This window comes from Hordeum vulgare, chromosome 5H (genome assembly GCF_904849725.1).
Source record: "Hordeum vulgare subsp. vulgare chromosome 5H, MorexV3_pseudomolecules_assembly, whole genome shotgun sequence".
Lineage (NCBI taxonomy): Eukaryota > Viridiplantae > Streptophyta > Magnoliopsida > Poales > Poaceae > Hordeum > Hordeum vulgare.
This window is the reverse complement of record NC_058522.1, coordinates 567,287,149-567,359,237: the sequence shown is the minus strand read 5'-3', so window position 1 is coordinate 567,359,237 and position 72,089 is coordinate 567,287,149. Positions and strand designations below refer to the sequence as shown.

The 72,089-nt window shown below is 44.2% G+C and overlaps 2 protein-coding genes across 2 annotated transcripts; both read right to left on the bottom strand.

Annotated features, from left to right (window-relative positions):
• Nucleotides 1-33,250: 33,250 nt before the first annotated feature.
• On the bottom strand, nucleotides 33,251-38,992 carry LOC123453137. Its single transcript, XM_045129903.1, has 10 exons — nucleotides 38,811-38,992; nucleotides 38,145-38,242; nucleotides 37,463-37,557; nucleotides 36,774-37,346; nucleotides 36,503-36,667; nucleotides 36,136-36,262; nucleotides 34,637-34,861; nucleotides 34,401-34,519; nucleotides 34,107-34,233; nucleotides 33,251-33,644 (listed from the first exon to the last, which is right to left on the bottom strand). Exons 1-9 carry the CDS (start codon nucleotides 38,880-38,882, stop codon nucleotides 34,145-34,147), a joined length of 1,563 nt encoding a protein of 520 aa, XP_044985838.1. The 5' UTR covers nucleotides 38,883-38,992; the 3' UTR covers nucleotides 33,251-33,644; nucleotides 34,107-34,144.
• Nucleotides 38,993-51,543: 12,551 nt separating this feature from the next.
• On the bottom strand, nucleotides 51,544-54,196 carry LOC123399298 (cation/H(+) antiporter 19-like). Its single transcript, XM_045093713.1, has one exon. It carries the CDS (start codon nucleotides 54,061-54,063, stop codon nucleotides 51,778-51,780), a length of 2,286 nt encoding a protein of 761 aa, XP_044949648.1. The 5' UTR covers nucleotides 54,064-54,196; the 3' UTR covers nucleotides 51,544-51,777.
• Nucleotides 54,197-72,089: the final 17,893 nt, after the last annotated feature.

Genomic DNA, 72,089 nt, shown 5'->3' with positions numbered 1-72,089 from the left:
ACCGCTATCCAGCATGCATCTAGTGTATTAAGTCCATAAGAACAGAGTAACGCCTTAAGCAAGATGACATGATATAGAGGGATAATCTCAAACCAATGATAAAAACCCCATCTTTTTACCCTTGATGGCAACTACTTGATGTGTGCCTTGCTGCCCCTACTGTCACTGGGAAAGGTCACCACATGGGAGAACCCAAAACCAAGCACTTCTCTCATTGCAAAAATCATAGATCTAGTTGGCCAAACAAAATCCAAGACTCGGAGAGACTTACAAGGATATCAAATCATGCATATAAGAAATCAGCAAAGACTCAAATATATATCATAGATAATCTGGTCACAAGTCCACAATTCATTGGATCTCGACAAACACACCGCCAAAGAAGATTACACCGGATAGATCTCCATGAAGATCATGGAGAACTTTGTATTGAAGATCCAAGAGAGAGAAGAAGCCACCTAGCTACTAACTACGGACCCGTAGGTCTGAAGTGAACTACTCATGAGTCATTGGAGGGGCGATGATGATGATGAAGAAGCCCTCCACCTCCAAAGTCCCCTCCGGCAGGGTGCCGGGAAGGGTCTCCAGATGAGATCTCGTGGAAACGGAAGCTTGCGGCGGCGGAAAAGTATTTTCGAGGCTCCCCTGATTTTTTTGTGGAATATTTGGGAATATATAGGCGCAAGACCTAGGTCAGGGGGGCAGCCAGGGAGGCCACAAGCCTGCCCACCGCCGCCTCCCCCCTAGTGGCGGAGTGGGGGCTTGTGGGCTCCCTGGAGCCCACCTGGCTTGGCCCAAAAGCCCCCTGGACTTCTTCCGTTCGGGAAAAAATCATTTCGGGGTTTTTCTTCCGTTTGGACTCCGTTCCAAAATCAGATCTGAAAAGAGTCAAAAACACGGAAAAAAACAGGAACTGGCACTTGGCACTGAATCAATAAGTTAGTCCCAAAAATATATAAAAGGGTACATCAAACATACAAAGAAGACAAGATAACAACGTGAAACCATCAAAAATTATAGATACGTTTGAGATGTATCAATGACCTTCTCGAAGATCTTGTCCTTTGGAGCTTTTGGGGAAGTCATGGAAATCTAGATCTGCAAAGAAACAGGCTCGAAACGAAAAATAGAGGAAATCTGCGTGATGCAGGGGTCAGACCAAACGGAAGTATATATAATGATTTTTTTCCAGACCAGAAGGAGTACCGTGCACGAAAACGGAGTCCGGGAGGCGCACGAGGTGGCCACAAGCCCTCACGGCGCGAAAAAAGGGGTGGGCCCGCGCTGTGCAGGCTTGTCGCCTCCTCGCGCACTTTCCGGACTACTTCCAATTTTTGTATTTTTTCAAATATTCCAAAACGGAGAAAATTTCCTATGGGGAACGTTTTGGACTCTGTTTTCTTACCGAATCACACACCTCTTCGTTTTCGGGGTCTGAAACAGGCTCATAAATGTCCCTTAGGTATTCTTCCAGAGTTATGGTATTGATGATATTTCTTTCAACATTTATGGGAGTACCTCAGATATAATGCTTGATTCTGTGCCCATTTATCACTCTCGGACAATTACCTTCCGTGTTGTTGATCTTGATAGCACCGGAACGATATACTTCCTCAACAACATAGGGACCTTCCCATTTATAGAGAAGCTTGCCTGCAAAGAATCTTAAACGAGAGTTATATAGCAAGACATAATCACCTACATTGAACTCACGCTTTTGTATCCTCTTATCATGCCACCTCTTAACCTTCTCTTTGAAGAGCTTGGCATTCTCATATGCCCGAGTTCTCCACTCATCAAGCGAGATAATATCAAATAACCTCTTCTCACCGCCAAGTTTAAAATCAAAGTTGAGCTCTTTGATTGCCCAATAAGCTTTATGCTCTAGATCAAGAGGTAAGTGACATGCTTTCCCATACACCATTTTGTATGGAGACATGCCCATGGGATTCTTATAGGCACCCCTATAAGCACACAGTGCATCATCGAGCTTCTTAGACCAATTCTTTCTAGACCTCTTGACAGTCTTTTGCAGAATTAGTTTAATCTCTCTGTTGCTTAGCTCTACTTGACCACTCGACTGAGGGTGATAGGGAGACACAATTCTATGGTTGACATCGTACTTAGCAAGTGTTTTACGAAAAGCACCATGAATGAAGTGTGAACCACCGTCGGTCATTAGATATCTAGGGACTCCAACTCTAGGGAAGATAACTTCTTTCAGCATCTTGATAGAGGTGTTGTGATCAGCACTACTAGTGGGGATAGCTTCTACCCACTTAGTGACGTAATCAACAACAACTAAGATGTGAGTATACCCGTTGGATTTTGGAAAAGGTCCCATATAATCAAAGCCCCAGACATCAAATGGTTCAATGAGAAGTGAATAGTTCATAGGCATTTCTTGACGTTTGCTAATATTACCTATTCTTTGACATTCGTCACAGGACAAGAAGAACTTACGGGCATCCTTGAAGAGAGTGGGCCAATAGAAACCTGATTGCAATACCTTGTGTGCAGTTCTATCTCCCACATGGTGTCCTCCGTAGGCCTCGGAGTGGCACTTCTGTAGGATCTGTCCCTGTTCATGTTCAGGTACACAACGTCTAATAACACCATCTACTCCTTCCTGATAAAGGTGAGGATCATCCCAAAAGTAATGTCTCAAGTCAAAGAAGAATTTCTTCTTTTGCTGGTACGTGAAACTAGGTTGTATGTATTTGGCAACGATATAGTTTGCATAATCAGCATACCACGGTGCACTACATGAAGCATTGATGGCATTCAATTGCTCATCGGGAAAGCTATCATCAATAGGCTGTGGGTCATCAAGAACGTTCTCCAACCTAGACAAGTTATCTGCTATAGGGTTATCAGCACCCTTCCTGTCGACAACATGCAAATCAAATTCTTGTAGCAAGAGAAGCCATCTGATAAGTCTAGGTTTAGCGTCCTTCTTCTCCATGAGGTACTTAATAGCAGCATGATCAGTGTGAATAGTGACTTTGGAATCAACTATGTAAGACCTGAACTTTTCACATGCAAATACGACTGCTAAAAACTCCTTCTCCGTAGTAGCATAGTTCCTCTGGGCACTGTCTAGAGTTTTGCTAGCGTAGTGAATAACATTCAACTTCTTGTCAACTCTTTGCCCTAGAACAACACCAACAACATAATCACTAGCGTCACACATGATCTCAAAAGGCAAGTTCCAATCAGGTGGTTGAACAATAGGTGCAGTTATCAAAGCCCTCTTAAGTATTTCGAAGGCTTCCTCACAATCCTCGTCAAAAACAAAAGGAATATCCTTTTGCAAGAGATTGGTAAGACGCCTAGAAATCTTAGAGAAGTCTTTAATGAACCTTCTATAGAAACAGCATGACCAAGGAAACTTCTTATCCCTTTGATATCTGTGGGGTATGGCATTTTCTCGATTGCATCAACCTTAGCCTTATCGACTTCGATACCTCTTTCAGAAATTTTATGTCCTAAGACGATGCCTTCATTAACTATAAAGTGGCACTTCTCCCAATTCAAGACAAGATTGGTGTCTTTACACCTCTGTAAGACTCGATCAAGGTTGCTAAGGCAATCGTCAAAGGAAGACCCATAAGCGGAGAAGTCATCCATGAAAACCTCGACAACCTTTTCACAAAAGTCAGAGAATATAGCCATCATACATCTTTGAAAGGTGGCAGGTGCATTACATAAGCCAAAAGGCATACGTCTATAGGCAAAGGTACCGAAAGGGCAGGTGAAAGTGGTTTTCTCCTGGTCAGATTGTGCAACTGGTATTTGGGAGAAACAAGAATAACCATCTAGAAAGCAGAAGTGTGTGTGTTTGGATAGTCTTTCTAGCATTTGGTGATAAAAGGCAGAGGGTAATGATCTTTCCTAGTGGCCTTATTCAACGTCCTAAAATCAATCACCATCCTATAGCCAGTGATAATCCTCTGTGGGATCAACTCATCCTTATCATTAGGGACAACGGTGATGCCTCCCTTCTTAGGAACGCAATGCACCGGACTCACCCAATCGCTATGAGCAACAGGATAGATAATACCCACTTCCAGGAGCTTTAGTATTTCTTTTCTTACTACTTCTTTCATCTTAGGATTCAATCTCCTTTGATGATCAGCAACTGGTTTGAATTAAGGCTCAGTTTTGATCTTGTGTTGGCATAGAGTGGGACTAATGCCCTTAAGATCATCAAGAGTATATCCTATAGCAGCACGGTGCTTCCTCAGAGTTTTTAGTAACTTCTTTTCTTCCTGGTCTGAGAGGCTAGCACTAATAATAACATGATATATCTCCTTTTCATCAAGATAGGCATACTTAAGAGTATCAGGCAACTGTTTAAGCTCGAACACAGGATCACCCTTTGGTGGAGGTGGATCCCCAAGCAGTTCAACAGGCAAGTTATTCTTAAGGATAGGATATTGTTCTAAGACAACTCTATCTATCTCATCCCTTTCATCCATATGCATATCATTTTCATGCTCAAACAAATATTGCTCTAAGGGATCAGTAGGAGGCACGACAATAGAGGCTAAGGCAATAGTTTCATCCCTACTAGGCAACTCCTTTTCATGAGGTTGTCTACCAAACTTAGAGAAATTGAACTCATGTGACACACCTTCAAAGCCAACAGTGACAGTTTCCTTCTCACAATCAATATGAGCATTGACAGCATTGAGAAAAGGTCTACCAAATATGATGGGACAAAACCTATCTTGTGCGGTAGCAAGAACGAGGAAATCAGGAGGATACTTCGTTTTACCACACAAGACTTCAACATCCCTAACAATTCTCACAGGGCAGATAGTATCTCTATTGGCAAGCTCAATAGTGACATCTATAGGTTCTATCTCAACAGGTGCAATCTCATCTTTGACTTCACCGTATAAGGATTGAGGTATTGCACTAACACTAGCACCCAAGTCACATAAACCATGATAGCAATGATCTCCTACCTTAACAGAAACCACAGGCATGCCAACAACACGCCTATGTTTGCATCTAGCGTGAGGTTTAGCAATTCTAGCACCATCTTCACAAAAGTGAATATTATGTCCCTCAACTTCTTCAGAGAGAAGATCTTTGATAATAGCAATGCTAGGTTCAACTCTAATTTGCTCAGGGGGTGTACGTGTTCTAATATAGCCTCTACGTATCACACTTGAAGCTTTAGAATGATCCTTTATCCTAACAGGGAAAGGTGGTTTCTCAATGTAAGCACTGGGAACAACAGGATCATTATAGGCAATGACTTTCTCTTCAACTGGAGTGGGTTTAATTACATTGACTTCTAAAGGAGGATGATATTTAAACCACTTCTCTTTGGGGAGATCAATATGAGCAGAAAATGATTCACACAATGAAGCTACTATCTGAGAGTCAAGTCCATACTTAGCGCTAAAGTCACAAAAAGTATTTGTCTCAACAAAGGATTTCACGCAATCAAAAGTGAAATTCATACCTGACTCCTTACCTTATTCAAGCTCCCAATCTTCAGAGTTGCGTTTAATTCTCTCAAATAAATCCCACTTGAAGTCAATATCTCTCTTCCTAAAAGAATCGGTACAAGAAGTGTCGAGCATGGTGCGATCATCATGAGAAAGCCGAGCATAGAAATTCTGAATGATAATTTCTCTCGAGAGCTCATGATTGGGGCATGAATATAGCATTAATTTAAGCCTCCACCAAGATTGAGCGATGCTTTCTCTGTCACGAGGCCAAAAATTGTAAATATAATTTCGATCAAGATGTACTAAATGCATAGGATAAAACTTTTGATGAAATTCCAATTTCAACCGATTGTAGCCCCATGATCCAGTATCATCACATAGCCTATACCATGTCAACGCCTTATCCTTCAAAGATAAAGGAAATACCTTCTTCTTGACCTCATCCTCGGGCACACCTGCAAGCTTAAATAAACCACAAACTTCATCTACATAGATGAGATGCAAGTCTGGATGTGATGTTCCATCTCGTGTAAAGGGATTAGCCAACAGTTTCTCAAGCATACCCGAAGGAAATTCAAAGCAAATATTTTCAGTAGGTGTGGCAGGTTGAGGAGCAACCATTCGTGCTTCCGTTCGAGGTGAAGATACCCCGAACAAGACCCTCAAAGGATTAGTATACATAGTGACAAGTGACAAGAAATTTCAGCACACTATATGAATGTTTCCTTACCAAGTTCCACTTACCAGAGGCGCTTCACTCCCTGGCAACGGCGCCAGAAAAGAGTCTTGATGACCCACAAGTATAGGGGATCAATCGTAGTCCTTTCGATAAGTAAGAATGTCGAACCCAACGAGGAGCAGAAGGATCTGACAAGTGGTTTTCAGCAAGGAAATATCTGCAAGCACTGAAATTACCGGTGACAAGTGATTGTGTGGTGAGATGATTCCTAGCAAGCAACAAGTAACAAAAGTAGCAACGGTGCAGCAAAGTGGACCAATCCCTTTTGTAGCAAGGGACAAGCCTGGACAAAGTCTTCTAGGAGGAAAAACGCTCCTGAGGACACACGGGAATTTCTGTCATGCTAGTTTCATCCTGTTCATATGATTCACGTTCGTTACTTTGACAGTTTGATATGTGGGTGGACCGGCGCTTGGGTACTGCCCTTAGTTCGACAAACATCCCACTTATAATTAACCCCTCTCGCAAGCATCCGCAACTACGAAAGAAGAATTAAGACAAAGTCTAACCATAGCATTAAACTAGTGGATCCAAATCAGCCCCTTACGAAGCAACGCATAAACTAGGGTTTAAGCTTCTGTCACTCTAGCAACCCATCATCTACTTACTACTTCCCAATGCCTTCCTCTAGGCCCAAATAATGGTGAAGTGTTATGTAGTCGACGTTCACATAACACCACTAGAGGAAAAACAACATACAACATATCAAAATACCGAATGAATACCAAATTCACATGACTATTATTAGCATGACTTATCCCATGTCCTCAGGAACAAAAGTAACTACTCACAAAGCATAATCATAATCATGATCAGAGGTGTAATGAGTAGCATCAAGGATCTGAACATAAACTCTTCCACCAAGTAATCCAACTAGCATCAACTACAAAGAGTAATCAACACTACTAGCAACCTTACAAGTATCAATCGGAGTCGCGAGACGGAGATTGGTTACAAGAGATGAACTAGGGTATGGAGATGAGATGGTGCTGATGAAGATGTTGATGGTGATGAGTCCCCTCCGATGAGAGGAGTGTTGGTGATGACGATGGCGACGATTTCCCCCTCCGGGAGGGAAGTTTCCCCGGCAGGATCGTCCTGCCGGAGCTCTAGACTGGTTCTGCTCAAGTTCCGCCTCGTGGCGGCTGCGAAACCACGAAAAAGCTCCCGTCTTATTTTTTTTCTGGATGAAACCCTCCATATAGCAAAAGAGGGGGGCAAGTGGGCCAGCAGGGTGCCCACAAGCCCCCATGGCGTGGCCTGGGGGGTGGCCGCGCCGTGCAGGCTTGTGGCCACCCCCTGGCGACCCTCTGGCGCTTCTTCGGTCTAGTATTTTTTACATATTGGGGAAAAAATCTCCATGGATTTTCACGGCATTTGGAGTTGCGCAGAATAGGTATCTCAACTTTGCTCCACTTTCAGGCCAGAATTCCAGTTGCCGGTATTCTCCCTCTTCATGTAAACCTTGCAAAATAAGAGAGAAAAGGCATAAGAATAGTACCATGAAGTGAAATAACAGCCAAAGAAGCGATAAATATCAACATGAAAACATGATGCAAAATGGACGTATCAACCATTAGCTAGATAGTATCCCTTGTTGTACTGGTGGCTGTTGATCTCAAAGTTGACAGGGGGGGAGTGGCCTTCTGCAAGCCTTGCGAAGACTGGAGAACGCTACAGCACGTTGATATCATTGTGAGAACCTGCCATGCCGCAGAAATAATGCCATATCCAAAGATCATGCGAAGCCACCGCTTCTAATATGATAGTGCACGCTTTGACATGCCCCTTGTACTGGCCCTGCCAAGCAAATAGACAGTTCTTCCACTCCCAGTGCATACAATCTATGCTGCCAAGCATGCGTGGAAACCCTCTAGCTGCGTTGGTCGCCAACAATCTCTTTGTATCAGCGGCAGTTGGCTACCTCAAGTACTCAGGGATAAACACCTCGATCACAGCCTGGCAGGACTTGTACATTAACATCAAACATGTTGTCTCACTCATACACACATACTCATCCACCAGATCGCCTGGAATTCCATATGCAAGCATGCGGATGGCCGCGGTGCATTTCTGGTAAGAAGAGAATCCTAGCTTGCCAAGGGCATCCGTATTGCACTAGAAGTATGGGTCATGAGCAACCACTCCCTCTCGGATACGATTGAACACATGCCTTGCCATACGAAAACGGCGACGAAATTTATCCGGCTTGAAGAGCGGTGTGTTCGAAAATTAATCGGCATAGAGCAGGGCCTGGCCTCTCTCCCTATTGCGCTTCAGGTTCGGAGCACGGCCAGGGAGTGACCCCATGTACCGAGGAAGCTGCCGTTGAATGTGGTCGTGAACCATCACTTCAGCCACCACAATATCTTCATCATCGGACGACGAATCGTCCGATGAATAAATGAAGTGGTGAAAGAAAAACTCATCACCATTCTCCATACCTTTGCGGGCAAAGTGTCGAACACCTTGCGCTCGTGGTGGCAAAGAGGCCGAGATGGTCACTCTTGATAACCCACAAGTGTAGGGGATGGCAACAGTTTTCGAGGATAGAGTATTCAACCCAAATTTATTGATTCGACTCAAGGGGAAGCAAAAGAATATTCTCAAGTATTAGGAGTTGAGTTTGTCAGATTCAACCATGATACGTCTCCGTCGTATCTACTTTTCCGAACTCTTTTGCCCTTGTTTTGGACTCTAATTTGCATGATTTGAATGGAACTAACCCGGACTGACGCTGTTTTTAGCAGAATTGCCATGGTGTTGTTTTTGTGCAGAAATGAAAGTTCTCGGAACGTCGTGAAAATTTACGGAGATTTTTTCTGGAATAAAAGAAAACTACCTGTGCAAAGTTCCACGTGAGGGGGCGTGCGAGTGGGCCACAAGCCCGTGGGCCACGACCACGCCCTATGGCCGCGCCATGAGGGCTTGTGGGGCCCACGTGGCACCACCGCCCCAATCTCAGTCCTATATCTTTTGTTTCGCCTGGAAAAAAATGAGAGAGAAGGTTTCATCGCGTTTTGCGATACGGAGGCGCCGCCACATCCTGTTCTTCATCTGGAGGGCATATCTGGAGTCCGTTTCGGGCTCCGGAGAGGGGAAATCGTCGCCATCGTCATCATCAACCTTTCTCCATCGCCAATTCCATGATGCTCTTCATTGTTCATGAGTAATCTCATCGTAGGCTTGCTGGACGGTGATGAGTGGGATGAGATCTATCATGTAATCGAGTTAGTTTTTGACGGGGATTGATCCCTAGTATCCACTATGTTCTAGATTGATGTTGCTACTACTTGGCTATGCTTAATGCTTATCACTAGGGCCCGAGTGCCATGATTTCAGATCTGAACCTATTATGTTGTCGCTAATATATGTGTGTCTTAGATCCTATCTTGCAAGTTGTAGTCACCTACTATGTGTTATGACCCGGCAACCCCGGAGTGACAATAGCCGGAACCACTCCCGGAGATGACCATAGTATGAGGAGTTTATGTATTCACCAAGTGTTAATGCGTTGGTCCGGTTGTTTATTAAAAGGAGAACCTTAATATCCCGTAGTTTCCATTAGGACCCCGCTGCCAGGGGAGGGATGAACAATAGATGTCATGCAAGTTCTTTTCCCTAAGCACATATGACTACATACGGAATACATGCCTACATTAGATTGATGAACGGGAGCTAGTTACATATCTCTCCGTGTTATAGCTGTTACATGATGAATCACATCCGTCACACTCATCCATCACCGATCCACTGCCTACGAGTCTTTTACTACTGGTTCTCGCTATGTTACTTTGCCTAGGCTTGTCCCTTGCTACAAGAGGGATTGGGCCACTTTGCTGCTGCTCTCACTTTGCTGGTGTCACTACTGCTGTTACTTTTTTACTTTGTTGTTTCTGCTACTACTGTTCCTTGCTACTCCGCTATTACTTGTTGCAAGACTTTGTTGGCGCTAACATCCCTTCAACAGGGCCTTTTCTGGCGCCACTGCTGGGAATTGTCAAAGCTTTTTCTGGTGCCGTTGATATCATACTACCTTGCTACTGATACTTTGCTTGCAGACACTAATCTTTCAGGTGTGGTTGAATTGACAACTCAGCTGCTAATACTTGAGAATATTCTTTAGCTTCCCCTTGTGAGCGAATCAATAAATTTGGGTTGAATATTCTACCCTCGAAAACTGTTGCGATCCCATACGCTTGTGGGATATCAAGGCTTTTTTGTTGGAATTATGCCCTAGAGGCAATAATAAATATAGTTATTATTATAATTCCTGTATCAAGATAATCGTTTATTATCCATGCTATAATTGTATTGAATGAAGACTCATTTACATGTGTGGATATATAGACAAAACACTGTCCCTAGCAAGTCTCTAGTTGGCTAGCCAGTTGATCAAAGATAGTCAGTGTCTTCTGATTATGAACAAGGTGTTGTTGCTTGATAACTGGATCACGTCATTAGGAGAATCACGTGATGGACTAGACCCAAACTAATAGACGTAGCATGTTGATCGTGTCATTTTGTTGCTACTATTTTCTGCGTGTCAAGTATTTGTTCCTATGACCATGAGATCATATAACTCACTAACATCAGAGGAATACTTTGTGTGTATCAAACGTCGCAACGTAACTGGGTGACTATAAAGATGCTCTACAGGTATCTCTGAAGGTGTTCGTTGAGTTAGTATGGATCAAGACTCGGATTTGTCACTCCGTGTGACGGAGAGGTATCTCGGGGCCCACTCGGTAATACAACATCACACACAAGCCTTGCAAGCAATGTAACTTAGTGTAAGTTGCGGGATCTTGTATTACGGAACGAGTAAAGAGACTTTCCGGTAAACGAGATTGAAATAGGTATGCGGATACTGACGATCGAATCTCGGGCAAGTAACATACCGAAGGACAAAGGGAATGACATACAAGATTATATGAATCCTTGGCACTGAGGTTCAAACGATAAGATCTTCGTAGAATATGTAGGATCCAATATGGGCATCCAGGTCCCGCTATTGGATATTGACCGAGGAGTCTCTCGGGTCATGACTACATAGTTCTCGAACTCGGAGGGTCTGCACCACGTAAAACATGCAACAACAAAATTAGAGGACGTCTAACTTGTTTTTGCAGGGTATGCTTGTGATGTGATATGGCCAACGATGTGATCTGATATATTGGATGTATGAGATGATCATGTTGTAATAGACAATATCGACTTGCACGTCGATGGTACGGCAACCGGCAGGAGCCATAGGGTTGTCTTTATACTAATATTTGTGCTTGCAGATGCATTTACTATTTTGCTAGGATGTAGCTTTAGTAGTAATAGCATGAGTAGCACGACAACCCCGATGGCGACACGTTGATGGAGATCATGGTGTGGCGCCGGTGACAAGAAGATCGTGCCGGTGCTTTGGTGATGGAGATCAAGAAGCACGTGATGATGGCCATATCATGTCACTTATGAATTGCATGTGATGTTAATCCTTTTATGCACCTTATTTTGCTTAGAACGACGGTAGAATTATGAGGTGATCTCTCACTAAAATTTCAAGATGAAATTGTGTTCTCCCCGACTGTGCACCGTTGCTACAGTTCGTCGTTTTGAGACACCACGTGATGATCGGGTGTGATAGACTCAACGTTCACATACAACGGGTGCAAAACAGTTGTGCACGCGGAACACTCGGGTTAAGCTTGACGAGCCTAGCATGTGCAGACATGGCCTCGGAACACATGAGACAGAAAGGTCGATCATGAATCATATAGATGATATGATTAGCATAGGGATGCTTACCACTGAAACTATACTCAACTCACGTGATGATCGTACTTGAGCTAGTGTAAGTGGATCATGAACCACTCAAATGACTAGATAGATGTACTTTTTGAGTGGGAGTTTAGCGAATAATTTGATTAAGTTAAACTCTAATTATCATGAACATAGTCTAAGTCCACTTTGAATATATTTGTGTTGTAGATCATGGCTCACGCGACAGTCACCCTGAATTTTAATACTTTCCTAGAGAAAGCTAAGCTGAAAGATGATGGAAGCAACTTTGTAGACTGGGCTCATAATCTTAAGCTAATCTTACAAGCTCGGAAGAAGGATTATGTCCTTGATGCTGCGCTAGGAGATGAACCACCCGCTACGGCTGAACCAAGATGTTAAGAACGCTTGGTTGACACATAAGGAGGACTACTCCGTAGTTCAATGTGCAGTCTTGTATGGCTTAGAACCGGGACTTCAACGTCGCTTTGAGCGTCATGGAGCATTTGAGATGTTCCAGGAGTTGAAGTTTATCTTTCAGAAGAACGCCCGGATCGAGAGGTATGAGACCTCCGATAAATTCTATGCTTGCAAGATGGAGGAGAACTCGTCTGTCAGTGAACATGTGCTCAAAATGTCTGGGTACTCAAACCGTCTAGCTGAGCAGGGGATTGAACTCCCGCAAGAGGCTATCACTGACAGAATCCTTCAATCACTGCCGCCAAGCTATAAAGGCTTTGTGTTGAACTACAACATGCAAGGGATGAACAAGTCACCCGGCGAGTTGTTTGCGATGCTGAAAGTCGCAGAGTCTGAAATCCGTAAAGAACATCAAGTGTTGATAGTGAATAAGACCACTAGTTTCAAGAGAAACGGCAAAGGCAAGAAGGGTAATTCAAAGAAGAGCGGCAAGCCCGTTGCCAATCCGACGAAGAAACCCAAAGCTGGACCTAAGCCTGAAACGGAGTGTTACTATTGCAAGGGTATGGGTCATTGGAAGCGCAATTGCCCCAAGTATCTGGCAGATAAGAAGGCGGCCAAAGAAAAATCAGGTATATTTGATATACATGTTATTGATGTGTACTTAACCGGCTCTCGTAGTAGTGCCTGGGTATTCGATACCGGTTCTGTTGCTCATATTTGCAACTCGAAACAGGAACTGCGGAATAGACGAAGGCTGGCGAAAGATGAAGTGACGATGCGCGTAGGAAATGGTTCCAAGGTTGATGCAATCGCCGTCGGCACAGTTTCACTTCAGTTACCATCGGGATTAGTGATGAACTTAAATCATTGTTATTTAGTGCCTGCGTTGAGCATGAACATTATATCTGGATCTTGTTTATTGCGAGACGGTTACTCTTTTAAGTCAGAGAATAATGGTTGTTCTATTTCTATGAGTAACATCTTTTATGGTCATGCACCTAATGTGAGAGGATCGTTCATATTGAATCTTGATAGCGATACACACATACATAACATTGAGACCAAAAGAGTTAGAGTTAACAATGATAGCGCCATATTTTTGTGGCACTGCCACTTAGGTCATATTGGTGTAAAGCGCATGAAGAAATTCCATGCCGATGGACTTTTGGAGTCACTTGACACGTGCGAACCATGCCTCATGGGCAAGATGACTAAAACTCCGTTCTCCAGAACAATGGAGCGTGCAAGTGACTTGTTGGAAATTATACATACTGATGTGTGTGGTCCGATGAGCGTAGAGGCACACGGCGGATATCGTTATTTTCTCACCTTCACTAACGATTTGAGTAGACATGGTTATGTCTACTTAATGAAGCACAAGTCTGAAACATTTGAAAAGTTCAAGCAATTTCAGAGTGAAGTGGAAAATCATCGTAACAAGAAGATCAAGTTCCTACGGTCTGATCGTGGGGGTGAATATCTGAGTTTCGAGTTTGGTGCTCACTTAAGACAATGTGGAATTGTTTCACAGTTGACACCGCCTGGAACACCACAGCGTAATGGTGTGTCCGAACGTCGTAATCGTACTTTATTAGAGATGGTGCGATCTAGGATGTCTCTTACCGATTTGCCGTTATCGTTTTGGGGTTATGCATTAGAAACAGCTGCATTCACTTTAAATAGGGCACCATCGAAATCTGTTGAGACGACACCATACGAACTATGGTATGGCAAAAGGCCAAAGTTGTGGTTTCTTAAAGTTTGGGGATGTGATGCTTATGTCAAAAAGCTTCAGCCTGAAAAGCTGGAACCCAAACCGGAAAAGTGCGTCTTCATAGGTTACCCAAAAGAGACAGTTGGGTACACCTTCTATCTCAAATCCGAGGGCAAAGTGTTTGTCGCTAAAAACGGAGCTTTTCTCGAGAAGGAGTTTCTCTCGAGAGAATTGAGTGGGAGGAAGATAGAACTTGACGAGGTTGTCGAACCTCTCATCCCTCTGGATGGTGGCGTAGGGCAAGGGGAAACCTCTGTCGTTGCGACGCCGGTTGAGGAGGAAGTTAATGATGATGATCATGAAACTCCAGTTCAAGTTTCTGTCGAACCACGCAGGTCGACGAGACCACGTGCTGCTCCAGAGTGGTACGGTAATCCTGTCTTATCAATCATGTTGTTGGACAATGATGAACCTGCAAATTATGAAGAAGCAATGGTGGGCCCAGATTCCAACAAATGGCTAGAAGCCATGATGTCCGAGATGGGATCCATGTATGAGAACAAAGTATGGACTTTGGAGGTACTGCCTGTGGGCCGCATGGCTATTCAGAACAAATGGATCTTTAAGAGGAAGACGGACGTTGACGGCAATGTGACCGTTTATAAAGCTCGACTTGTGGCAAAGGGTTTTTCACAAGTTCAAGGAGTTGACTACGATGAGACATTCTCACGCGTAGCGATGCTTAAGTCCGTCAGAATCATGTTAGCAATAGCTGCATTTTTCGATTATGAAATCTGGCAGATGGATGTCAAAACGGCGTTCCTTAACGGTTTCCTTAAGGAAGAATTGTATATGATGCAACCCGAAGGTTTTGTCGATCCTAAGAATGCTAACAAGGTGTGCAAGCACCAGCGATCCATTTATGGACTGGTGCAAGCATCTCGGAGTTGGAACAAACGCTTTGATGAGGTGATCAAAGCATTTGGGTTTATACAAGTGGTTGGAGAATCTTGTATTTACAGGAAAGTGAGTGGGAGCTCTGTGGCGTTTCTAATATTATATGTGGATGACATATTGCTGATTGGAAACAACGTAGAGTTTTTGGAGAGCATAAAGGATTACTTGAATAAAAGTTTCTCTATGAAGGACCTAGGAGAAGCTGCTTACATTCTAGGCATTAAGATCTATAGGGATAGATCAAAACGCCTGATAGGACTTTCACAAAGCACATACCTTGATAAAGTTTTGAAGAGGTTCAAAATGGAACAGTCCAAGAAGGGGTTCTTGCCAGTTTTACAAGGTATGAGATTGAGTAAGACTCAGTGCCCAGCAACTGATGAAGACAGAGAGCATATGCGCTCCGTCCCCTATGCTTCAGCCATAGGTTCTATCATGTATGCAATGTTGTGCACTAGACCGGACGTTAGCCTGGCCATAAGTATGGCAGGTAGGTTCCAGAGTAATCCAGGAGTGGATCACTGGACAACGGTCAAGAATATCCTGAAGTACCTGAAAAGGACTAAGGAGACGTTTCTCGTGTATGGAGGTGACGAAGAGCTCGCCGTAAAAGGTTACGTCGATGCAAGCTTTGACACAGATCCGAACGACTCTAAGTCGCAAACCGGATACGTATTTATTCTTAATGGGGGTGCGGTAAGCTGGTGCATTTCCAAGCAAAGCGTCGTAGCAGATTCTACATGTGAAGCGGAGTACATGGCTGCCTCAGAGGCGGCTAAGGAGGGTGTCTGGATGAAGCAGTTCATGACGGATCTTGGAGTGGTGCCAAGCGCACTGAATCCAATAACCTTGTTCTGTGACAACATGGGTGCCATTGCCTTAGCAAAGGAACCACGGTTTCACAAGAAGTCCAGACACATCAAACGACGCTTCAACCTCATCCGCGACTACGTCGAAGGAGAGGACGTAAATATATGCAAAGTGCACACGGATCTGAATGTAGCAGACCCGCTGACTAAACCTCTTCCACGGCCAAAGCATGATCAACACCAGAACTGTATGGGTGTTAGATTTATTACAATGTAATTCGCATGATGATGTGAGGGCTAGATTATTGACTCTAGTGCAAGTGGGAGACTGTTGGAATTATGCCCTAGAGGCAATAATAAATATAGTCATTATTATAATTCCTGTATCAAGATAATCGTTTATTATCCATGCTATAATTGTATTGAATGAAGACTCATTTACATGTGTGGATACATAGACAAAACACTCTCCCTAGCAAGCCTCTAGTTGGCTAGCCAGTTGATCAAAGATAGTCAGTGTCTTCTGATTATGAACAAGGTGTTGTTGCTTGATAACTGGATCATGTCATTAGGAGAATCACGTGATGGACTAGACCCAAACTAATAGACGTAGCATGTTGATCGTGTCATTTTGTTGCTACTCTTTTCTGCGTGTCAAGTATTTATTCCTATGACCATGAGATCATACAACTCACTAACACCAGAGGAATACTTTGTGTGTATCAAACGTCGCAACGTAACTGGGTGACTATAAAGATGCTCTACAGGTATCTCCGAAGGTGTTCGTTGAGTTAGTATGGATCAAGACTGGGATTTGTCACTCCGTGTGACGGAGAGGTATCTCGGGGCCCACTCGGTAATACAACATCACACACAAGCCTTGCAAGCAATGTAACTTAGTGTAAGTTGCGGGATCTTGTATTACGGAACGAGTAAAGAGACTTGTCGGTAAACGAGATTGAAATAGGTATGCGGATACTGACGATCGAATCTCGGGCAAGTAACATACCGAAGGACAAAGGGAATGACATACGGGATTATATGAATCCTTGGCACTGAGGTTCAAATGATAAGATCTTCGTAGAATATGTAGGATCCGATATGGGCATCCAGGTCCCGCTATTGGATATTGACCGAGGAGTCTCTCGGGTCATGTCTACATAGTTCTCGAACCCGCAGGGTCTGCACACTTAAGGTTCGACGTTGTTTTATGCGTATTTGAGTTATATGGTTGGTTACCGAATGTTGTTCGGAGTCTCGGATGAGATCACGGACGTCACGAGGGTTTCCGGAATGGTCCGGAAATGAAGATTGATATATAGGATGACCTCATTTGATTACCGGAAGGTTTTCGGAGTTACCGGGAATGTACCCGGAATGACGAATGGGTTCCGAGAGTTCACCGGGGGGGGCAACCCACCCCGGGGAAGCCCATAGGCCTTGAGGGTGGCGCACCAGCCCTTAGTGGGCTGGTGGGACATCCCAAAAGGGCCCTATGCACATTGGAAGAAAAATCAAAGAGAAAAGAAAAAAAAAGAGGAGGAGGTGGGAAAGGAAAGAAGGACTCCACCCACCAAACCAAGTAGGACTCGGTTTGGGGGGAGTCCTTCCCCCCTTTGGCTCGGCCGACCCCCTTGGGGCTCCTTGAGCCCCAAGGCAAGGTCCCCCCTCTCCCACCTATATATACAGAGGTTTTAGGGCTGATTTGAGACGACTTTTCCACGGCAGCCCGACCACATACCTCCACGGTTTTTCCTCTAGATCGCGTTTCTGCGGAGCTCGGGCGGAGCCCTGCTGAGACGAGATCATCACCAACCTCCGGAGCGTCGTCACGCTGCCGGAGAACTCTTCTACCTCTCCGTCTCTCTTGCTGGATCAAGAAGGCCGAGATCATCGTCGAGTTGTACGTGTGCTGAACGCGGAGGTGCCGTCCGTTCGGCACTAGATCGTGGGACTGATCGCGGGATAGTTCGCGGGGCGGATCGAGGGACGTGAGGACGTTCCACTACATCAACCGCGTTCACTAACGCTTCTGTTGTACGGTCTACAAGGGTACGCAGATCACTCATCCCCTCTCGTAGATGGACATCACCATGATAGGTCTTCGTGCGCGTAGGAAATTTTTTGTTTCTCATGCGACGTTCCCAACATTTTTCTGGCGCCGTTGTCGGGGAAGCACATCTATATTCTCTGAGTCACTTGGAATTTACGTGTGCTGATCACTGTGAGGAATTCGAAAGATACAAGAACTAAAATCCTACCTTCCACTACGAGGAGAGGTAGGGAACTGCCATCTAGCTCTGCACTTGATTCACCTTCAGTTTTGAGTAAGTTTGCGATTTCACCTCGTGCTAGAAATCTTGATATGTTGCCGATGCTTGATGATGCTACTTCTGCTGTCCATGATGCTATGATAGATACTATGCCTGATGATGCTATGCCTGATACTGCTTTGCCACTTGGTGCCCTTGATGCACATGTTGCTAGAGTTGCTGCTAGATGTGATGATACTTCTGAAACTGCTGATACTATTGAAGTAGAACCTGCTACTATGCATGTTATGCCTGATATGCGCTATGTTATGGAGGGAGAGATAGCTGAGGATTTTCTTGTGTGTAAGGATAGCTATGATGTTGAGAAACTTCTGCGCAAGTGGAAAGAAAAATCTCTGAACGCTAGGATGAAATACGACCCGAAGTTTGCCACTTCACCTATCTTTGTGACCGATAAGGATTATGAATTCTCTGTCGACCCTGAGTTAATCACTCTGGTCGAATATGATCCCTTTCACGGTTATGAGTCTGAAACGGTTGTAGCCCAGCTCACCAAACTGCACGACATAGCCACCCTATTCACTAGTGAGGAAAAGATCCGCCACTACTATATGCTCAAGCCGTTTCCTTTCTCGCTAAAGGATGATGCTAAGACCTGGTTCACTTCTCTTGCTCCTGGTTGTGTGCGTAGCCCCCAGGATATGGTCTACTACTTCTCTGAAAAATATTTTCCTGCCCATAAGAAGCAAGCTGCCTTGCAGGAAATATACAACTTTGCTCAAGCTGAAGAAGAGAGTCTCCCACAAGCTTGGGGAGGCTCATCCAGCTACTGAATGCTTTGCCTGATCACCCTCTTGAGAAGAATGAAATACCTTATATCTTCTATAATGGACTTACCGATACTTCCAAAGACCATCTAGATAGTTGTGCCGGTAGTGTTTTTAGGGAACGAACCGTAGAACAAGCTGAGATACTATTGAACAACATCTTGTGCAATGAGAATGCTTGGACTATTCTCGAACCACCTCCTAAGCCAACTCTGAAGAAAAGAGGTATTCTATTCCTCAGTCCTGAAGATATGCAAGAAGCCAAGAAATCTATGCGAGAGAAAGGCATTAAATCTGAAGATGTCAAAAATCTACCACCTATCGAAGAGATCCATGGTCTCGATAACCCGATACAGGTAGTAGAAGTAAATTCTCTGCGTAGATTTGATGAGAGTGATATTCCTTTTGATAAACCTGCTAGCCTATGCATGGATGAATTTGATAACTTTGTTGCCAAACAATAGAGTTTCAATGATTATGTTAGCAGACAATTGGAAAAGAATGCTCGTACGCTTAGTCATTTAAGTGCTTGTGTGGACAGAAATGTCAATGATCTTAAACTTTTGAGTAATAATGCTTCTATGGTTACTACTCAGGTAGAAGAAGTACTTAAATCTCAAAATGACTTGCTCAATGAGTTGAATGACAATTCCGTCAGAGTCGTCACTAGAGGCGGTAGAATGACCCAGGAACCTCAGTATCCTGAGGGTCATCCGAAGAGAGTTGAACAAGATTCTCAAGGAGTTAGCACTGATGCACCTAGTCATCCTAGAAAGAAGAGGAAAGATGATAGGAACCTGCACGCTAGTAACCCTGTTGCTGCTACACATGAGAGTCCAAATGATGCCTCTATCTGTGATGTTGAAACATAGTCTGGTGATGAACATGAGTCCAATGATAATATCAATAGTGATGTTCATGTTGATGCTCAACCTAGCAATGAAAAGGATGTGGAGATTGAACTTGTTGATCTTGATAACCCACAGCCTAAGAATAGAAGATACGATAAGAATGACTTCACTGCTAGGAAGCATGGTAAAGAAAGGGAGCCATGGGTTCAGAAACCTATGCCCTTTCCTCCCAAACCATCCAAGAAAAAGGATGATGAGGATTTTGAGCGATTTGTTGAAATGATCACACCTGTCTTTCTGCAGATGCGTTTGACTGATATGCTCAAGATGTCTCCGTATGCTAAGTACATGAAAGATATTGTGACTAATAAGAGGAGGATACCTGATCTTGAGATCTCCGCCATGCTTGCCAATTACACTTTCAAGGGTGGAACTCCGAAGAAACTAGGTGATCCCGGTGTGCCCACTATACCTTGCTCCATTAAAGGCAACTACGTTAGAACTGCGTTATGCGACCTTGGAGCCGGTGTTAGTGTTATGAATCTCTCTCTTCATCGTAATCTTGAACTGGATAAGTTGACACCCACTGAAATCTCTCTGCAAATGGCCGAAAAATCAACTTCTTTCCATATCGGCATTTGCGAGGATGTGCCTGTTGTGGTTGCTAACACCACTATCTTAACAGACTTTGTTATCTTGGATATTCCCGAGGACGATGCCATGGTTGTCATCCTCGAAAGACCCTTTTTAAACACCGCAGGGGCTGTTATAGATTGCAACAAAGGCAATGTCACTTTCCATGTCAACGGTAATGAGCATACGGTGCACTTTCCGAAGAAACAATATCGAGTACATTGCATCAATGCTATCGGAAAAACTTCATCGATTCCTATTGGGAGCTTTGAATGCCCTATTCCTCGTGTCAAGATGAAGTATGATTTGCTTGTTGGGGAGATACACATCCCCATTGAGGTGACCTAGTGACTATTCGGAAATTCTCCGTCTTCTTTTGCGATTCGAGAAAGTTTTGTCGAGGGGACTTGATCAACCCCATTGACGGATTTCTTTCGATGACCATGAGATGGATGAATCGAGGAGTCACAAACCTCTGTTCCAAGCTTTCACTTTAGGTTGCTTAGAAGAAAAATGATAGATTTAGTTTAGTTTTCCCTGTTCTCTGTTTTAGCGTCCGGTAGAAAAGTACCACGAAAATCAAAGTTCTCCGAACGCTGTGAAAATCTAGTATGATTTTTTCTGGAATATTTGAAAAATATTGGGACAAAGAGTCTGTCTGGGGGCCACACCAGTGGGCGACAAGCCCTAGGGGCGCGGGCACCCCCTGGTAACGCCACCCAGGCTTGTGGGGCCCACAGGCACCCCCTCCACTCATTCTTCATCCCATCCTGTTCTCCTACCTCCACAAAAAATCGTTTCGCAGCTCAAACCCGTGTTCTTGCTCCTCTTGCTGGGATTTTCGATCTCTTTGCTCAAATCACCGTTCTCCGAACTGTTTTGGGGAAATTACTCCTTGGTAAGTGACTCCTCCATTGGTCCAATTAGTTTTTGCTCTAGTGCCTTATACTCCGCGTATTTTTGCTACCTTGGTGACCATGTTCTTGAGCTTTGCATGCTGATTCTAGCTGGTCCCAAGCAGTTTTGATGCGTAATTTGTTCTCTAGGCACTAGTGGGAGTAGTTGCTACAAGTTTAGTTCAACCTTGTTCACCTTTTCTTTGGGTCACTGAAAATTTCAGAAAAAGGAAGATGTTGAAGAGAAACTATCATGGTGGTTCCTCAAGCAAGAGACGCGCAGGTACAACCATGTGAATGGCCATCCGATGAATTTATGATTGAGGCAGGCTTCAAAAATGAGTTTGATGCATTTGTTCGCAACATCGGACTTGAAGAATTCATCTCCGATAAATGTGAACAGTATGTTGCTCTCACTGCCTCTTTTGTTCGTAGATTCAAATTTTCAGCTGGCCGTGAGCCATCGGTACTGTTTGATCTCTATGATAAATCGTATACCATGGATTTAGAGGATTTCAATAGAATTTGCAAAATACCTACTTGGGGTAGCCTCAGTGGTCCTCCTAAATCCTCGGTTAGAGATTTTTGCGCTGGTATTACGGTTGGAGAAACTAGAGACATTACGCAAGCTACCATGGGGAGTATTCATTTTCCTGCCTTGCATTACTTTGCCCTCTTCATAGGCAGATGCATTAATGGCAAGATTGAGCATTGTCACCTCTGCGCACCCGACCTTAGTATCCTTAAGAGCGCAACGACGAGTGACAAAAGCTTCAACATGGGAGCTATTATAGCAAGGAGGCTGAATAAGAATGCTATTGATGGGGATTTCTTTGGCGGCATCTATGCCACTCGCATAGCAAATTTTCTCAGAGTACCCATCCGCGCAGGAGATCCCCCGCTCCATACAGCTTTCCTTGACCGCGTCGCTATGACACGCTACCAGTTCCTTGAGAGGGATGATGAATCCCTCCTATACCGACTGATATTTAACCGGCAGCGTGTTTTCCATATTACCCTTCCTGCTCCTGCTCTCTTTGACTTTCAGGTAAAACAGAGATATTATATAACCAGAGGAGAGGCAGAGGAGTATGAGAGGGAGGCAAAGGCTGCTCGTCTCCGTGAGGCAGCTATTCAGGCAGTGGCTGCAGCGCTCCCGTATAACCCCCATTATGATTTTGGGTTTCGTGAAGACCATCCATGGGAGTAGACCAAGTTAGGCCAAAACCTAAGCTTGGGGGAGTACGTGTTCTCACCGACTTTACATTCTTGCTTATGCTTTCACTTTGTTAGTCGGTGTTCACACTTTGCCACTGTATCATCCATGCTAGTTTATTTTCTTTTTCTCGTTTTATTTTCGTGTGTCTGTCTAGTTAGAGAAAACCCAAAAAGATTTTATTTTCTTCTTTTGCTTGTTGGGAGCTTTCTCGTGTAGATAGTTTTCTTTTTCTTTGGGTCAAGGTAGAAGATATTGGTTACACTGTTTAGTGGCTCTTGCATGCATACCTGTTTTGCTTTCAAAGAGCCATATTACTTTGTCTTCTCCTTTGTGTTTGCCTGCAGATTCCAGCTTTTGTCCAATGCACGAGCACTCTTATTATTGTTCACATCATTCGGTCGTGCAAGTAAAAGGCAATAATGACGATATATGATGAAGTGACTGAGCCTGGAAAAGCTGGTATGAACTCGATCTATTTTGTTTTTGTAAATATGACTAGCTCACTGTTCCTAGTTCAGCTTTGTTGTGAGAGAAACATGTTTGCAATGACAACTTAGAGATCATAGTTGCTTATGCCATGCTTACTTAGCTAGGAGCTTATAATGGTTTGTCCTGGTTGCCAACATGAATGTTGAGATGACTATGATGTAGTATGATAGGATGGTATCATCCTTTGAACGTTTCAAGTGGCTTGACTTGGCGCATGTTCACGCATGTAGTTGAAACAAAATTAACATAGCCTCTATGATGTTCCTGTTCATGGTGATTTATGTCCTACTCATGCTTGCACTCAATGTTAGTTAATCTCAATGCATTTTGATGACTGTTGTCGCTCTCTAGTTGGTTGCTTCTCAGTCCTTTGCTAGCCTTCACTTGTATTAAGCGGGAATACTGCTTGTGCATCCACCTCCCATAAACCCAAAGTTGTGTCATATGAGTCCACCATACCTACCTATGTGCGGTATCTACCTGCCGTTCCAAGTAAATTTGCATGTGCCACTCTCTAAATCTTCAAGAAATAATCTGTTTTGCATGCCCGAACCTCTTATGTGGTGATAGGGGGCTATTGGTATCTTCCATGCTAGGCGTGTTATCATTGATATGTGTTTATTCACTATCATTCACGAGAAAGGGGCCGGTAATTGGAATTCCGAGTTCCATGCTCAAATCGAAAAGATAATTGCAAACAAAACTCCCCCAGGATTGATGTTGGTTTGGACGATACCCGAGGATTCGGCTAGCCGTGGAGTGTGATTGATTGGTGGTGGGGGGGGGTCAAAACTTTACTTTTCTGTTTGGGAACCGCCTATAGCATGTGTAGCGTGGAAGATGTTGAGAACTCTTAGTCATTGCGTTGACAATGAAAGCATGCCACCCAAAATTATTATCTCTGTTTTCAAAGCTTGAGCTCTGGCACCTCTGCAAATCAATGCTTCCCTCTATGAAGGGCCTGTCTATTTATGTTCCTGTTGAGTCATCCTCCTCTTACAAAAGCACCAATTAGAGAGCACCTCTGTCATTTTTATGCTTTGCTTTTAACTGTGTTGAGTATGACTATGACTGGATCTTCATTGCCATGAATTACAATGTTTAGTCAGCCCTTGGTCTTTAAGGTGCTCTACATTTATGTTTTGTGGTCTGAGAAAGAGCTAGCGAGATACCATCTATTTGTATTGCTTCATGTTGTTTTGATTGAAGTGTTGACATTTGAGGCTTATTATTATTTGCTCGCTAGTTGATTATGCCATTGATATGAGTTTACCGTGAGACCTAGATGTCATTTGCTTATGGTGTTTGCTTGTGATGTTGTTGAAATTCTGGTTGTGAGTTAGACATAGTTGCAACAACAAGATCAAACAGAGTTCGTCAAAGTTTTTCTTTTGTCTCTCTCAGTTTGTCAACTGAGTTGCTTGAGGACAAGCAAGGCTTTAACTTGGGGGAGTTGATACGTCTCCGTCGTATCTACTTTTCCGAACTCTTTTGCCCTTGTTTTGGACTCTAATTTGCATGATTTGAATGGAACTAACCCGGACTGACGCTGTTTTCAGCAGAATTCCCATGGTGTTGTTTTTGTGCAGAAATGAAAGTTCTCGGAACGTCCTGAAAATTTATGGAGATTTTTTCTGGAATAAAAGAAAAATACCTGCGCAAAGTTCCACATGAGGGGGCGTGCTAGTGGGCCACAAGCCCGTGGGCCGACGCCACCCCCTATGGCCGCGCCATGAGGGCTTGTGGGGCCCACGTGGCACCACCGCCCCCAATCTCAGTCCTATATCTTCTGTTTCGCCTGGGAAAAAAATCAGAGAGAAGGTTTCATCGCGTTTTGTGATACGGAGGCGCCGCCACATCCTGTTCTTCATCTGGAGGGCAGATCTGGAGTCCGTTTCGGGCTCCGGAGAGGGGAAATCGTCGCCATCGTCATCATCAACCTTTCTCCATCGCCAATTCCATGATGCTCTTCATCGTTCGTGAGTAATCTCATCGTAGGCTTGCTGGACGGTGATGAGTGGGATGAGATCTATCATGTAACCGAGTTAGTTTTTGACCGAGATTAATCCCTAGTATCCACTATGTTCTAGATTGATGTTGCTACTACTTGGCTATGCTTAATGCTTGTCACTAGGGCCTGAGTGCCATGATTTCAGATCTGAACCTATTATGTTGTCGCCAATATATGTGTGTTTTAGATCCTATCTTGCAAGTTGTAGTCACCTACTATGTGTTATGACCCGGCAACCCCGGAGTGACAATAGCCGAAACCACTGCCGGAGATGACCATAGTATGAGGAGTTCATGTATTTACCAAGTATTAATGCGTTGGTCCGGTTCTTTATTAAAAGGAGAACCTTAATATCTCATAGTTTCCATTAGGACCCCGCTGCCACGGGAGGGATGGACAATAGATGTCATGCAAGTTCTTTTCCCTAAGCACGTATGACTACATACGGAATAGATGCCTACATTAGATTGATGAACGGGAGCTAGTTACATATCTCTCCGTGTTATAGCTGTTACATGATGAATCACATCCATCACACTCATCCATCACCGATCCACTGCCTACGAGTCTTTTACTACTGGTTCTCGCTATGTTACTTTGCCTAGGCTTGTCCCTTGCTACAAGAGGGATTGGGCCACTTTGCTGCTGCTGTCACTTTGCTGCTGTCACTACTGATGTTACTTTTTACTTTGCTGCTGCTACTACTACTGTTCCTTGCTACTCCACTATTACTTGTTGCAAGACTTTGTTGGCGCTAACATCCCGTCAACAGGGCCTTTTCTCGCGCCACTGCTGGGAGTTGTCAAAGATTTTTCTGGTGCCGTTGCTATCATACTACCTTGCCACTGATACTTTGCTTGCAGACACTAATCTTTCAGGTGTGGTTGAATTGACAACTCAGCTGCTAATACTTGAGAATATTCTTTAGCTTCCCCTTGTGAGTGAATCAATAAATTTGGGTTGAATACTCTACCCTCGAAAACTGCTGCGATCCCATATGCTTGTGGGACATCAAACCACACTTGAAAGATTAGTGTCTGCAAGCAAAGTATCAGTAGCAAAGTAGTGTGGTAGCAACGGTGTCAGAAAAAGATCTGTTGACGGCAGACTATTCCTAACTGTTGTATCAATGGCGCTAGTAAGTTGCACGTGGATGGGGAACTATTCCTCCCTGACAACGGTGTCGAAAAAGGATCTTGCAACAAGTAAGAGCAAAGGAACAAGTAATAGCAGTAGTGACAGAAGTGGCAAGGAACAACAGTAGCAGCAGCAATAGTAACAGTAGCAGCAAAGTGGCCCAACCCCTTTTTTAGCAAGGGACAAGCCTGGACAAAGTAACGTAGCAAGGACCAGTAGTAAAAGACTCGTAGGCAGTGGATCGGTGATGGATGAGTATGACGGATGTGATTCATCATGTAACAGCTATAACACTGAGAGATATGTAACTAGCTCCCGTTCGTCAATCTAATGTAGGCATGTATTCCGTATGTAGTCATACGTGCTTAGGAAAAAGAACTTGCATTACATCTATTGTCCATCCCTCCCGTGGCAGCGGGGTCCTAATGGAAACTACGGGAAATTAAGGTTCTCCTTTTAATAAAGAACCGGACCAATGCATTAACACGCGGTGAATACATAAACTCCTCATACTATGGTCATCTCCGGGAGTGGTTCCGGTTAATGTCACTCCGGGGTTGCCGGGTCATAACACATAGTAGGTGACTACAACTTGCAAGATAGGATCTAAAACACACATATATTAGCGACAACATTATAGGTTCACATCTGAAATCATGGCACTTGGGCCCTCATGACAAGCATTAAGCATGGCAAAGTAGTAGCAACATCAATCTAGAACATAGTGGATACTAGGGATCAATCCCCGTCAAAACTAACTCGATTACATGATAGATCTCATCCAACTCATCACCGTCCAGCAAGCCTACGATGAGATTACTCACGAACGATGAAGAGCATCATGGAATTAGTGATGGAGGAAGGTTGATGATGACGATGGCGACGATTTCCCCTCTTCGGAGGCCAAAACGGACTCCAGATCTGCCCTCCAGATGAAGAACATGGGGTGGCGGCGCCTCCGTATCGTAAAACGCGATGAAACCTTCTCTCTGATTTTTTTTCCGGGCGAGACGGAAGATATAGAGCTGAGTTTGGGGCGGTGGTGCCACGTGGGCCCCACAAGCTCTCATGGCGCGGCCTAGGGGCTTGTGGCCCACTGGCACGCCCCCTCCGGTGGATCTTTGCGCAGGTATTTTTCTTTTATTCCACAAAAATTCTCTATAAATTTTCAGGACATTCCGAGAACTTTTATTTCTGAACAAAAACAACACCATGGCAATTCAGCTGAAAACAGCGTAAGTCCGGGTTAGTTCCATTCAAACCATGCAAATTAGAGTCCAAAACAACGGCAAAAGAGTTTGGAAAAGTAGATACGACGGAGACGTATCAGTCACCTCGATGCAGGGTGGTTGGCGGCCGGCTACTGGCCGCTCTGGAGCACTCGTCAAAAGCTGTCGTGGCCGCCGTGGTACGTCGCCTGCGTCCGTATCCCTCTGCCGTCGGCTACGACGGCGACGGCCAAACCTCCTCCGATCGATGCCCAAACTACGGCGAAAGCGCGAGCGTGGTGGCGGCCATGGCGAGACGGGGTTTGCTATGGACGGTCGGGGGATGAGGGGTCGGAGAATAGCAGCGGCGCCGTCGGCGGGGCGGGGCGGGAGAGGGGGTGGAGGCGGTGGAATATCTGGGAGCACTTGTGTCCCCAACACGCGGGTCACGGGCGGACAAGGGCGTGCGGCGAGCGCGTCCGCGCGATGTCCGTTTCCCCCAAACTGGGCGCGAGTTTGGGCTAGGGATGGGTCGAAAACGGACGAAATCCAGACATTTGTCCGTTTGGGTCCGCGCGTTGGGCCGCGGTATTCGTCCGTTCTACCCCAAACGGATGCGCGCGGACAAGATGGGGTCGTGCGGTGGAGTTGGCCTAACCCCCTCAACTCCCAAACCAGATATTTAACCCCTGATGTTTACAAAACGAGATGAATCACTCCACACCCTATTATAAGTTGTCTCATTAAGCGGTTTTGCAAACTGGCATGAGTCAACGAGCTGAGATGAACCACGACATCAGTTGTGTGGATCTTTCCCAACAATGTGAAGACGGATATGGCGTCTTTCTGCGGTAGCATTGACGCGACCCAATGTAACTTAGTCTGATCAGGTCTGGACTCTAGAGGAAATGCAAGTTGAAACATCAGGTGACGGTGAGGATACAGACGGCGACGTAGCACAACCCAAAACCACGGCGGCAGCCCAGGCCAGCCACGTGAACAAAACCACTATCAAAACCACTTCTAAATCTCTTAGGGGGTGTTTTGAATGGTTTTGTAAAGTTTAGGGTAGGGGGTGATATACCTGGTTTTGGAGTTGAGGGGGTTAAGTAGCCGATTCCTAAAACCGGGAGGGGGGATATGTGGACTTCTTTCATTCCCGGCCACAAAATTGCTCCTGAAATGCGTCGGTGCGGACATGACGCGCACCTTCTAATGTTCGCGCGTGTCCACACGTCGCGCCCGATCAAAGCCAGTGTTACCTTTATTAACGACGATCGCCCATCACGGGCCCACGTGTCAGTGACACACATACGTCCTTTTTTAATCACTTCGAGAAGTCGCCCCATCCCCATCTAGCCACCCGCTGCTCCCACGCCGGCGGCAAATCCTAGCCACCACCATGGGGTTCTTCTCCACGAAAGACAAGGGCAAGTCCCCCGTCATTCCTGTTCGCGTGCCAGCGTCTTTCCGTTCGCCTCGCCAACGGGTTAGCGTACCAGTGCACCAGGCTAGGTGGCACTGGGAACACCGCGCCCGCCTCCCCAACGCCGACGTTACGCTGTCGCACGACTGGCACTTGGATCCAAAGAGGATCACAGTGTCAGCGGTGCCGCGATCAGCGATGGCGCATGAGAAGGAGGTGAGGCACCGACAGGAGGAGCTGACGCCAGAGCAGCGGCGCAACCCCGTCGACGTTGCAGACTCCCCCGACTAGGAGGCCTGGTTCGTGTGGGGGCACAAGGAGCAGCACCGACGTGTTGTCCTCGGCGTGGTGGCTGGACCGCGCCGCCCCTCGTCATGCACAAAGAAGACCAGGAGGCGGAGGCGGCGTACCACAACACGTTGGCGGCCGTCTTGCGTGCGAGCGAGGAGGAGACGCACCTGAAGAAGGATGAGGAGGAGGAGGCCTACCATAAAAAGCTGGCGGAGGCCATTGCTCTCTCCGCTTTCGACGACTGCGTCGTGCCGCCGCTGACCCCACCGCCCCCCGCCGAGCCAAGGTCACTGGCCCTCAAGCCCAAGTTGTATGCCCGGGACGGGGTGGTGCGCGAGTGGATCAGCAAGCCACCCGCCTGGTTGGGTGCGACGGCGTAGCAGGAGGTGGCCTATGTGGAGCACTAGCGGCAGTGGCGGGTGAGGGAGGAGGACGTAGAGGCCAGATGGATCGAGCTGATGGAGCGCGAGGCCGAGCTGAGGAGGAGGAGTGACGTGTTGCCCAGCGAGCGCCGGTGCAACCACCGGCGGACAACGTCGCCACCGGCTGGAGACGGCCATCCCCTAGGCTGGCCCGGCGCCAACGCACGTCGACCTCACCGGCCCTGACGACAACGATGAGGAGGACGCCTAGGACAACGCGCCTCCTCGTTTGTAGTTTATTTAATTTTATGTTTAATGTAATGTGTACTATGGTCGGCCTTTCAGACCGTCATTAAATGTTTAATTAATGGTTTTAATATTTTTTAAATGTTTACTTTTAAGTTATTTTCACGTCGTTTAAAAATGGACCGCTGGCTGCGTTGGGCGCAAGCACCGACGCAATTACAAAAGCAGATACGGATGTTCATCGGGTCGACCCAAACGAACAAAATGCGGACAAAAACGTCGTCCATTTGAATCGGCGTGTTGGACGGTTGGAGTTACTCTAAGAAATCTGGATATCTCCCCTCCCCTGGTTCCGCTTGAGATTGCCAAAGCACGCCGTATAGGCTCAGGTATATATCAGGTATTTATATTAATACTAGCAAATATACCCGTGCGTTGCACCGGAAAAAATAAATTTATCAAATCATCCATCAACACGACATGCATCATCCGAAGAGTACTACCGAGAGACAGGAGGTGTTCACCAAAACTTTCATGAGTGTGGCATGCTAACATTCGAAAGGTGTCACATGATTGTTGCATCAACGACCATTCGAACTTTTGGCATGCCTTTTGATTAACACTTCTGATCACACAAACATGAATAAATCAAAGCGCATCAAATTTACTAAGTTCATTATCTAATTGCATGTAGCCCGTAGCCCACCGAAGCCTTCCTGTCCTTTTTTATTTCACCAAATTATTAATTTTTCTTGACCTGCCATGCAACCCACAACCAATTTAATTTTATCAGGTATTTCTTTCTTTTATTGGGAGCGGGTCGCACTTTATGTCTTCATTAGGTCTTTATTTTATTTATTGGCATATGGAACCATACCTCCGCATCACATGTTAAGTAGGTATAGATAATTAGATATAATAGGCATTTCCAAAAATATGACCTATAAAAAAGACTATTAATTAATAATACATCCTAAAGATAATTTTAAAAATAAATAATATGCATGACAATAACATATTTGAAATCTACCCATTTTTTGAGGGATTTCCATATATAATATGTTTAATTGAAAGTTAGGATTTAAAAGATATGCTTTTTTAAAGAATTTGATTTTTTTTAATATACATCAGTTATACCAGAAACATTTGATTTTTTTAAGATGAAAAGCAACATCAACTATACCAGGCGAGAGAACATTATCCTACGCCAACGGATTTCAAAGAAAAAATAAAATAAATGAGTTAGGTGGGATTTGAACCCAGGTCTTTCAACTGGAGCAACAAGACTCAGACCATCATGCTACTTGGTTTCCAATGCCCTCTCTATCAGGTACAACAACTGCATCAACTGCTGGTATACAACATCTCCATTTTTAACCAATCCGTCGTCCAAACCAAGACCGTTCCTAGTCTCTGCAAATGGTTACATCTCTACCATGTAATTCTTTAGCAGACCCATCAACCTCTAATAAACTTCCACACTTGTGTTGGCCATTCACACAAGCGTCGTCACATTCATGTACATGATGAAATGCGAAAAAGTGAATGGATTCTTGTGAGTATGTACTAACAGTGAGTTATCCGTACACGAGCGTCGTCATGTATATATCTATTTATATCAAACTTTTTTATCTCGTCATAGTTAGTTAGCCGTCGATGTATGTTGTTATTATTGAAAAAATATTTGACATATTATATGTATAATTTTCATGCCTAGTATTAACAACTAAAAATGTTTCGCAGATTAATGTAAAATTTTATCATACAGTTTCATATTTACCACTATACCAACACTTATAGTTCTAAACACAAACAATGTTTTGTCAACAATTGTTTGTGTTATTTAGCATGACGTGTTTAAGAAAAAAAAAATCTTTTGTTACCTTGATTTTCAGTACAAATCTATGCAACCCAATATTTTGATATTATCAACTCCGCCAGTGTATTTATGGTCATTGATGTATTCTAACATGTTCATATATAATACCTACATAACTTGGCACAATGCTTTTATACTATATATGGATTTAGCTAACTTGTTGTGATGCCCCAAATTCAATACTATATTAAGTCTAGGTGTAGCTCAACATGCATTTCTAGAGTGTATGAAGTGTTAGCTAGTAGTTTGTCCTAGAGTGTCCTCTTTTGTTCTGGCTTCTTAGTTCAACCGTCTTAGAGCATCTCTAGCAACCCCTTATAAGGGGTTTATAGTTCGCGGATTAGGTCAGATTAAAGTCAAAAAAAGTTGTGGCAGAACAAAATCCACATTTGAAACTGTAAATTTTAAAAGAATTTCCCCTTTTCTCTCTTGCTTCTCGTCTTATCCATTTCAGAAATGCCCTCCAATTTACAAGAATATTACGCCTCCAAGCTAGGTTTGATTCAAAGGATTTTCGTATGATTTTCAAGGAATGAAATCTTTAGGAATTTTGCCTATGTCGGCCGTTTGATTAAACCCTATAAAAAATTCCTAGTGATTCATGTAGTACGTTCCATCGGAATAATAGCATCCTTTCAAATCTTTGGAAAATAATCCTTTGGTTTTTTTCTGAGGCGATCAAGTAATATGAATATCGATAAGATTCAAATGGGCATGACATTGCAATCCCACATTTTTCATTCATGCGTCTCTGAAATCCTGCAAATCAAACATGGCCTGATACTCCATGTTGCGGCTCTAGTGTGATGTGCTATTGATTAAGAAGCTGTAAAAGGTTGACATCTGCTTCTGTCGCGAATGCAGCTATGTCTGGCGGGAAACCAAGGAGGGGAACTTTTGAAACGTGGGTGTATATACACCCTATATGCAAAAAAAATAGCAATTCAACAGAAATATCAAAAATTCTGAAAATATTTTTGAAATAAACTTGATCTTCCATTATACTTGTAACAAAAATTCCACAAAAAGAAAACTACACTTTGACTTCTTTTCAAAAAAGTTAAATTTTCGGTCAAAATAGTGTGAATAGCGACCTACAATAGCAAATAAATTATGTCTTTTTTGTTCAGAAGTCAATGTTGACTTTTTCTTTGTGAAAATATATAACTAGTGCAAAACAAAGTCAAATTTAATCTAAAAATACTTCAGAACTATTTTAACTTTTTAATTAATTATTAAAAAAATTCTTCACATAAGATGCGTATATAACCAGGAGCCAACGTGTATTTCCCCGGAAACCAACTCCTATTTGCCCCAGGAGCCAAAGTGTATTTTCCCGGAAACCAACTCCTATTTGCCCCAAACCCCTCCGTGTGGGTGGTTTTCTTCTGGTCTTTTCCAGCATTGGTTTTGCTAGTTTTCTCATTTTGTGTCCATTTTCTTTTTCCTCTCTTTCTTTTTCATTTGCTTTTTGTTTTTTAGTTAGTTTTCATTTTTCGTTTTTATCAAATTCATGTATATTTTTCAAATGCATTAACATTTTCCAAATCCATGAACTACGTATTACAATAGCTGGTACAGCCACTAGGATCGCTGTAGGTGTTATCCATGCACCGTGTGTTTCAGGGGAGCGACGTCCAACCATAGTATAGCATAGCAATTGCCAGTTTTCTTCCTAATTTGACAACACTCGTACTTGTACAACATATATCCAGCAAGTCACCAGAAGTTCTACTTTACGGTTTTCTTCCTAAAACTTATCCACTTTAGCAGCAACAAACCACTGCAGATCAAGCATACAGACAGAGCCAAGATGGGAAACAAAGGATACCAGTAACCCATTACACTCACATCAAAGTCTCTACAAACTATCACTACAGCTGGTGAATGTGAATTCGAGCTTCTTTCAGCAATGAGCTTCCCAGTGGATTAACCCAGTCCGGTGCCTCTGCGCCATAATGCGAGCATTGTGCCATATGATGGAGAGTCCTCAACCGTCCCTAGAATTGACTGCCTGGATTTCATAAGTTCATGCTGTCAAGATACTCGAATTTCACAATACTGGGAAAATTAAAGCAAGACAAATACTTTTTAACATCTCAATATATTTTACACCCAATTGAATGAATATATGGTACATCTAGCACAAACCCCTCACTAGGTGATATATCATGCTATTCTTTCTAAAATTATTAGGGACAAAAAAGGAAAAGTATCGAACGAGCTCACTGCTACCTATAGCTAGGTTTGTTTTGCTTTATTTTTCATAATACACGGCAGTTCATTGATGTAATCCAGGAAAAGAAAGCTCACCCAGCCTACCAAAATAACAGCAATTAAATTCTAACAACATGCAAAGCCTACTAGGCAACAAGGACAAATGAAGCGAGCGTGAGATACCAATGCTAAAACTGTGTGTAAACGGTATTATTAAATAAATCTTGCATGGGCACCATAATTTGCTGTCTGATCATACCTTTTACTGATGTGCTCACGCCCAAAGAAACCAAGAGGTCATGTAGCAACTGAATCTAACCTCGCACGAGTGCTCGTTGGCTTTGGCTTCACAAAAACTCCCCATAAGTAACTCTCACCATCTATCCCTGATATCATGGTATGAAATTAGCGCACCACTAAAAAATCACTCACTGCATTTGATTTTTGTACCCAGGCATATAAGCAATACAAATTAGATGAGCCAATCAAATAGAAAGAACATATTATGGGTAATTTTATTGTACAAGTCAAAATACAGAGTAAGAGCACTAACACTGAGAGTCGGGTGGAAGCACTTCCGAGGAATATATCAACAGCATCATGTCATCAATATACGCCTTCATGACAAAACCACAGTGTGCCTCCAAGAGATGAGGATGCTTTTTGTTATAACTTCAAATACAAAAAAGAAACGAAGGAGCGGTGAATATATGAACGCATGCTATAAATAAGGTCAAATATGCAGTAGCACATAAGCCAATTCTTGTACTGAGACCATCATAAACCTACCAGTCAAGTTCATCAGAGAAAAATAACAAGGCAATGTCATCATAAACTGGACAGAATTTCTCAAAGGTCTTTGGCCAGTAATTCATTCGAGGCAATATCTTCAACTGTATATTGTTAGGCATCTTATTGGCGATATTACAAACTCTGGATGATACTACAGATGGGAGGTATGCTTTAAATTCACCAAGATTAGAACTTTCTCCATCAGCGAGAAGAAAGCATCCCCTAAAGAGCGAAGGAATGTCAGAGCATAACAAAGGTTGTGACCAATTACATCAGATATACCAAAATATTTGAAATTAAAAATTGTGATGCTAGAAAATGAACAACATTAGACAACTGAAATCATATTGATCATAGAGAGCAGTAGCATTTATTCTTACGAAGCTGGATTATGAAAACCAGACATTACAGGTAGCATGTTAAGATGGAGTTCACAGGGGCATAATTTATGCAATCAAGTGGTCATGCGTAGATGGATATGCATGCTATTGCACTAACAACACTCTTGGTTTCCCCAGTATACAGGCATCCTGAATCCTGAAATGGAAATTCCCCAAAACCTGAATCTAAATTGCGGAAAAGATGGGGTGTTAGACTACCCAAAATGTCCAATAGACAAATATCTTAATTTATTTTATTTCGACCAAATATACTCATATTTGATTCTATCAAATTTTGATTTATTTTCCTCCTGAAACAGAAACATTCTTGTACCCATCGCTAATCTTACTTTGCTAGGAAAGAATAATCGAATCCATTTGGGCTATTGCTAGAACAGTATATTTGTTTGTTTGCTTAGACTCAAAACATAATGTTAAAATGTGATTTGCATTCTGCTTTTGCATAAGGTGAATGTTTATTCACAGAAGGTTTGAGTGGATTTAATTATGAAACTGATCTAGAACATTTTTCTGTTGGAATCAGGGAACTACTGCTCCATTTTACCAATTAGGAACAATCAGAATAAGGACAGAATGATCAAGGTGATCTAACCTGCAAAGTAAGTTTTTCTACCGCCTACCAATTTGCCAAATACCAACCGTCACTAAGCAAGCTAATATACCCCAGCCTAGAATCGGAACACACCCATCCTTTCCATTCACGTGTACTTGAGCAGATTTTTAGTAGAAAATCAGCTAATTTCTGGTTAATCAAAACTAAAGGCATGGATAAACCCATCACCCATGGGACATGCAGACCCACTGCAGTTATGAAGTGACTGCAGTATCATCGGGTCATTGGAGCAATGATCAATGAAAATGGGAGCTGCAAATTTTGTGTTTTCTCATACTAAATCATCTACAGTAGATGGATAAGTGGAAGCAAGCAACAACACTATGGGAATCATCTCAGAAGCAGATTTACCTTTTCATATCCATGGATTTCTATGTTGCTCACATTTGTTTTATTAAGCAACCATGAATGGATCATTACAAGTTGAAATGATTCATACTTCTTGAGATGTAAAAGTTTGCAAACCAAGAGAGCATACTCACGTCCAGATTGCTTCTGGTGGAGGTCGTCTTGCAAACTCTGCACTTGAGCTGATGACCACTGGCATGTCTATGTTTTTGTGTGTACTCTTTGTTCCAGATCCGCATCCAATATCAGCATCTGTCGGCACTTTGAAAATGGAATATAATCTGTTAGCACTTAAAAAAAATGGACCTTAATAAAGCATTTGATTTGTCTTCTTAAATCCTCAAATTTTATCTGATGTGATCTATACATATACTTCATGTAAATCAAGAATTACAATATATGCATGATATGTTTTGAATGTTTGGCAATAATAATCATTCTGCGAAATATTTATTTTATCGAGAAGTGTAGTATTAACTATCAAGCAATACCAAATTATACCTGAAGCATTGGGTGCACTTTGCCCAGTAGGTTCATCGTCTACCCAGGAGTTGCATGTTCCTCTATCTGCACTGGGGACCTTATCTTCTTTAGGCTGCTCTTGAAGCTGCTGGTCAAAATTTTGAACTTCTTCTATATTTTGTGGAATCATAGGAATCGTCGCACCTGTTTTTTCAAAAATAATGTCTTCATGGACTATAACTTTTTTGGCAGAAGCAACAGCTATCTGGTCTAAACAAAGAAAGATATGGCACTAGATGCATGAAAATACCTGACTGCATTTTCTGTCTCTTCCTTGTATCATAAACTTTTATCAGGTTTTGACTTGCAACGGCGCATCGTTTCAAGGAAAATGCTTGACCATCACTCCTACTGGGAGATACACACTTCATACTGCATGACTGTTTCATACTTCGGGGAGATGCAGGACGAACCTTTCTACTGGGAAGTGTGCTCTTCATACTGGACGAATGTTTCATATTTGGAAGAGATTCAGGATGAACCTGTCTACTGGGTGATATGCACTTCATATTTGGAGTAGATGCAGGATGGACCTGTCTACTGGGTGATATGCACTTCATACTTGGAGGAGATGCAGGATTAACCTGTCTACTGGGTGATGTGCACTTCATACTTGGAGGAGATGCAGGATGAACCTGTGTACGCCGTGCAACAAATCTTCGCGTATAATGAACTGCTGGCCTCCCTCTATTCAACAGTGCCGCCTCTTCACAGGGAATGAACTTCACTTTCGAATTTTCATATATCTGTGGTGTTTTAACACCAATTTGATGTGCCGCATTCCTGTGACTCGTATCAGGCCTTTGAAACTCTGTTTTTTCACCTGCACCATGATTAGGGAGGAAATGTACTTAGTTACATGGTTCAAAGAATGAGATTGGCGAAAGCACTTAGTAATATGATGAAATAATTGCTGATATTTGTGATCATTATTTTTACCTTGAATAGGTTTTGTGTCCCCATTAGACTTTTTTTCGCATTCAAAGCAACACCAGTCGTATCTCATTTCAAATTCCGCCACCGCCATGCAATAACTACAAAACGAAAAAAAAGGGAAAAACTTTCAGAGAGGTAGATAGATTTTTCATGTTGAATGAGCGTAGCTTCGTAGCTGTAAAAGATACTTGCTCCGTTCACAGTTATAAGATGTTCTGGATATTTCAATATGGACTATACATAGGGACTGAAATGAGTGAACAAGGACACTAAAATGTGTTTATATACATCCAAATCACAAAACTGTTAGAACATCTTATAATTGTAGAAGGAGGGGATAGTGCAACTGGACACAATTTCCTAAGAACAAAAGAAGGATATAATAAATTTTGGATCATCTAGGAATGCTTTGAGTCTGATTTAATATATTTGGCTCTCTGCGTCACTTTCTATTGCAAAATCCATTCTAGTTTCATATCAAATACTCCGTACTCTGCAATTCTCTTATTCCATCCAAGCATCCATACATACAAAGTAAGTATAAAGTATACAAATTAAACAGGGTTACAGCAAAAAGAGAAAATATGCATGATCTGGCAGAGTGGCAAGCAGTACACTTTCCTAGTGGTTAACATCTGAACCAAGATGAAAGCTGAAGAAAACAGGGTGAAGAAAAAGGGAGTACCGATGTTGAGAGCCATTGCACTGGATGCAGCTGAACATACACAGCTGGTTCTCTGCACTGCCACATATCTCACACCTTGCTGCTGGGCGTGCCTCATCCTGCACAGGGTAAGCACATACATCATCATGTAGGAAATGTGAGAGATTGATTTCCTTGTTCACAGATTCTTTTACCACAGAACTCTGGAAGGGAGTTCATTTCAAACGCATATATATGCTCCTTGGTCAGACAGATCCTGCCCCAATTTTTTACAAGAACCAAAACTTCAAGGTAGATAAAGAACCTCCCTGCCTCCTGGGAACGAGCCGAATCGGGTTGAGGAGCATGCATGGAAGGCGCTGCGGTCGAATCTAGGAAGAGAAATCGTACGCCTAATTGCGGCGCTAGTTCGCCCAACCTCCGCTCAAGAAACCCCTCTCTTGGAAAAAAAGAAAGAAACGCGGCCCCTTTTTTTCTCGCAAGATAAACACGACGGACGCAGGCAACTAATAAAGAGGAGCCGCGCCCGAAATCACGCCCTAGCCAACGCCCGGGACGAGACGGCGAAATCCGTCCCTCCCGGCGGCCGATTCCGCGGGAGACTCGGCCAAGATCGCCGCCGGATGATCGCGAGGGGGTGGGGGGGAAGAGAGCGAGGCGGAGAATTGCAGGGGACGAGCTCCATACCATCAACGCGTGGTCCTCCCCGGCGGCGGCCGGACGGGGCATGCCCTGGGCGAGAGGCGGGGGCGGCAGCATTGGCCGTGCGGGGGCGGAGACCGGAGAGGAAAGGGGGTTGGGTGGGGTTTTTGGCCCCTGCTCTGCTTCTGCTTCTGCTCCCGAGGCCACGAATGAGGCGAAAGGTGCGTGCGTCCACAGTACGCTACCCAGAGCTCGCCTATGGTAAGTTGATGGCAACAAAGGAGTAATACTAGTGTTTTCCAGATCTTTTTTCCTGGACTCAAGAATTGATGAATCCCTCACAGTTTATAAGACATGCATGTGTATCTAGGTCGTCAATTTGACTTATATAAAATATATTATTTAACATAAAAATTATATCATTAAAATTTTTTGTAATATATGCCTCTCATTAAGTTGATCAATTTGACGATCTAGATACACGTGCCGGACTTATAAACTGAAACGGAGGGAGTACATACAAGAAAAGCAATGAATGAAGGACTAGACTACACAGCAGCGCAGCCGTTACTTGCGGCACTTGATTAAAAACAACGACAACACTGTTATTCCTTTGATATTAAAAACAACGACAACCCTGTTATCCCTTTGATGTTTGACCGGATTTCCTTTGATGTCACGTCATGTCAACATGCAGTGGTAGGCCCGGAACACAAGAAAAAGCATACAACGCCACATGCAAGATTTCTTTTGATGTTTGAAATTCAAAAAGTTTTATCTACAAAATCTTTAATTCAATCGATGATCCGTTTTCATCATTGACTTTCTCGCGACGAGTTCTTCGAAACTAGATCCCATGTTGACATGTTTCGTCATTTTTTTTCGTTCATACTTGCTATATTTTTTTACCCAGTTGTCATATTATTAACCACTTACTTGTCTAAAAAAAATAACTTGATTGACACTTTTTAATATTCTTTTGTACAAAGCCTTGTAGCAGTTTTCATTATACACGATATAAAAGCATGTCATCGGTTGTGTTTGCCAATTTAAATATGTCAACTTGTCATATTTACATACAATTTTGGCAGAAAACTATTTTGTGTGCTTGTACGTTTAACTATGTCGAGTTGTCATATTTACAAATGATGACCAAATAAGATTTTTTGTGGTCACCGGTTTTAAATATGTTGAGTTGTCATATTTTTGCGCGTAATCACCTAAAAAAGTTGTTTGTGCTTGTCATTTTGATTATGTCGAGATGTTATATTTATACGCAATTTCCAAAAATATGGCGATTAAGTTATTTTATATCAGGCAAGTAAGTACTTACTAATATGACAAGTAAGTGCAACAAATGTGGTAAGTACGAGAAAAAAAAGTTGTCGAAACATATCGATATGGGATCTAGTTTTGAAGATTTCTTCGAAACAAAGTCAACGGCAAAAAAGGATCATCGGTCGAATTAACGGTTTAAGAGATAATTTTTTTTTGAATTCTGATACATTACTGCTTTAGCATGTCCTGGTACAAAAAGTCTGCGAATCTTTCAATCCATCATTGCACGGTCACTGTAGCAAACAATACATGTACAGGTTGCACAACTCCACACCGTTCTATAAATCATCACACTTAATCACCAGCGCCACACGGAGAAGGTGACCGCACCAGAGACGCCGGTACTTAGATTTTCCCATGAATGAAATCTTCTAAAATAAATTGAAGAGCTTAGCTTTCCCAATTTAGTTGGGTCGCGGCCAGTCAGCATCGATAGTGACCCAAATACGGAAAGGAAATCTCGTGCGCCCACATGAGAGTCGTAAGTGGCAAGCTTTTCTCTTCTTATCCTCACACTTTACACCAACATGGTCCGCCTATCCCCTTCGACCAGTCGTCGTCGTCATGTGCCTTCCTTCTCATATGAGGTTTATTTTCCTCCGCTCCAGTGGGGCAAAATAGGAAATTATTATACGCTAAACCAAGAAGATATGTACGCCGTCATGGTATGCCAAGCTTTTATGATCCAATGAAACATACACAATAATGATGACGGTACTCTGCTGACAAGATCTCGGTCAATGCTCCCATGGTCACGTGATAGACGTTTTCCATCAATGATCGGACCTTGCAAAATTAAGGTCCGGAATTGGAACCGCTAGCTGTGTAAAAAAGAATGATATTATACTGGGCTAGTGGATGGTTGATTCATGAGCTGCTAGGTTGAATCGGTTTGAATGTAGAAAGTTTTTTTGTTGCTAATTGTATAGATTGTTCATCCAACCTATGCCCAACAAGCAACCTTTTTTGTGAAAAAAAATGCAGTCTTTATCCGTGACATGCAAAGAATCAGGGTGCCTTAACCAACATCCAAGAAGGAAAAATTTATTGTCCTAACCACCAATTCTATGCCAGGGAAGCAACAACGCGGCTTCTGATAGATAAGAAGATGAAAGCAGTGTGATGGTCGACCAAGCGTGCAAGGTGATCACAGACATGGGTGGACAAGACTAGAGAGGAGAAGCATAAGAAGAGGCCCCTTACCATAGCGGTGGTGACGTACGGATATGACAAGTTATTTACTAAGCAAAAGGGCCTTGCGTTGCAACAAGAAAAAAAATACCACACGCTTTTAATTTTTTTATAATCATTTTGATTTATTAAAATAATAAGCTAACTAACTAATGTAGTCAGTCCTATCCTATTTTGTTGAGAAATTAACTCGTCCATTGTTAATTTCACCATGATGAGAAATTGAGCGGGACAAGCAAAGCAAAACAAAGAGGCTACGTGAATTGATCAATTGACTGTTATCTTATTTCACTCATGGGGTAGAGAATGTGGGATCAGATGACAAACTTAAGGTGGTGTTCCATTCTCTGTCTCTACAACAATACAATCTTACATTCAATAAATTCATTCATCAGCAAACAAATCCCCACAAAATAAAATTTCTTGCCGGTGCTTGGCACACGGTTGGAGGCATGGGGAGGGGATCTCATCAGATGATGAGTTCCTGCCGGAGGAGGGGATATGATGAGGGGAGCAAGGGTTAGGCGCCTCTATCTGGCCATAAGGAGTCGCCGTTGCCGCGCCATAACCTCGGAGTTCCCCGTGTGAGCCATGGAGGCCCGCCTCCACCTGCAAGTACTTCGCTCCCCCCCCCCGTTCTGCATCGAGCATACGCATCATCCCCGGTCACTGTAGTTGTCGCGTTGATTTGATTCAGAAGCTGTGCTCGAGCGCCGAAACGGGAGCAGCAAGCGGGCAGAGGTACGGCCACGGAGGCGGGTGAGTTGAGATCGACAACAGTGGTGGTTGAGGTCGGCCGCGGCGGCGAGTGGTGTGGCAGCGGCCTGGGCACAAGCCAGGGTGGACCAGGGTCGACGCGATGCGCTCGAGCGCCGCAACGGGGGCAGTGAGCGGGGAGAGGTACGGCCGCAGAGGCGGGTGGGTTGAGATCGGCAGAGGTGGCGGTTGAGGTCGGCCACGGCGGCGAGTGGTGTGGCGGCGGCCTGGGCACAGGCCAGGGTGGAACAGGGTCGACGCGATGCGCTCGAGCGCCGCAACGGGGGCAGTGAGCGGGGAGAGGTACGGCTGCGGAGGCGGGTGGGTTGAGATCGGCAGCGGTGGCGGTTGAGGTCGGTCGTGGCGGCGAGTGGTGTGGCGGCGGCCTGGGCACAGGCCAGGGTGGCCCAGGGTCGACGGGAGGAGGCGATGCGTACGGTATAATTTTTGCAGCGAATCGTTTTTTCCTTTTGCGTTGCAGGTAAATGATGGAGGCGGGTTGAATAACAAAAATTATAGTTTTTTTTATAAAAATACCGTGATGGATTTTTCGATGAAAGCAATAACTACTTTATTATTAGGTATAGAAGAAGAAGAAGCATAGACTGCAACCAAAGGGGAGGAGATGAGGGAGGCTTCATCAATGGCCGGAAGGGGATGCATAGGGATTAGGGGTACTTGGTTTTTCTTTTTGTGTGCAAGTCTCTCCTCTCAAGACTCGGAGGCAAGAGAGACAAGTGATACATGTTAGAAAAAGACATATATTTCTATAACGTTATGCAAAGAATGGATAGTGGTGGTAGTTCTACGGGCAAAAGGCTAGGACAATGCATGAAGCACAACTACGTGAGAGACATTTTTCATCAATGATTGAACCTAGAAAAGTTCAAAAAAGGAATCGAAAGTGCTGGTTGTACAAAAAGATGTAATGAAACTATATTGGGCTATCGGGTGGTTGATTCGTGAGGCGCCAAGTTGGATCTAGAAGAACTTTAAAATGCTAAGTGTGTCATAATTTCACACAATTTGTGCTCAATAAGTAATCACTTCCGTGTGAATAAAAAATGCAGTCATATCTCACAAAATAAACAAGACACGGGCATGCAACGAACCACACCCTAAATGCCCTAACCAACTCCTAAGAAGGGTAAATCGGTTGCACCTAACCCTTTCTTTTGCAATAAGAAATCATGAGCAAGATTTGCGACCCGAGAATGGGAGAAGGGTGCAAGGCTCAGTCAGGATCACATGTCAATCATGAGGGGGGCTAGGGTATAGGGTACAAGGGCAAGTCAAAGTTTACCATCACGGTGACGGAAGTGCTCAAATACGGAAAGTTCGTGGTAATAGTAGCAACATAAGGTAGTAGCCAAAAGGGAGAGACGGGGATGGACAAGCAGCACGAGGTCACCAGTCATTGTGACGATAACAATCGAATATGATAGGTTATTGACAAGAAGAGGGAGCATAGCCTGCAAAACAAAGGGGGCGAGGGGGGCTATAGCAATGGCTGAAAAGGGAACAAGGAGGGATTGGGGTTGATGAGTCCAAATTTTATATGTTACCCTTGATTTTGTGCCTACGCGGTAGGCTTTGCTAGATTTTACCGCGCTTGTGCATCTCTTTTTGTATGTTTTGACTAAGATGTCGTCTTCGGATGCGTTTGGGAGTTTAAGATAATAACACCAAGAAATGGTGATAAAATCATGTCAATTAACATGATAATGCATGAGAGGAAAAAGTTAACAGGAGGGGACCAAACCGAGAGGAGTGGAGGCTAATAAACACACAATTAACATCAACCCCTCTACACCCCCTTTTCCGGTCATTGTTGCACCCTAACTCGTATCCTCTCCTTTGCTTGATGCCGCCATTGTGGTGTCATGTCGTGTCGTGCAAAGAAAATACCTTTTGGCCTCTTTATCGTTTCTAGTCCGGTTTTGTGTCGTGTCGTGCCCCTGCTAGCCCGCCACATAATATCAGGTCGTGCCGCCGGTTTGCTAAATTGTTATCTGGCTCGGCATGACATGCATGCTAAAAAAATCCAATATAAGTCCCAACATGCAAATACTTAAGTGGGATGTCGTCGACTCTCGGGCCATGCCAAAACAATCATGTCCAAGTCGGAGCATATTTTAAGCACACAAGCGGGACGGGCTACACGAAACAGGTGGAGTAGCTTGTTGTTGTATGTTTTTTAGTGGGCATCCAATCCGAGGGACCGTGGGTAGTTTTCAACGACACACTATAGGCAAAGCACGTCCCTATATCTCGCCTTTAGCGAGCCTGACTTCTGACTCGCTGAAGGGGCTAGCGGGATGGGCCGGCCCACGAGAGCGGGAGGCCAAAACCTTTGTTTTTTTATGTTTTATGTTTTCTATTACTTTTTTTGCTTTATTTTTTGCCTACACTTTATGTTTTTGGCTTTTGACTCACTTTATGTTTTTTGCTTTAATATTCTACACGCGCACGGTCTTTCCAAAATGTTGAATGTGTGCATAAAAATTGTTGATGGTGTACTAAAAAATGATGATTTTTTTATCATGAAATGTTAATCAAGCATCTGAAAAGACGTAAAACAAGAAAACATTTTGGAAATATTAAACGAGTATAAGAAAAAAAATGTTGACCATGTAAAAAAGTTGATGGGAAAATTTGATCATATATATAAGAATGTTGAACAAGTGTTTGAAAAATTTGTTGAACAAGTGTTTGGAAAATGTTAATCAAGCGTTTGAAAAATGTTAAATGTATATAAAAAAACGTTGACCATGTATTGAAAAATATGTTAATCTTTTTATTTTAAAATAGCTAATCAAGCATTTAAAAAATGTTAAAAAATTATAAAAAACTATTTACCATGTGATCAAAAAATGTTATTCTTGTATTTGAAAAATGTTAATCAAGCATTTGAAAAATCTTAAAAATGTGTATAGAAGCAATGTTGACCATATATTAAAAATTGTTAAATGTTTATTGGAAAAATGTTAAACATGTATTATAAAATGTTGTTTACATATACAAAAAATGTAAAATATCAACCAGAAAGCAAAAGAAAACCAACAAAATTGGAAAAAACTAACGAAAAAAAATGAAAAATAAAACCAAAGAAACAAATAAAAGAATGAAAAAAACCAAAGAAGAAAAAAGAAAAAAAAGAATGACAAAGCCTCGATAGCAAAAAAATATTTTCTCCACATTTTCAAATAGTTGATTTTTGATTTTTTTTTAATTAGTCACATGTCTTATGATCAATATAATCCTATGACATGTTTGAGTGCAGTCATGCTTGTATATGACTATCTGTTCTACTTGGTGTTTCTTAATAGAGAGTAAATAAACCAATTATTGAAAAAAATTAGTGTTAAAAGCGCAAACACCATGAAAGAGTTTTAGAAACACAAGGTGTATGATATAAAATTTAAATCCTTAACATAAGCAACAAGTGACAAAAAAGGTGGCGGTGAAAGAAGGAGGTGACCCAAGGTGGTGGTGTTCATGGAAAGCTTCCGAGCTCTAAGAAAGAGGAGTCAACCTATCATTTTTATGTTGTATGAACTTATAACCTTACGAGAATGGTGCTGACAAGTGTTACATGTGACGTGAATACACTTGTTATGCTTGTGATTGTACATTGCTATTTGATTGTGATGCAAATACAAATGAAATATTGCTGAAAGTTCTAATATATGTTGCTACAAATGCAAAGAGATATGTTGTTCAAATGCATACAGGAGGTAATCTATCATTCCTATGAAAAAAGTGGCTTGAATATATGCCATTCTATCTCTCCAACGAAACAAGCAACATAAAATTACATTCATTGTTTTCATCTTCAATTAAGGAATGAAATCATGGTATTCTATTTCATTTGGTTCTCAGATGAACGCACCCTCAGATCGTTAGACATAGATGGACAAAAAACACGACCTCACTTAGGTAAATCTCAAGGTTCCCCAACAACATACAACAACAATTGTAAGTAATCCAACACCTAAAAAATAAACGACTATTTACTCTCTTCGGTCCTTATTACTCCGTATATAAGATTTGTCTGAAGTCAAACTTCATAATTTTGATCTTATTTATATAAAAAAATTGGCATCTACAATAATAAATTATACAATACGAAAACTAAACTCATGACATATCTAATGACACTAATTTTGTATGAGGAATATTTTTTTTTATAAAGTTTGTCAAACTTTCAAAATTTGACTTCAAACTTTTCTATAAAGCTAAAATGCGAAGTAGTAAATAAAAACGAAAGGATTGCACCTGTTTGTAAATATAAGACGTTATTATAGCTTAAACTTGAAAATTAAAAACGTCTTACATTTACGAACTTGTTTCTTTAACACAAACACATATGTACATGTATGGACACATAATCTCAACCTTATGGACGCACGCGCGCACCTTAGTCTATAAACACATTTGAAAGACTGATTCAACACTTCATCTTAAAATTGACGAATGTTAAATCTAAAATTACAATTTTTAATGCACCGAGAATACCATTGTACTCGCTGGTGGAGTGCTCCCTAGGGCAGGGTATGGCGGCTGCCATACCTAGATTTTGGGATTTTTTTGTACCTATGTACTCCCTCCGTTCCTAAATATAAGACCTTTTAGAGATTGTACTATAAACTACATACGGATGTACATAGACATATTTTAGAGTATAGATTCACTTATTTTGCTTCGTAAGTAGTTTTCTAGTGAAATCACTAAAAGGTCTTATATTTTAGAACGGATGGAGTATCTATCGCTAATCGCTGGATCAGGTGACTCGTTCACGACGCACACTTATGCACACACGCGAGACGCGACGCACGTGATGCAATGCACCCGCACGTAGTTCTGCCTGCACACACGCGAGTCCACTTCTGCGCGAGGCTGCACGCACGCCACGAGACAGACCCCACATCCCCACCCCACCCATGCAGCAAGCGGCGACGGCAAGCCCTAGTGGGCGGCGGCAGACTCCGACTGCGGCTGGCCAAGGATAGCGGGGTCCAGCGAGCGACGACAGCAAGCGACGGTGCCAAGCCCCAGCGGACTGCGGCAGACTCCGACGGCGGCTAGCTAGCAACGACAACAAGGGCGGCAGCAAGGCGGTCCAACGGGCGACTACAGCAAGCGGCGGTAAGCTCTGGCGAGGGACGACAGTCGGGGATTTCCAGATTGTCAGAAGATGGAAAGAAAGGGAAAAGGACTAGCAAATCCAACGAAAAGGGGAAGAGGTGATTTTTCATTTTTCTGAAATTTGAAGTGCTTGGTAGTGGCATTTGATTGTAGATTTGTAGTGACATATTAATGTTATGATTGCAGATTTTAAAAATTATTTTGAAGTACTTGGTAGTGGCAGCAACTCAACATCAAATCCAAGCACCCGTGAAAGTGTCAATATTCCAGCACAAGATGTCATTGGTTACAAATGTGAGAACACGTTTGATCAACTGAGGAAACGATGGTTGGAAGCCACTCTTGAAAGATGTCAAAGCTTTTTGCACCAAAAATGACATTCCAATACCAAGTATGGATGACATCTTTACAAAGTAGGGTAAATGAAGAAAAGGTGGACGAAATAATGTCACAGCTGGTCATTTTTTTCGTGTGGACACCTTCTGTGCTGCTATAGACTCCATCGCAACCGAGTTTGATCATCGTTTTAATAAGGTATCTTCAGAGCTGCTCTAAAACTTCTATTGTCTTGACCCAAGAAACTCCTTTTCTATGTTCAACCTGAATAAGCTCGCTAGGCTTGCCGAGATTTATCATGATGATTTCTCTAATTATGAACATGAACATTTAGAAGATAACCTTGATCTATTCATTATCCATATGAGAAGAATTGCAAGCCTAGTTAAAATGATGGTTTTGAAAGGCATGTTATGTTTCCTACTGTTTATCGCCTCATTGAGTTGGCATTGCTACTATCGGTAGCGACGACAAATGTTGAAAGGGCTTTCTCATCAATGAAAATCATCAAGATTGAGTTGTGCAGCAAGATGACAGATGGTTGGCTTAATGGCTTGATGATTTGTTATATTGAACGAGATATCTTCAAAAGTATTGATATTGGTAAAATTAAGGAAGATTTTCAAAATGAGGGTAGAGCATTGCCATTGCCTGGGTATTCTAGACATTATTGAAAGCTTCATTATCAGTATGTTTTAGGTTATTTTTTGTTGAAACATGCTTACATTTTTAATGTAGTTACTTTAAGCATGCAACCAGAGGTTGGTTGGGAGAGGGTGTACATAACAATTGCGTTGAGGTACTACAAGCTGCTCATGCCGTTGTTATTTGTTTGGTTTCCTATAACATGTACAGGCACGTGTCCACAGGCACTCTAAGTCAGTAACCACAGAGAACTAATGGGAGGAAAAAGTCCATTCTAAACCTTGAACTGGTAGTGCTTCGGCGAATCGAACCCTGAACTCGAAATCCCTGTCGTTTGTGCCCTAAACTTTTAGATCCCGGTCTAAATCAAACCTTGACAGCGTTACCAAACGGGTATTGCCGGGATGGGTCCATGCGCGTGGGTTGATAATAATGGGCTGGCCCAATTCAGCCCCTGTCCCCTGCTTCGTTTCCTTCTCTCCCTGTCCCTTGCTCTTCCTCCTCCTCTCGACGACGGCAATGGCGACAGGCGGTTGATCGGCGACGCAGCGACGGTTGTGACGACTTGAGGACGCGTCGAACAAGCAGGTACTCCTCTCGATGACCTCCTCCCCTGGTAGTAGTAGTTCCTGGTTGTTCCCGCATTAGGGTTAGGGTTTTTAGGTTCGAGTTTGGGGACGACATTGGTGGCAGAAAAGTTGCGATTTTTGTTGAGAGGAATAGGTTGATATGCTTGATTTTGACCGCATTTTCTGTTTATTTCAGTTTAATCATGGACCCGACAGAGATTTTGAACGTTTGATTTCATATTGGAGGGGAGTTCACGCGCATTGGTCTAAATATGGACTATGTTGGGGGAGAAGAAGCAATGTCAGAGATTGAGAGGGATAAATTGTCTCTACAGGAAGTGAAAGGTTTTTTGCAAGATCATATTCAATATAAGGAATCGATGAAGTTATATTATCTGCTTCCTGGGAAAGAGATTATCAATGGATTGGTGTTCCTATATGATGATAGTGGCTGTGTTAAGATGGCTGATTATATTTGTGTTGGAGGAGTTGCAGATGTGTATGTGGAGTATCATGGAGAGGAAGATAATGTCAGCAGAAGTGGGAGTGATTATGAGGATGAAATTATAGAGGAGAGTGATAACTGCAGTGGTGATGAACCTGATGAATTGATAACTGATGTTGAACCTGCTGAATCTGATACTGATGTTCTGATTCCAGATGAAACTGGTGTGATCACACAAAGGCTTTGTAGTCCTATGAAGCAGAGAAGAAGCAGTATAGGACAAGTAGGTGTTGATCATGATGAAATGCCAGTAATTGAAGGTCCTTTTTCTCATGTTTTGGATCCTACTCAAGTTGATCATGATGAAATGCCAGTAACTGAACATGCTGATAAACATAATTCAGACTCTGATTCTGACAGTGACAGTGAATACATTGGTCATACTGATGACAGTGGGGAGGATTCAGAAGTTGTGGAACTGAGGAGACATGCTAGGAAGTTTAAGAAAAGGATGAGGGACACTAGAAGCTGGATTGGAAGAGATGCAACAGGTCCAGTGCCAACTGATCTGATAGCCAACTTGGAGGAACAAATTGAAAAAGAAGAAATGGACTGAAATTATGATTCATCTCATAAGACTACAGCTATGATGAAGATTCAGATGGTCATATAAGGAGGAGGAAGACTACATTCCCAAGATACAACCCCAAAAGTGAAGTACCACATTTTGCTTTGACAATGGTCTTTAGAATCCAGAGACAAGATACAACTACTGGACACAACAAGTCAAGCTGTAAGCAGAATCCAGAGAGAGGCAAGAAGAAGAATGCACATCTTTCTAAGAAAAAGAATCAAGCTGAGGTATTTTTTTGTTCATCTCTCCTTACTACATTTAAAGTGGTTTCTTCACACTTATCCTAACTTGCAAAAAAATGGCAGCAAACCAAAGGAACATCTGGTGCTCCTGGCTCATCTGCTGCTCATGGCTCATCTGCTGCTCCAAGAAACAGGTTTAAACCTCCAAGAAAGAGGTCTGCTACTGTTGCAGCTGGATCATCTGGTGCATCTACTACAAGAGGGACAAGATGTGGAGCTAAAAGGTGCAGAAGAAGGGTTGCTCAGACATTTCCAACCTATCAGTATTTCACCTGCAGTGGAAATTACTAGTCATTGATCAAAGTTGATCATTTGCAGTGGAAATTACTAGTCATTGATCAAAGTTGATCATTTGCAGTGGAAACTAAAAGTGGAAACTACTTTTGTTGATGTTGCAATGTTTGAAACATTTCTGATGTAATGTTCATGTTGCAAACATATATTTTGTTGATCATATTGCAAACATATCAGTGGTAGTGTTGAATGATAACTAAATGACAGTGTTGAAAGGAGTTGCTATCATTAGTAATTACTGCTAATTTCACTGCTATTTCATTCAGTACATACAACTGTCAGTACATACAGCAGTACCATTTGCAGCATTTGCAGCTAGGGTTTGGGATAGACTTAACTTGCCAAAAGACCACTAATACATTGCATTCAACTGTCAGTAAACAATCTTACTGCAGTAGCATTTTCCCAGCCACTAAACCTACCACAAAGACAGCAAAAACAAAGACAACATTGTGATATTTCCTCTTCAGTGCATCTATCTCTGCATTCTTCTCTTTTAGTTGATCTTGCAGAGACATAGCCAACACCTCTCTATCAATTTGAGCTTCAGGCACAGCCACAATTGGAGTGGCATCTTCAAACCGAGGAACAAACTGAGAACCATTCCCTCCACCTCTCAGCCTACGCACTTCATCTCGCGGATCTCCAATCAGATCCCTCAAAAACTTCGGCAATGGATCATCATGCCATTCAACAAATCCACAACCACCATGCCGTTCATTTGTAGTAACAGAAATGAATCAGTGGGGAGGGAAAAAAAATAAGAGAAACAAAATCAAAATAAAACTCACCATGGCATCGACGCATGCGTAGTACCTCCTGCCTGGGTTAGGAATGCTCCAGGAGATCCACCTTGATGCCTTCCGACGAGGATTGCACCAGCAAAACTTCGTCGGTTCGTAAGCCATCGGGCTCTCCCTGTAGGGCACCGGCGACCTCGACTCCTCCCCTCTCCTTCCTGTGGCTCGACGGAAACCAGGAGCAGCAACAACAGAATGACCAGATGACCACGACACCCCCCTGATAGATCAGCCGCCGTCCTGCGCAATCTGCTCCGCCGCCGCGCCGCTCAGGATCCGCAGCCGCCGCCCCTAACCCTGTTTTGCTCTGGCCTCTATTATCTGGCTCTGGCTCGTCTCTCCCCGCGCGTTGCGGTTATAAAGCAAATTGTCCCACCAGACATAAAGAAATCCTGGCCACGTCAGCATGTTTACCTCTAAAACGCTGTCAAGGTTTGATTTAGACCAGGATCTAAGAATTTAGGGCACAAACGACAAGGATTTTGAGTTTAGGGTTCGATTCGCCGAACCACTACGAGTTTAAGGTTTAAAATGGACTTTTTTTCCTAATGGAGCCTAGCCTAGCTAGCTACGCGACCGACACGCACGTCGGAGCTGCGTGCGCGCACCGGCCGTCACGTACCGACTCCCCTTCCGGCTGGCTTCTTCTGCTCACCAGGCGACGTCTTGATGGGCGAGTAGGCCGGAGATGGCATCGGCGCGCGCACCACTGTGTCCTCTGCCTCCTCGTCGTCCCCCGCCGCGTCCGCCGCCGCCGAGGTCGGGTCGTTCCTCCGGTCGTACCGCTGCACCACGAGCACGGACGCCGTCGCCGAGAACTGTGTTGTCGCCAGGTAGCTCCCCACGGGCCCAAGCTCCGGGCAGTCGGTCTTCTCCACCAAGGGTATCGCTTGCGCCGACCGCCCGGTCACCACCAGGTTCTTCCCCCTCCCAAATGCCTTGATGGCCGCCGCCACCTCCAGCCTCTCCCGCGCCACCACCTCCTCGTAGCTCACCGACGCGCCGGGGACGACGTGCTTCCGTATGGCCTCCTCGTCGACGCCGGCGAGCTCCTCGCCAGCGGCGCCGCGCGGTTTCACCGCCGCCTCAGCAGCAGCCGCGCTGAAGCGTACCACCGTGAGCACGATGCCGGGGTGCTCGGCCATCCGGGCGGCGTAGGCCAGTGCCTCCCGGTCGTCGGGCCCGCCGAAGAAGAGGAGGAGCACGGTGTAGGAGACGTCGGGCGCCGACACCTGCGCCATGCCGCCGAGCGCCCGGTCCACCAGGATCGCCACCGTGCACGGCGCCTTGCGGAGCACCCGCACGTTCACGTGGTGGTACGCCCGGTCCACGCATGCCTCCATCGTTCGGCCGTGGCAGAGTATCTTGTGGAACGGGAGCACGATGACGGCAGCGCGTTTTTGCACCGCCGAGTTTATGATGTCCTCGTGGATGGTGGCCAGGTCGGAGATGGCCGTCATCGGCTTCACCGTCACGGCGCTCAGCCTCTGGAACGCCTCGAATGCCACCTGCACCTCCTCACCGCCCACGTCCTTCCGCCCGAGCCGGCCCGAGAACGGCAAGCCGTTGCGGCGCGCGCGCTGCACCATGGAGATCGCCGACGAGCGCTCCGACAGCTCCACCAGGTGCATGGCGTACAGGGTGAGCTTGCTCCGCCGCGTGCCACGCGACGCCTCCACCAGGTTGATCAGCGTCGGGATGCCCCGGCTGGCGTGGAAGCACGCGAGCACCCGCAGCTCGCTGTCGGCGTCGGCGTCATCGCGCTCCATGGTGCGGTGCGTGTACGGCGCTTGCCGCCTTGCCGGCTTGTACACGGCGGTGACGGCCGGCGTCGTCAGGAAGGTGGTGACGAGCGCCATGAGCACGAGGATGGCGAACGCCTCCTCGTTGAGGACCTTGCGGTCGCGGCCGATGTTGAGAACGATGAGCTCCACGAGCCCCTTGGTGTTCATCATCAGCCCCAGCGCCACCGCCTCGCGTGCCGGCACGCGCATCAGCAGCGACGTGAGCACCGTGCCGCCGATCTTGCCGACGCACGCCGTCATGATAACGAGCACGAGGAGCCCCCACGACTTGGCGCCGCTGATGGTGGCCACGTTCGTCTTGAGCCCGCTGGAGACGAAGTAGAGCGGCAGGAAGAGCGACGACACCATGTCCTCGATCTTCTCTGTGAGAGCGCCGGCGAAGGCGCCTTCCTTGGGGACCAGCACGCCGATGACGAACGCGCCGAACAGCGCGTGGATACCGATGGTGTCGGTGGCGAATCCGGCGGCCAGGACGATGGCCATGGCGCTGCAGACGAACGACTCCTTGACCGGCTCGCCTTCGGGAGACCGGCGCGCCATGTACAGGAGCAGCGGCCTGACGAGCAGGGTGGCGAGGCCGACGAAGGCGGCGCCGGAGAGGAGCACGTAGATGGACACGAACGGCGAGCCGTTGCCCGAGAGCGCGATGGCGAGCGCGAGCAGTATCCACGCCGTGATGTCGTTCACGGCGGCCGCCGACATGGCCATGCGGCCGATCTCGGTGGTGAGCAGCTTTAGCTCGGCAAGGATGCGGGCGAGCACCGGGAAGGCCGTGATGGAGAGCGCGACGCCCATGAAGACGATGAACGGGCCGCGCGGGGCGTCGGGCGCGATGGCGGCGCGGAGCACGAGGGAGGAGCCGACGCCGAGCGCGAAGGGGAGGGACATGCCGGCCACGGCGATGGCCAGGGCGCGGCGGCCGGTGCGGCGGAGCGACGCCGGGTCCAGCTCCAGGCCGACGAGGAAGAGGAAGAAGAGCAGGCCGATGGCTGCCAGCGTGTCGAGCACCATGAGGCTCTCCCTGGGGAAGACATTGTGGAGGAAGACCTTGCTCCGGCCGAGCGCCGACGGCCCGAGGAGGACGCCGCCCTGCATTTCGCCACCAGTTGCAGCAACATTAACATGAGCTTATTGCTATAAGCGGAGATAGATGATCATCATGTAGAAGTCTTGATCAAGTGATTTGACCGATTTGAGAATGCTTGAGCATGAAAATCTACTTTGATTCCCTAGGTGACATGGACTTATTCCCGATTAATTGAACATTACCAGCACCAATACGAACTACACCCTCCGCCTCTCACAAATATAATTGGTTTTTGCAAGCTAAAACAACTTGTGAAAACGTCTTAGATTATAATATACAGGAGTACAAACGAACAAATACATATAAACACCAGTTGCACTGCAATTAGACGGTGGTGTCGTTTGAAAATCAAACTTTTGTGTGCATCTTTTGAAACAAGATTTGTATGCATATTGTAAAAACGTCTTAGATTATACCCCTCCGTTCTTAAATGTAAGGTGTATTAGTTTTTTAAAAAGTTAACCATTGTCTATGTTTGATCAAAATTATAGCAAAATATATAATTATATACAATACCCAGTATATATAATCAAAAATTATATATGAGGGTGAAGCTAGTGATAATGGTTTTGTATTCTAGACATTGATATTTTTATCAATAAATTTGGTCAAAGTTTGAGAAGTTTGACTTAAAAAAAAAATAATACACCTTATATTTAGGAACGGAGGGAGTAATACATGAGTACAATTGGTTTTGTATGCATTTTTTGTCTTGCTACGAATAAGATTTAGTTCACATTTACCCTATTTTTATATATTTCGGTAGGGGTTAGGATCAAATCACAGTGAATAGTTGTCGGACCAAAAAAAAGTATTTTTTGTTTGTAGGTCAAAATTTCTTTCTCAAATTTTGAATAATACTTTTTTTGGTCTGAAAAATTTCTTTCTCAAAACAGTGAATAGAACTTTGCTTCGGTATCCCCTCCCCCATTCAGAAAAGTTTGTGGAATTCAATTTCAATTAAAGGTGTATATTAGAAGGTACCCCTTCAATCAAATCGAGAAATATAGTCTTTTGTATCCAAATTAATCTGTTCAATATGACTGATCCGTAGGTTATTATGTCGATAACCATTTTAAGTAACTTTAAGATCCGTGGAATTTTTTAAGAGATGGTTGTACCGGAAGTCCAAAACAAAACTCACAAGTATAAACTTCTCCTCACATATTTGTCAAAATCCTTATTTTATTACAAATCTTAGTACTCTCTTTGTTCCATAATAATAAGTGTGGTGGGTTAATTTAAAATTAAAGACGGAGGGAATATATTTTTTCTTTTTGAAAAGGAGGATGATCCCGACCTTTGACCAAATTTTATTTATTATTCACAAAGATCTTACGAAATAGTACATCAGAAAGTCTGAAGTCATCATCTTAGCAACATCTGTCGCTACTCATATCCACTTGATGAAAGGGTGTCGATAGTCCGAGCCTAATACCAAACAAACATCGCACAAATGCCTAACATCGAAAATCGGATGCCTCAAACAAGCCAACTACTGGGTTTGGGACGCAAACCTGTCCGACACACTCATAGGTCGTCGCCGCCATCTTCCACTTTGTGAGGCCTGACATCGCCCCCACGACGCGAGACAACGCATCCTCCCCGTGCGCGTCCATCATCACAAATTCGTCCTCGAGTCCCTACCGCGCCACGACACCGAGATTCCACGTCGTCGTTGCATCACATGGAATGCCGCTCCATCGCTGGAACCATCCACTCGCCCCGCAAGTCATTGCACACCTCTGACAATGACGCCCCCAGGGAGGGAACGACACAAGTGCACCGCCATCATCCGATCGACTGATCTTGGGTTTCCCTTGGAGGTAGCGGAAGGAGTTTGGAGCTTTGATACGTCCATTTTGCATCAGGTTTTCATGTTGATATTTATCGCTTCTTTGGTTGTTATTTCACTTCACGGTACTATTCTTATGCCTTTTCTCTCTTATTTTGCAAGGTTTACATGAAGAGGGACAATGCCGACAACTGGAATTCTGGCCTGAAAGTGGAGCAAAGTTGAGATACCTATTCTGCCCAACTCCAAACGCCGTGAAAATCGACGAAGATTTTTTTCCCAATTTATCAAAAATACTGAGCCGAGGAAGTGCCAGAGGGGCACGAGGGGGTGCCCACAAGCCTGCATGGCGCGGCCACCCCCCAGGCCGCGCCATGGGGGCTTTTGGGCAGCCCGCTAACCCACTGACCCCCTCTTTTGCTATATGGAGGGTTTCGTCCAGGAAAAAATCAGGGAGGAGCTTTTTCGTGGTTTCGCCGCCGCCACGAGCTGGAACTTGAGCAGAATCAATCTAGAGCTCCGGCAGGACGATCCTGCCGGGGAAACTTCCCTCCCGGAGGGGGAAATCGTCGCCATTGTCATCACCAACACTCCTCTCATCGGAGGGGACTCGTCACCATCAACATCTTCATCAGCAACATCTCATCTCCAAACCCTAGTTCATCACTTGTAACCAATCTCCGTCTCGCGACTCCGATTGGTACTTGTAAGGTTGCTAGTAGTGTTGATTACTCTTTGTAGTTGATGCTAGTTGGATTACTTGGTGGAAGAGTTTATGTTCAGATCCTTGATGCTACTCATTACCTCTCTGGTCATGAATATGATTATGCTTTGTGAGTAGTTACTTTTGTTCCTCAGGACATGGGTTAAGTCATGCTAATAATAGTCATGTGAATTTGGTATTCGTTCGGTATTTTGATGTGTTGTATGTTGTTTTTCCTCTAGTGGTGTGATGTGAACGTCGACTACATAACACTTCACCATTATTTGGGCCTAGAGGAAGGCATTGGGAAGTAGTAAGTAGATGATCGGTTGCTAGAGTGACAGAAGCTTAAACCCTAGTTTATGCGTTACTCCGTAAGGGGCTGATTTGGATCCACTAGTTTAATGCTATGGTTAGACTTTGTCTTAATTCTTCTTTGGTAGTTGCGGATGCTTGCGAGAGGGGTTAATCATAAGTGAGATGCTTGTCCAAGTAAGGGCAGTGCCCAAGCGCCGGTCCACCCACATATCAAACTATCAAAGTAACGAACGCGAATCATATGAACATGATGAAACTGGCATGACAGAAATTCCCGTGTGTCCTCGGGAGCGTTTTTCCTCCTATAAGACTTTGTCCAGGCTTGTCCCTTGCTACAAAAGGGATTGGGCCACTTTGCTGCATCGTTGCTACTTTTGTTACTTGTTGCTTGCTACGAACCATCTCACCACACAATCACTTGTTACCGACAATTTCAGTGCTTGCAGATATTTCCTTGCTGAAAACCATTTGTCAGATCCTTCTGCTCCTCGTTGGGTTCGACACTCTTACTTATCGAAAGGACTACGATTGATCCCCTATACTTGTGGGTCATCAAGACTCTTTTCTGGCGCCGTTGCCCGGGAGTGAAGCGCCTTTGGTAAGTGGAACTTGGTAAGGAAACATTCATATAGTGTGCTGAAATTTATTGTCACTTGTCACTATGGATACTAATTCTTTGAGGGGCTTGTTCGGGGTATCTTCACCTCGAACAGAAGCACGAATGGTTGCTCCTCAACCTGCTGCACCTACTGAAAATATTTTCTTTGAATTTCCTTCGGGTATGCTTGAGAAACTGCTGGCTAATCCTTTTACAGGAGATGGAACATCACATCGATACTTGCATCTGATCTATGTAGATGAAGTTTGTGGTTTATTTAAGCTTGCAGGTGTGCCCGAGGATGAGGCCAAGAAGAAGGTCTTTCTTTTATCTTTGAAGGATAAGGTGTGGACATGGTATAGGCTATGTGATGATACTGGATCATGGGACTACAATCGGTTGAAATTGGAATTTCATCAAAAGTTTTATCCTATGCATTTAGTACATCGTTATTGGAATTATATTTATAATTTTTGGCCTCGTGACACAGAAAGCATCGCTCAAGCTTGGGGGAGGCTTAAATTAATGCTATATTCATGCCCCAATTATGAGCTCTCGAGAGAAATTATCATTCAGAAGTTCTATGCTCGGCTTTCTCATGATGATCGCACCATGCTTGACACTTCTTGTACCGGTTCTTTTATGAAGAGAGATATTGACTTCAAATGGAATTTATTGGAGAGAATTAAACGCAACTCTGAAGATTGGGAGCTTGAAGAAGATAAGGAGTCAGGTATGAATTTCACGTTTGATTGCGTTAAATCCTTTGTTGAGACAAATACCTTTAGTGATTTTAGCACTAAGTATGGACTTGACTCTGAGATAGTAGCTTCATTATGTGAATCTTTTGCTGCTCATATTGATCTCCCCAAAGGGAAGTGGTTTAAATATCATCCTCCTTTAGAAGTCAATGTAGTTAAACCCACTCCAGTTGAAGAGAAAGTCATTGCCTATAATGATCCTGTTGTTCCCAGTGCTTACATTGAGAAACCACCTTTCCCTGTTAGGATAAAGGATCATTCTAAAGCTTCAATTGTGATACGTAGAGGCTACATTAGAACACCTACACCCCCTGAGCAAATTAGAGTTGAACCTAGCATTTCTATTATCAAAGATCTTCTGTCTGAAGAAGTTGAGGGACATAATATTCACTTCTGTGAAGATGCTGCTAGAATTGCTAAACCTCACGTTAGAGACAAACATAGGCCTGTTGTTGGCATGCCTGTGGTTTCTGTTAAGATAGGAGATCATTGTTATCATGGCTTATGTGACGTGGGTGCTAGTGTTAGTGCAATACCCCAATCCTTATACGATGAAATCAAAGATGAGATTGCACCTGTTGAGATAGAGCCTATTGATGTCACTATTCAGCTTGCCAATAGAGATACTATCTGCCGTGTGAGAATTGTTAGGGATGTTGAAGTCTTGTGTGGTAAAACGAAGTATCCTGCTGATTTCCTCGTTCTTGCTACTGCACAAGATAGCTTTTGTCCCATCATATTTGGTAGACCCTTTCTCAATACTGTCAATGCTCATATTGATTGTGAGAAACAAACTGTCACTGTTGGCTTTAAAGGTGTGTCACATGAGTTCAATTTTTCTAAGTTTGGTAGACAACCTCATGAAAAGGAGTTGCCTAGTAGGGATGAAACTATTGCCTTAGCCTCTATTGCCGTGCCTCCTACTGATCCCTTAGAGCAATACTTGCTTGAGCATGAAAATGATATGCATATGGATGAAAGGGATGAGATAGATAGAGTTGCCTGTTGAACTGCTTGGCGATCCACCTCCACCAAAGGGTGATCCTGTGTTCGAGCTTAAACAGTTGCCTGATACTCTTAAGTATGCATATCTTGATGAAAAGGAGATATATCCTGTTATAATTAGTGCTAGCCTCTCAGAGCATGAAGAAAAGAAGTTACTAAAAACTCTGAGGAAGCACCGTGCTGCTATTGGATATACTCTTAATGATCTTAAGGGCATCAGTCCTACTCTATGTGACCACAAGATAAAAACTGATCCTGACTTCAAACGAGTTGCTGATCATCAAAGGAGATTGAATCCTAAGATGAAAGAAGTAGTGAGAAAAGAAATACTAAAGCTCGTGGAAGCAGGTATCATTTATCCTGTTGCTCATAGCGATTGTGTGAGTCCGGTGCATTGCGTTCCTAAGAAGGGAGGCATTACCGTTGTTCCTAATGATAAGGATGAATTGATCCCACAGAGGATTAGCACTGGCTATAGGATGGTGATCGATTTTAGGAAATTGAATAAAGCCATTAGGAAAGATCATTACCCTTTGCCTTTTATCGACCAAATGCTAGAAAGGCTGTCCAAACACACACACTTCTGCTTTCTAGACGGTTATTCTGGTTTCTCCCAAATACCAGTTGCACAATCTGATCAGGAGAAGACCACTTTCACCTGCCCTTTCGGTACCTTTGCTTATAGACTTATGCCTTTTGGCTTATGTAATGCACCTCCCACCTTTCAAAGATGTATGATGGCTGTATTATGTGACTTTTGTGAAAAGATTGTCGAGGTTTTCATGGATGACTTCTCCGTTTATGGGTCTTCCTTTGATGATTGCCTTAGCAACCTTGATCGAGTCTTGCAGAGATGTAAAGACACCAATCTAGTCTTGAATTGGGAGAAGTGCCACTTTATGGTTAATGAAGGCATCGTCTTAGGACATAAAATTTCTGAAAGAGGTATTGAAGTGATAAGGCTAAGGTTGATGCAATCGAGAAAATGCCGTACCCCACAGATATCAAAGGTATAAGAAGTTTCCTTGGTCATGATAGTTTCTATAGAAGGTTCATTAAAGACTTCTCTATAATTTCTAGGCCTCTTACCAATATCTTGCAAAAGGATATTCCTTTTGTTTTTGATGATGATTGTGAGGAAGCCTCCGAAATACTTAAGAGGGCTTTGATAACTGCACCTATTGTTCAACCACCTGATTGGAACTTCCCTTTTGAGATCATGTGTGACACTAGTGATTATGTTGTTGGTGCTGTTCTAGGGCAAAGAGTTAATAAGAAGTTGAATGTTATTCACTACGCTAGTAAAACTCTAGACGGTGCCCAAAGAAACTACGCCACTACGGAAAAGGAATTTTTAGCAGTCGTGTTTGCATGTGAAAAGTTCAGGTCTTACATAGTTGATTCCAAAGTCACTATTCACACTGATCATGCTGCTATTAAGTACCTCATGGGGAAGAAAGACGCTAAACCTAGACTTATCAGATGGGTTCTCTTGCTACAAGAATTTGATTTACACGTTGTCGATAGAAAGGGTGCTGATAACCGAGTAGCAGATAACTTGTCTAGGTTGGAGAACGTTCTTGATGACCCACAACCTATTGATGATAGCTTTCCCGATGAACAATTGAATGTCATCAATGCTTCACGTAGTGCACCATGGTATGCTGATTATGCAAACTATATCGTTGCTAAATACATACCACCTAGTTTCACGTACCACCAAAAGAAGAAATTCTTCTTTGACTTGAGACACTACTTTTGGGATGATCCTCACCTTTATAAGGAAGGAGTAGATGGTGTTATTAGACGTTGTGTACCTGAACATGAACAGGGACAGATCCTACAGAAGTGTCACTCCGAGGCCTACGGAGGACACCATGCTGGAGATAGAACTGCACACAAGGTATTGCAATCAGGTTTCTATTGGCCCACTCTCTTCAAGGATGCCCGTAAGTTTGTCTTGTCTTGTGACGAATGTCAAAGAATGGGTAATATTAGCAAACGTCAGGAAATGCCTATGAACTATTAACTTGTCATTGAACCATTTGATGTTTGACGCTTTGATTATATGGGACCTTTTCCAAAATCCAATGGGTATACTCACATCTTAGTTGCTGTTGATTACGTCACTAAGTGGGTAGAAGCTATCCCCACTAGTAGTGCTGATCACAACACCTCTATCAAGATGCTGAAAGAATTTATCTTCCCTAGATTTGGAGTCCCTAGATATCTAATGACTGACGGTGGTTCACACTTCATTCATGGTGCTTTCCGTAAAACACTTGCTAAGTACGATGTTAACCATAGAACTGCGTCCCCCTATCACCCTCAGTCCAGTGGTCAAGTAGAGCTAAGTAATAGAGAGATTAAACTGATTCTGCAAAAGACTGTCAACATGTCTAGAAAGAATTGGTCTAAGAAGCTCGATGATGCACTGTGGGCTTATAGAACTGCCTATAAGAATCCCATGGGCATGTCTCCGTACAAAATGGTGTATGGGAAAGCATGTCACTTATCTCTTGAGCTAGAGCATAAAGCTTATTGGGCAATCAAAGAGCTCAACTTTGATTTCAAACTTGCCGATGAGAAGAGGTTATTTGATATTAGCTCGCTTGATGAGTGGAGAACTCAGGCATATGATAATGCCAAGCTGTTCAAAGAGAAGGTTAAGAGGTGGCATGATAAGAGGATACAAAAGCGTGAGTTCAATGTAGGTGATTATGTCTTGCTATATAACTCTCGTTTAAGATTCTTTGCAGGCAAGCTTCTCTCTAAATGGGAAGGTCCCTACGTTGTTCAGGAAGTATATCGTTCCGGTGCTATCAAGATCAACAACACAGAAGATAATTGTCCGAGAGTGGTAAATGGGCAGAGAATCAAGCATTATATCTCAGGTACTCCCATAAATGTTGAAAGCAATATCATCAATACCATAACTCCGGAAGAATACCTAAGGGATATTTATCAGCCTCTTTCGGACTTTGAAAATGAAGAGGTATGTGATTCGGTAAGAAAACGGAGTCCAAAACTTTTCCAGTAGGAAATTTTCTCCGTTTTGGAATATTTGAAAAAATACAAAAATTGGAAGTAGTCCGGAAATGCGCGAGGAGGCGACAAGCCTGCACGGCGCGGGCCCACCCCCTGGCCGCGCCGTGAGGTCTTTTGGCCACCTCGTGCGCCTCCCGGACTCCGTTTTCGTGCAGGGCACTCCTTCTGGTCTGAAAAAATCATTATATATACTTCCATTTGGTCTGACCCGTGCATCACGCAGATTTGCTCTGTTTTTCGTTTCGAGCCTGTTTCTGTTGGAGATCTAGATCACTATGACTTCCCCAAAAGCTCCAAAGGACAAGATCTTCGAGAAGGTCATCAATCCCTACCTCATGGAAGTGCTGCAACACCCTCAATCCATCGAGATGCGTGAGGGGATGTTGCACATTCGTGATATTGAGGGGCCTAAGAAGACCGGAAGCGTGGAGAGACGAGGCTCGAAGCAATGGAGCAACAAGTCTTCAAGTGCCAAGGGATGGTGGAGCGTGGACTCAAAGCCAACCACATGATGACCACCGAGTTCACCAACAAGCACAGGATTGATGCCAATGACATTGGGAAGCACCTCTCCAGGCTCTATGACAGGGTTGATCAACTCCAAGGGCAGATCTATGACCTGTAGAACCAAAACTGTGAGTATGAGTATAGATTTAAATCAATAAGGTTGGCTGCAGATTTGAGGATTCCAGAGACTCGTTCATCTTTCCATGATGGAGCACCTATGACTTGGAAGACGGAGGATCAAACTCATGTTGCAACAACTCCACCATCACCACCAAAGGAAGACAACTGAGCATGGGTATGGGCAATCCCCTTGGCTTTTGCCAAGCTTGGGGGAGTTGCCCCGGTAACGTATCACCATCACATCTTTTGCCTTTACCTTTGTTTTAGTTTTCCTTTTCAGTTTTATTTTTTCCCTAGTAGTTTAAAAGTCTTAGTGTTTTAGTTTCGAGTTTTGCTTTGTGTCGCCCCCGATGTATTCTTGCTCGTGAGCCATATAATAAAGAGTGTCTTAGTTGAAGGGCTTTGCCTCTTTCCATGATCAAAAGAGTGAGAATAGAACAAAAGCATGAAAGATCATGTAATGATCTTATGGGAAGTGATGGCTTCACATATAAAAAGAATGAGGATTGAAACTTGTTGAGGGTAGGCAAACGTAGACCTTGGTCATTGTTGCAATTAATAGGAAGTGATAAAGAAGGAGAGGTTCACATATAAATATATCATCTCTCACACCATCTATGATTGTGAACACTCACTAAACTATTGCATGCCTAGAAGTAGATGTTGGACAAGGAAGACAACATAATGAATTGTGTTTGCTTGGCTCTAAACAATGTTATATGATTAGAGATCCCTTAGCATGTGACGATTGCTTCCACCTCATATTAGCCAAAACTCCTACACCAAGTAGAGATACTACTTGTGCATCCATAAACCTTCAAACCAGTTTTGCCATGAGTGTCCACCATACCTACTTATGGATTGAATAAGATCCCTCAAGTAAGTTGTCATCGGTGCAAGCAATAAAAATTGCGCTCTAATATGTATGATCTATTAGTGTGTGGAAAATAAGCTTTATACGAACCTGTGATGAGGAAGACATAAAAGCGATAGACTGCATAATAAAGTTCTTTATCACAGGAGGCAATATAAAGTGACGTTCCTCCGCACTAAGAGGACACGCATCCAAACCTCAAAAGCGCATGACAACCTCTGCTTCCCTCTGCAAAGGGCCTATCTTGTACTTTTACTTTTTGTCCCTGAAAGAGTCATGGTGATTTTCACCAATTCCTTATTTTGCCTTTGTCTTGGCTACCATAATATGCTTGGGAAAGATCTATATTCATATGTCAACTTGGAGGTAGGCATTCATGAATCATTATTGTTGACATTACCCTTGAGGTAAGCAGTTGGGAGGCAAAACTGTAAGCCCCTATCTTTCTCTGTGTCCAGCTGAAACTTTGATCTCATGAGTACCACGTGAGTTGTAGCAATTGTAGAGAACGAAAGAATGATTGAGTATGTGGATTTGCTTTACAAGCTCTTATTTGACTCTTTCTGATGTTGTGATAAATTGCAATTGCTTCAATGACTAAAGTCTATCGGTTGTTACTTCTCGGTAAGGTTCTTGATCCATGCTTTACTTTGTGAAGGAATTATCACTTTAGCATGAGAGATTATATGTTGGTATTGCTGTCCTGAGCTTGATCATGATGCATGCATGTGCGTATCTTGTTTTGTCGACACCTCTCTCCCTAAACACGTGGACATATTTATTGAGCTCGGCTTTTGCTTGAGGACAAGCGAGGTCTAAGCTTGGGGGAGTTGATACGTCCATTTTGCATCAGGTTTTCATGTTGATATTTATCGCTTCTTTGGTTGTTATTTCACTTTACGGTACTATTCTTATGCCTTTTCTCTCTTATTTTGCAAGGTTTACATGAAGAGGGAGAATGCCGACAACTGGAATTCTGGCCTGAAAGTGGAGCAAAGTTGAGATATCTATTCTGCGCAACTCCAAACGCTGTGAAAATCAACGGATATTTTTTTTTCTCAATTTATCAAAAATACTGGGCCGAAGAAGTGCGAGAGGGGCACCAGGGGGTGCCCACAAGCCTGCATGGCGCGGCCACCCCCAGGCCGCGCCATGGGGGCTTGTGGGCAGCCCACTGGCCCACTGGCCCCCCTCTTTTGCTATATGGAGGGTTTCGTCCAGGAAAAAAATCAGGGAGGAGCTTTTTCGTGGTTTCGCCGCCGACACGAGGCGGAACTTGAGCAGAACCAATCTAGAGCTCCGGCAGGACGATCCTGCCGGGGAAACTTCCCTCCCGGAGGGGGAAATCATCGCCATCGTCATCACCAACACTCCTCTCATTGGAGGGGACTCGTCACCATCAACATCTTCATTAGCACCATCTCATCTCCAAACCCTAGTTCATCACTTGTAACCAATCTCCGTCTCGCGACTCCTATTGGTACTTGTAAGGTTGCTAGTAGTGTTGATTACTCTTTGTAGTTGATGCTAGTTGGATTACTTGGTGGAAGAGTTTATGTTCAGATCCTTGATGCTACTCATTACCTCTCTGGTCCTGAATATGATTATGCTTTGTGAGTAGTTACTTTTGTTCCTCAGGACATGGGATAAGTCATGCTAATAATAGTCATGTGAATTTGGTATTCGTTCGGTATTTTGATGTGTTGTATGTTGTTTTTCCTCTAGTGGTGTTATGTGAACGTCGACTACATAATACTTCACCATTATTTGGGCCTAGAGGAAGGCACTGGGAAGTAGTAAGTAGATGATCGGTTGCTAGAGTGACAGAAGCTTAAACCCTAGTTTATGTCTTACTTCGTAAGGGGCTGATTTGGATCCACTAGTTTAATGCTATGGTTAGACTTTTTCTTAATTCTTCTTTCGTAGTTGCGGATGCTTGCGAGAGGGGTTAATCATAAGTGAGATGCTTGTCCAAGTAAGGGCAGTGCCCAAGCGCCGGTCCACCCACATATCAAACTATCAAAGTAACGAACACGAATCATATGAACATGATGAAACTAGCATGACAGAAATTCCCGTGTGTCCTCGGGAGCGTTTTTCCTCCTATAAGACTTTGTCTAGGCTTGTCCCTTGCTACAAAAGGGATTGGGCCACTTTGCTGCACCGTTGCTACTTTTGTTACTTGTTGCTTGCTACGAACCATCTCACCATACAATCACTTGTTACCGACAATTTCAGTGCTTGCAGATATTTCCTTGCTGAAAACCACTTGTCAGATCCTTCTGCTCCTCGTTGGGTTCAACACTCTTACTTATCGAAAGGACTACGATTGATCCCCTATACTTGTGGGTCATCAAGCTTCACCTCAATGACGCTTTCAAGAAGGAAATGACGCCGAGGGCGTCACCATCACCGGTTCTGGCCAACGGTCAGAGACCAGGTTTTCACCTGGATTTGTTCATGAGCATCCAACCGACATGTACACCGTCCAAACCGCCTTGAAAGCCCGAGATCTGTCCATCCAGATCCGGCGACCATCCACAACCGCACTGCAACCTGTGACCCCTGGCACACCGGCTACCGCCTGCATGTGCCACCACACTGGATCCTGGGAGGAGGGCCGCCATCCCACCTCACCAAATGGCAAGAGTCTTCAAGAGGAATCCCACACGCTCGTCACCGTCGCCGATCCAATCTAATCCAGAGCCAAAGTCACCAGATCTCCGATGCAGATCCGCCTTGAAGAGGGACATATCCACGCCATGCCGTCACGAGGGGCCCGAGCTTCACTTGCCACTATCATCCAGGGCCGCCGCCTCGGGTCACCACCGCCAAGAAGTCCTCGACGCCGCCACATCACCCACATAGGCACCCAACGCCGGTGAGCCGTGGCGTCACGACGCCCTGTGCCGCGCCAAGGCCCGAGGAAGCCGGTCGTGTCGCCCATCGCGCGAGGGGGAGATGACGCCCCACCGTCGCCCGCGCCGGCTAGGCTTTGCCCCTCTGCGCCCTTGGGCGGCAGCGAGGAAGGGAGAGGCAGGAGGAGGCGACTCGCGACGGATATCTAAGGTCCCTTCCCGTCGCTTCGCGGGGCGGCGTGGGATGGTTAGGTCGTGGGAGGGAATAATTAGTGCATTTGGCTTCACTAATTACAGTACTAGTTATGTGAGGGTGTGAAGCACTACTCGAAACTCAATTACTGGTAGTAATATCATATATTAGCCGCATTTCAATATTAGGTAAAGACAAAAGTAGTAGATGCTAATTATGGGAAGGGGAGTTCATTCTAGCTGCAAACCCGGGTATATTCCCTCTGAGGAAAAGCTTGACCACTTTGAATATCCCAAAAGATCATCTTAAACAAACTCATATCGCTGCTGAAATAACATACTCATAATACAATAAACCACAATGAAGTTAACAGGTGATCGGAAAGATGGGCACACACTGTTTAACTGTTTTTACACTTGCAAAGCATACAAGTGAAGTTTGTTTCTGAACTTCCACCAACAGATGGAAAGAGAACACAACTGTGCAGAGTGTTCCTTCACAACTACTGTTCAAAGTGTTACTCAGAAGATCATTATGATTACTTAACTTGTACCTATTGATCCTCTGACTAGCAAGATTTGATGGATGAATTTCCGTGGAACTGCAAATAATCATTAATTCAAGCTGGCTATCATCAAGCTTGTCCTTCACAAAAATGTTTGTCTTAACCAAATTATGGAAATGTTCATGGACTAATTAATTAGATCGTGCAAAAACCAAAATGAGCGGCGAAACGTCCACGAGATGACATTGTGACTTGTTAAGAGCGCGGAACAACATGACTCAACGACGCTGAACGAGGGTCGATGAGGAATGCACTTACGATGATCTCTGCGATGACGCGCGGCTGGCGGAGCGGGCGGAGGGCGAAGGCGAGGCCGCGGGTGACGGCGAGGACGAGGCAGATCTGCACGATGAGGAGCGGCAGCGAGAAGTGCAGCGGGTTGTCCCCCTGCCACAGCCCCTCCGACGTCGCCTTCAGCGGCCGGTAGGGCTGCACGTCGTCGTCCGCCCCGCCGCGGCCGGCCGGCGCCACTCCCGGCAACCTCATCTCGTCACGCACTCACGCACGGTGGCGGCTGTGGCTGGCGTCTGACCGGAGAGAACATGCACGTACGCATGCACCTGCGCGCTGGTGGCCTTAGGCTAGTTCGGGGCCGGGCGGCATGGGTTCGATCATGAATCATCGATCACCACCAGCTGCGCATGCATGTCAAGAAGCTGGGAGGGAGAGCTAGACCAAGATCCTCGGAGGAACAAGTGGAGACGGGGGGATTAAACCAGTGTTAACCTCAGACCACATCTGTGTGGCTGTGTCACCAAGTCTTCAACCGTCTCTCTCTCTCACACACACACACGAACGAGTTGAGGTTGGACAAATATAGCCGGTGAGGTGAGGTGATCGATCGATGGAGCTCTCGACTCTCGAGATAATTATTTTTCTAGCTTGGGTCCACCTGTAAGTGTGCGTGAGAGAGAGGGGGGGGGGGGAGAAGGATTTTTCAAACATTTTTTTGGAGTGAGTCCCACCAATAAGTGACACATGAAGACGGGCCAATAGCTCCTGTGCGACGTCTTTCCTGAGAATTGGATGGAATGAGACGTTGTTCGATAGAATGGCTCGGCAACGACACTTTTGAGCGAGTAAATAGCTCATGAGCGACATGACCCTTAAGCTGAACTAATATCCTCATTAGCTGTTATGGGTTGGACCCATAACGTATCCACGTAAGCGCGGGACTCACCACTTGTCCAGTAAGCGCGGGACCTACCTCGTCGCGGCTAGAAGCGATTCCGCCCGTGCCCGTCCGTCCGCCGCCGCCCATTGATTTCCCCTTTCCCCATTCTTCTTCTTCCTCGGGTCTCCGGCGACCTAGTGCAGATGTCCACCTCCTCCGCCACGCAATCAAATTGGCGTCAGTATGGTCCAGTGATGCTCACAAGGTGCCCTAACTGCCCACGCCCAGAGCCTCTCAAACGGTTGGTGACTAAGACGGATGAGAATGGCAATCTTGGGCGGGAGTTTGTGAAATGCTTGAGCAAACCAATGGCAGGAAGGGATGGCAAGGTTAGATCTCGGTTCTAAGCCCGTTCTTTCGCTGTTGTTTGCTTTGATTTCTCCATATTTTGTTTTTTCTCCTCGAATTTGAGATTTAGGGTTCATTTTGTGGTTTGCAGATCCTGAAGAAATGCACACATTTCGAGTGGATTGATGAATATGTTCAGAGGATTAAATCTGAGGGCTACATTGATTCTAGCGTGGCCGCAACCTGGGAGCTCAATTTGGGCGGGGTGCCGCAGATGGAGAATTGGGGAAGCTCTGACAGAGCGGCGGGCAAAGTTGTGCCGATGGCGAGGTACTTGGAGTCTGAACTGACCGATGAACTGAAGAAGATAAAGAAAAATCAAAGGGAGATGATCGATTTGCAGAAGCAAGCAAATATCATGGCAGTGTTTTTTTATTGCCGTGTCATTGCTCTGTTTATGTTTTACTTGCTATTCACCGTCATTAGAGGGGGCATTTAGGTCTGTCCAGTGTAGATGATGTGATCTGTGCGTCATGACAAGTTCATGTATCTTAAATGAATCAACAGTTTGGAACACAAATTATTCAGTTTTCATGTTGTGTTTTCTCTGTTTTTTGTTCTTCAGTTAACAGAGTACACACCCAAATTCAGTTTGCAGTAAAAAAACAAAATTGGGCTGCCGAGTGCGAGACCAAACAAAGTTCAGTTTCAGTACAAAAAAATTATTCGTGGGCTGGCGAAAAGATGTTGGGCCCAAAATAGAAACGACGGATTATAACCAGGCCCAAAGGTGTAATTTACAAAAGGTATTACTGATTTCAATAGGAATAACGAGGCCCAAAATTATTTGACTGGTCATGTATGATTTTCAATAGGAAATAAAAACGACGGATTATATACAACAATCTAAGTTCATTTATCTTAACAGGGTTGAACATCTAATCTGATATGTATTATTTACAAACATGGCCTAAGCGGCCTGCAAGATACAAGTGTAAAATCTACAGAGCTAGTACTACACGGGGCAACTACACGTGAGGAACGTCGGGCACGTCTTCTGAATGCTCCTTTTCTGGGGCTTACTCGCTGCAGAATCGCCTGTGATGCGTGGAACAGTGGCTGGAACAGGTTCTGGCTGCTTCTTTTCTGGCCCTTACTCGCTGCAGAATCACCTGTTCTGGCTGGAACGGGCCCGACTGGAACAGGTTCTGGCTGCTTCTTTTCTGGCCCGCCCCTTGGTCGCTGCGGCTGCGCTCCATTGGCCCCCCCTCCATTGCTACCTTGCTGCTCCTGGGTCAACCAAACGAGAGATTAGTTCCTGGTGAATGGTGACAAGATAAACACAGAACCATGAATGGTGACAAGAAAGGATGAGCCCAATACCTGGTGCACTGCGTCACTGATAAATATATAAACTGACAGATAAACACATAGATGTGCACAACATAGATAAGATATAAACACGGGCATCACATAAACTGGCACAACAGTACGTAGGGCACAACAGTACGGGCGATTACAATAAACTTATAGATAAGATAGTGTTTAACATTACAGATACGATAGATAAGAAAGATTAAACTACGATAAACCCGACATGGAGGGGCGACGGGCGCGCGTCTTCACTCCTCGTCGTCGGCCGGCGGGAGGTTGTAGGGGAGGGTGTGCATGGCGTGCTCGTTGGGCCAGATGCTGTCGAGGTCGGTGAAGATGTTGTAGGTGGTGAAGCAGATGAACTCGCACCCCCCAAACCAGACACGACCGAGGAGGTGATACGCGTCGTAGGGGTTGCGGAAGCGCACGGTCATGCCCGTTCCTCCCATGCGAGACTCGTGATGGTGAACATCTGGGGAGTTCCCACAGGGAGGTGGCGATAGAGGGCGCGAAGGAAGAGCCCCGCGAACTCCCGTCCACCCCGCCAGCACGACATGGCCCAGACCCGGAGCTGGTTCTCCACGACGACCCCAGCGGGGTACATCCTTTCCGGCCTGGTGACGGGCGCTTGGAACGTCGGGCCGTGGAACTCCATGCCGGGGCTTGCGGTTGCTTGGATGTGATGCGAGGGGGGGCTGGGGAGAAGGAGGGCAAGGAGGAAGATGAAGATGTGCACGGGGCAGAGGAGGGTTAAATAGCAGGTTTTGGGCTGCGTCGGTTCGTCGATTCAGTTGCAGCAATTAATGGATGCCGCCCATTTGCGTTTGCCTATTGGATCAAAGGGTGCGTCGCCGATTCACACACTGCGTCGAGCACGCCCGCCGTTTAGACTTTCGTCGGTGCACCGCGTCGAGCACGCCCCTCATATTCAGAGCCCATTCAGACTGCGGTCCTCGATGTGCTGCTAATGGCTCTGATGAGACGCGTGCATGCATGCAGAAAAACCGACGCGTGCCATGCAACAAAGAAGCACACGAAGTCAGAGGCGCATACGCCACATCCATGCACCGATTCATTTCCAATCGTCGGATCTTCACCGAACTGACTAGATCCAACGGACAGGCCCTCACTCGAGCCCTCGATCCAAACCCCCGCCCGCCAGCCAATCAGCACACGCGGATCACGGGCGGATCACAAACGCGGATCAACGTCAGATCCAACCGCTCACTCAGCAATGATCGACGGCTATAAACATGGCGGGGTTTCGGATGAGGTTTCCGGGGTTATGGGGTTTAGGGTTGCAGTGAGCTAGGGTTGAGCACAAAAAATTCAAAAAAAAAAATCAAAAAAATATGAAAATTTCTCCCACTATCTACTGATGCAACTACGTTGCTATAAAAAAAATTGATTCATGTTATATCCATGTTTAAATGAAAAAGATTCACACAATTCATGTTATTGATGGAATGATCTAGGGTAGAGCATAAGTAATTCAAAAAAAAGTTCAAAAAATACAAAACCAGCGCACATTGTGTACTTATTCAACTGAGTTGCTATAAAAAAATGGAAACTTGTTATATGCAAAGTTTAAAACCAAAATTCACACGTTCACGATATCGACGAAATGAGCTAGGGTTGAACATAATTAATTAAAAAAAAATCAAAAAAATATAAAACCAGCACACATTGTCATTTTACATCACATACTTAGCAAACAAAAATATAAACTTTGATTTTGAGTCGGTCAACGTTTTTGTGAAAAAGTTGACTATTTTTCAAATGAGCACAAATAATTCAAAAAAAATCAAAAAAAAAATCAAAACTTGTGCCCATAGTCCTATTATGTTGGATAG

Coding starts and splice junctions, on each gene's coding strand:
- LOC123453137 (XM_045129903.1), bottom strand. CDS start 38,882: ATGCTGCCGCCCCCGCCTCTCGCCCAGGGCATGCCCCGTCCGGCCGCC. Junction 36,263..36,502: donor AAGTGCACCCAATGCTTCAG/GTATAATTTGGT, acceptor CCATTTTCAAAG/TGCCGACAGATGCTGATATT. Junction 34,862..36,135: donor CCACCAGAAGCAATCTGGAC/GTGAGTATGCTC, acceptor TTCGCTCTTTAG/GGGATGCTTTCTTCTCGCTG.
- LOC123399298 (XM_045093713.1), bottom strand. CDS start 54,063: ATGCAGGGCGGCGTCCTCCTCGGGCCGTCGGCGCTCGGCCGGAGCAAG.